Source organism: Nerophis ophidion, linkage group LG01 (genome assembly GCF_033978795.1).
Source record: "Nerophis ophidion isolate RoL-2023_Sa linkage group LG01, RoL_Noph_v1.0, whole genome shotgun sequence".
NCBI classification, from domain to species: Eukaryota; Metazoa; Chordata; class Actinopteri; order Syngnathiformes; family Syngnathidae; genus Nerophis; species Nerophis ophidion.
The window spans coordinates 18542823-18595322 of NC_084611.1; the positions used below are offsets into that span (position 1 = coordinate 18542823).

Genomic DNA, 52500 nt, shown 5'->3' on the forward strand with positions numbered 1-52500 from the left:
AGTCAATAAAAATAGTATGTTTTCAAGAAAACTTGAGAAATGTTAAGATAAGACCACTGTAGTGTGCCGTGAGATTATGTGATTTCACCTAATTGAGTACAAACCAGTAAGTAGAATCCGCAAGTGATGTGCTGTGGCAGGTAGCTAATTGCTTAGTAGATGTCGTAGACAACGATGGTTTGTCGTGATCACGATATGCAGACGACAGCGGGAGGCAGCGTGCAGGTAAGAAGGTATCTAATGCTTAAACCAAAAATAAACAAACAGTGAGTGCCGCTAAGAAAAAGCATTGATGCTTAGGGATGGCTATGAAGAACGGAACTAAAGCTGAACTGGCTACAAAGTAAACAAAAACAGAATGCTGGACGACAGCAAAGACTTACAGCGTGTGGAGCAGAAAGCGTCCACAAAGTACATTCGAACATGACATGACAATCGACAATGTCCCCAGAATGAAGGATAGCAACAACTGAAATAGTCTTGATTGCTAAAACAAAGCAAGTGCGGGGAATAGTGCTCAATGAAGACTTGAAACTTCTACAGGAAAATACCAACACATAAGGAAAAGCCACCAAACGACAAAACCTAAAACACTACACACAGGAAATCACCAAAAAAACTAGAATTAAGTCGCGGCGTGATTTGACAGGCCGTGACAGTACTTTGAGACAAGAGCTATAGGGATGCATGGTCTGTTATGGTTTAAAGTCATATCGAACAATTGCGAGAGCATTTTTTTATTTTCAATATCGGCTGCTGAGTTTAATTTTTTTATGTTTTCTGCTGGTGGTGTGCCTCCAGATGGAGGTTGAAAAAATGTTGAAAAACACTGCCATATATAATAGAGATGTCCGATAATGACATTATTGCCGATATCCGATATTCCGATATTGTCCAATATTGTCTTAATTACCGATTCCGATACCGATATATATAGTCGTGGAATTAACACATTATTATGCCTAAATGCAGTCGTGGAATTAACACATTATTATGCCTAATTTTGTTTTGATGCCCCACTGGATGTGTTAAACAATGTAACAAAGTTTTCCAAAATAAATCAACTCAAGTTATGGAAAAAAATGCCAACATGGCACTGCCATATTTATTATTGAAGCCACAAAGTGCATTATTTTTTGTAACATGACTCAAAACAGCAGCTTGGAATTTGGGACATGCTATGAGGAGGTTGTGGTGGGGCGAGCTTGGGGGAAGGTGGTTGAGTTTGGGGGGTAGAGGGTGGCGGGGGGTGTATATTGTCGCGTCCCGGAAGAGTTAGTGCTGCAAGGGTTTCTGGGTATTTGTTCTGTTGTGTTTATGTTGTGTTCCGGTGCGGATGTTCTCCCGAAATGTGTTTGTCATTCTTGTTTGGTGTGGGTTCACAGTGTGGCACATATTTGTAACAGTGTTAAAGTTGTTTATACGACCACCCTCAGTGTGACCTGTATGGGTGTTGACCAAGTATGCCTTGCATTCACTTATATGTGTGAAAAGCCCTAAATATTATATGACTGGGCCGGCACGCAAAGCAAGTGCTTTTAAGGTTTATTGGCGCTCTGTACTTCTCCCTACGTGCACCTTACAGCGGCATTTTAAAAAGTCATACATTTTACTTATTTAAATCTGATACCGATAATTTCCGATATTACATTTTAAAGTATTTATCGGCCAAAATTATCGGACATCTCTAATATATAGACCATATATCAGAGACTGACGAAACGTCCTCTTTTCCCCGGGCGTGTCCTCCTTTCCGGGGCTGTCCGGGCGGGGTTTCTTAATGCCTCAAATGTCCGGCATTATGACTCAGGGTTGCGTGTATTTTCATTATATGCCCAGGGTTAAGGAGTTAAAAACAAAACAAATTATGAAAGTGTGCACACGCAGCAGCATGAGTGAGAGAGTGGTTTAATTGTTAATCAATGCATACTTGTTCAAAAGCCATACAGGTCCCACTGAGGGTGGCCGTATAAATAACTTTAACACTGTTACAAATATGCACCACACTGTGAACCCACACCAAACAAGAAAAACTAACACATTTCGGGAGAACATCCCTACGGTAACACAACAGAACAAATACCCAGAACCCCTTGCAGCACTAACTCTTCCGGGACGCTACAATATACACCCCCGCTACCCCCCTACAACATAAAAAAAACTATAACATTTTGAAATGAGGAATAGATCTGAAGTTGATGTAGACTCCATAGATTTAAGCGTTAAATATAAAATATATGTATGCCCTGGCACACCATTATCCTAATTTCATGACCGAAGCAAAACACTTTTTACACTTTTATACTGAAATAAATACACCTACAACTTATTAAATAAAAACATAGAACACACTACCAGCAGTGGAAAAGTTCAAATCCATGAAGGAAAGAAGAACGTGTATGAATATTTATAACTGAATACATTTACATATGCATAGTGTAACGACCTGCTCATGTTGATTTTGTGTTCTTGAGTGAGTGATATTCAGAATTCCTATTGTTGTGAACATAGCATGCCTGTAAGGTGATTGGCGAAGAAGGAGGAAGGTTGTTGTTACGGAAATAAAAAAGGAAGATAGACGTGCATGTGAAAGGAACAAGATATGTTGAGCTGTGTTAGACAGGTTGCTCAATAAAAGTAAAAAAAAAAAGAGCTTCAGACTTTGCAAGCACTTCTTCTGGACGCTACAATACTAATGTGTCTTTTTTTTTGTGTTATTTATTTTAATGAAATAAGTAACGTTTAGGGTGGAGTGTCACCTCCGGGTTGGGAAGGAGACCCTGCCCCAAGTGGAGGAGTTCAAGTACCTAGGAATCTTGTTCACGAGTGGGGGAAGAGTGGACCGTGAGATCGACAGGCGGATCGGTGCGGCGTCTTCAGTAATGCGGACGTTGTATCAATCCGTTGTGGTGAAGAAGGAGCTGAGCCGGAAGGCAAAGCTCTCAATTTACCGGTCGATCTACGTTCCCATCCCTCCGCCGGGTGGCGGGTCTCTCCCTTAGAGATAGGGTGAGAAGCTCTGTCATTCGGCAGGAGCTCAACGTAAAGCCGCTGCTCCTCCACATCGAGAGGAGCCAGATGAGGTGGTTCGGGCATCTGGTCAGGATGCCACCCGAACGCCTCCCTAGGGAGGTGTTTAGGGCACGTCCAGCTGGTAGGAGGCCACGGGGAAGACCCAGGACACGTTGGGAAGACTATGTCTCCCGGCTGGCCTGGGAACGCCTCGGGATCCCCCGGGAAGAGCTAAACGAAGTGGCTGGAGAGAGGGAAGTCTGGGCTTCCCTGCTTAGGCTGCTGCCCCCGCGACCCGACCTCGGATAAGCGGAAGATGATGGATGGATGGATGGGAGTAACGTTTATGACCACTTTTTTCCAAAATGTGAGATATAACAGGATAATGCATACGTTTATCATTTGTTTTCAAAACACAAAAAAGTGGGACCCCCAAAATTGACTGTGGGACCCCATTTCTATGACTTGATGGGGCCCCCGGGACCCCATTTTGAAAATCCCTAGCGCCAAGAATGCGGTCAACAGAGGACAAAAAATGCTTAATTTAAATAAATATATTATTTATTAAGCAAGTTCAAGTATCATTGGCAAATGTTCACCTAGTCCTGTGCTTGGCGTGCTTCCCGCCTTGGCACGCATGTATGTGTCCTCTTTTTGGGATTTCATTTTACCATTAATTGATTAACGTGGACCCCGACTTATACAAGTTGAAAAACTTATTCGGGTGTTACCATTTAGTGGTCAATTGTACGGAATATGTACTGAACTGTGCAATCTACTAATAAAAGTATCCATCAATCAATCAATTAATTCAGAATATGGTCAGCCTACATATCAGTCTTGGGAGGTAAACAAACATGAGACCCAGAACAAAATGGCCGAAACAGGGTTACCTTTATCAGAGGTGCTGTATTTCCAGCCAAATTGGAAGTTGGCTCCCTTGTCTGTTTCGAAAGAGAATACAAACAAGTGACATAAGAGCAAAAACAAACTTGTGTTAACGTGTAATGAAGAAGTCAAACCGCTAGTTGTGCACTCACTTTGATGAGCAAATGCTAACTGGCATCAGCTGCTGCTGCTCATAACGCCGACGGGATTTTTTTTTTTTTTTTTTTTTTTTGGAGTGATGCCAAGCCAATTCATTGTCAAACATTACACTGGATAATGTTAATGACGTGATATTTTTCTGGAAAACAATACAATATTGCTGTCGCATATCCCACTACTTTTTTTTAAATGCCGGTTCGGAAATGTCTTAAACTGCCTTTCAAAATAAAACAGGAAGTTCATGCTTTGTCATTGACAGTTGTATTTTCTAAATGTGCACAAACATCCCGAGCACCCACGGACAATCATCCACATGGGATTGAGGGCAATTTTCAATATTTACACAACTTTTTGAATACAGTTTGTTTGTTGTTAATATGTGGCAAGATTTGTCTTTCTGACATACTTAAAGGCCTACTGAAATGAGATTTTCTTATTTAAACGGGGATAGCAGGTCCATTCTATGTGTCATACTTGATCATTTTGCGGTATTGCCATATTTTTGCTGAAAGGATTTAGTAGAGAACATCGACGATAAAGTTCGCAACTTTTGGTCGCTAATAAAAAAGCCTTGCCTGTACCGGAAGTAGCAGACGATGTGCGCGTGACGTCACGGGTTGCAGGGCTCCTCACATCCTCACATTGTTTATAATCATAGCCACCAGCAGCAAGAGCGATTCGGACTGAGAAAGCGACGATTTCTCCATTAATTTGAGCGAGGATGAAAGATTTGTGGATGAGGACAGTTAGAGTGAAGCACGAGAAGAAAAAAAAATGGCAAGTGCAGTGGGAGCAATCCAGATGTTATTAGACACATTTACTAAGATCAATCCATCCATCCACTTTCTACCGCGTATTCCCTTTTGGGGTCGCGGGGGGTGTTGGCGCCTATCTCAGCTACAATCGGGCGGAAGGCGGGGTACACCCTGGACAAGTCACCACCTCATCGCAGGGCCAACACAGATAGACAGACAACATTCACACTCACATTCACACACTAGGGCCCATTTAGTGTCGCCAATCAACCTATCCCCAGGTGCATGTCTTTGGAAGTGGGAGGAAGCCGGAGTACCCGGAGGGAACCCACGCATTCACGGGGAGAACATGCAAACTCCACACAGAAAGATCCCGAGCCTGGATTTGAACCCAGGACTGCAGGAACTTCGTATTGTGAGGCAGACGCACTAACCCCTCTGCCACCGTGAAGCCCACATTTACTAAGATAATTCTGGAAAATCCCTTATTTGCTTATTGTGTTAATAGTGTTTTAGTGGGATTATAAAGTCATACCTGAAAGTCGGAGGCCTGTGGTGACCGCCAGTGTCTCAGAGAGAAGCAAATGGAGGAGCCAAGACCACAGCTGCCTCTGACAGCTGCTGCAGGAGGAGGGACGCTAACTCCGCACAAGTCTCCGGTAAGAGCCGACTTAATATCACAATGTTCTCATCCAAAAACTTGCATGTGCTAAAGCTTCACAACAAACAAAGAAACACCGGCTGTGTTTCGGTTGCTAAAGGCAGCTGCAATCCACCGCTTTCCACCAACAGCATTCTTCTTTATAGTCTCCATTATTAATTGAACAAATTGCAAAATATTCAGCAACACAGATGTCTAAAATACTGTGTAATTATGCGATGAAAGAGATACCTTTTATCCGTAAGTGGTGCTGGACTAAAATGTCCGTTCAACCAATAATGTCACAAACACGCGTCATCATTCCGCGACGTTTTCAACAAGAAACTCCGCGGGAAATTTAAAATTGCAATTTAGTAAACTAAAAAGGCCATATTGGCATGTGTTGCAATGTTAATATTTCATCATTGATATATAAACTATCAGACTGCGTGGTCGGTAGTAGTGGGGTTCAGTAGGCCTTTAAGAGTCTCAAATCACATAGTCCATAATTACAGTAACCAAACAACGATTTCCTTGCGACCGATACAGATACATCAACGATCATTATTGCGACTTTAATCACACTGAACAAGATTGAATGAAGTTCATACTTACTCAACAGCCACACACGAATGCCAACACTGTCATAAACATGTGCCATAGAGTGAAACCACACTAAACAACAAAGAAAAACACATTTTGGAAGAATATTTGCTAGGCAGCACAGAATTCCCTGCAGCACCAACTCTTCCGGGACGCTACAATATAAACAAACGCCATTTTTGGATCTACACCTAACATCCACTGTAATAATACCACGTACAATAGTGTATCTATTCGATACTACTATGATTCATCAATATATTTTTTAATATTTATATTATGTTTATAAACTCAGGAAATACAGTGGGGCAAAAAAGTATTTAGTCAGCCAGCGATTGTGCAAGTTCTCCCACTTAAAATGATGACAGAGGTCTGTAATTTTCATCATAGGTACACTTCAACTGTGAGAGACGGAATGTGAAAAAAAAATCCAAGAATTTACATTGTAGGAATTTTAAAGAATTTATTTGTAAATTATGGTGGAAAATAAGTATTTGGTCAACCATTCAAAGCTCTCACTGATGGAAGGAGGATTTGGCTCAAAATCTCACGATTCATGGCCCCATTCACTCTTTCCTTAACACGGATCAATCGTCTTGTCCCCTTAGCAGAAAAACAGCCCCAAAGTATGATGTTTCCACCCCCATGCTTCACAGTAGGTGTGGTGTTCTTGGGATGCAACGCAGTATTCTTCTTCCTCCAAACACGACAATTTGAGTTTATACCAAAATGGATACATGGATGATACGGCAGAGGATTGGGAAAATGTCATGTGGTCAGATGAAACCAAAGTAGAACTTTTTGGTATAAACTCAACTCGTCGTGTTTGGAGGAAGAAGAATACTGAGTTGCATCCCAAGAACACCATAACTACTGTGAAGCATGGGGGTGGAAACATCATGCTCTGGGGCTGTTTTTCTGCTAAGGGGACAGGACGATTGATCCGTGTTAAGGAAAGAATGAATGGGGTCATGTATCGTGAGATTTTGAGCCAAAACCTCCTTCCATCAATGAGAGCTTTGAATGGTTGACCAAATACTTATTTTCCACAATAATTTACAAATAAATTATTTAAAATTCCTACAATGTGAATTCCTGGATTTTTTTTTTCACATTCTGTCTCTCACAGTTAAAGTGTACCTATGGTTAAAATTGCAGACCTCTGTCATCATTTTAAGTGGGTGACTAAATACTTTTTGCCCAACTGTATGAGGACTTTGAATAAGATCCAATGTATGATCCTTGGTATTGGATTGATACCCAAATTTGTGGTATCATCCAAAACTATTGTAAAGTATCAAACAACCGAAGAATAAGTGATTATTACATTTTAACAGAAGTGTAGATAGAACATTTTGAAACAGAAAGTAAGCAAATATTAACAGTAAATGAACAAGTAGATGAATAATTCATTTTTCTACCACTTGTCCTTGATAATGTTGACGAAATAATAGAATGATAAATGTGTTTGTTTACTTACTACTAAAAGACAATTTGTCTTGTATGGTCACTATTTTATTTAAGGACAACATTGCAATAGGAAACATATGCTTAATGTACCCTAAGATTTTTTGGTTAAAATAAAGCCAATAATTAAATTTTTTGTGGTCCCCTTTATTTAGAAAAGTACCGAAAAGTACAGAAATAATATTGGTACCGGTACCAATAGACAACACTAAAACAGACTGGGAGAAATGTAGATCATCTACACATGAACTATTTCCACACTCATATCAAAGTTGGGCTAATATTTTGTATTACTAAGGTTGTTTTATGCGACATATGTTTGTAGCAGATGCATGTCGAAGAATTGGGACAGGACTACAAAGGACAATCATTTATTGTTAAAATGTTTGAGCATTAATTGTTACAATGCAATGTCTTATGCCAAGGGTCACCAACACGGTGCCCGCGGGCACTAAGTAGCCCGTAAGGACCAGAGGAGTCGCCCGCTGGCCTGTTCTAAAAATAGCTCAAATAGCAGCACTTACCAGTGAGCTGCCTCTATTTTTAACATTTTATTTATTTACTAGCAAGCTGGTCTCGCTTCACTTGACATTTTTAATTCTAAGAGAGACAAAACTCAAATAGAATTTGAAAATCCAAGAAAATATTTTAAAGACTTGGTCTTCACTTCTTTAAATAAATTCATTTATTTTTTTACTTTGCTTCCTATAACTTTCAGAAAGACAATTTTAGAGAAAAAATACAACCTTAAAAATGATTCTAGGATTTTTAAACACATATACCTTTTTGCCTTTTAAATTCCTTCCTCTTCTTTCCTGACAATTTAAATCAATGTTCAAGTAAGAAAATTTTATTGTAAAGAATAATAAATACATTTTAATTTAATTCTTCATTTTAGCTTCTGTTTTTTTGACAAATAATATTTGTGAAATATTTCTTCAAACGTATTATGATTTAAAATTCAAAAAAATTATTCTGGCAAATCTAGAAAATCCGTAGAATCAAATTTAAATCTTATTTCAAAGTCTTTTGAATTTCTTTAAAATTTTTTATTCTGGAAAATCTAGAAGAAATAATGATTTGTCTTTGTTAGAAATATAGCTTGGTCCAATTTGTTATATATTCTAACAAAGTTCAAATTGGATTTTAACCTATTTAAAACATGTCATCAAAATTCTGAAATTAATCTTAATCAGGAACAATTACTAATGATGTTCCATAAATAATTTTATTGAATTTTTTCAAAAAGATTCGAATTAGCTAGTTTTTCTCTTCAATTTTTTCGGTTGAATTTTGAATTTTAAAGAGTCGAAATTGAAGATAAACTATATTTCAAAATTTAATTTTCATTTTTTTCCTGTTTTCTCCTCTTTTAAACCGTTCAATTAAGTGTTTTTTTCATCATTTATTCTCTACAAAAAACCTTCCGTAAAGGAAAAAAAATGTACGACGGAATGACAGACAGAAATACCCATTTTTTATATATATATACATACATTTATTTATTAAAGGTAAATTGAGCAAATTGGATATTTCTGGCAATTTATGTAAGTGTGTATCAAACTGGTAGCCCTTCACATTAGTCAGTACCCAAGAAGTAGCTCTTGGTTTCAAAAAGGTTGGTGACCCCTGTTTTATGCAATATTACCACATTACAGTACAATAGCATCATAAAGGCTTCAACTTGAAAGGCACCAAAATTTCATCACAGTTGTCATAAAAACATTTGAAAAAAAAAAGAAAATTGTAGTATGTCCAAAGAGCTTATTTTCTCATGGTTTTTGGACCATTGAGTGGCTTAAGTAAGTGAAACGTTTACCATAACAAGATGTCTGGCTTGTGTAGCGGACTAGTAAACACTCTCAATGATATAAAAGATTGCCTGAAAAATACATAAAAATATGCTACAAGATGGATTTGACTAAGGCACAGGTGTCAAACTCAAGGCCCCGGGGCCCCCACATCATTTTATACGGCCCACAAATGCATGGAAATAATATGCGTCAATAAAGTACCTTATCATTTCTTACTAAATATATTCATTATTGTAATTTTTTACAGAAAAAAAAATGTACAGCATGAAATTGCTTACTTTTTTAAACTTTAATAAATTCAATTATTACAAAAAATATTAAATCATCAAAATAAATACTTACATATATGATTTCAAAGCAAGTTATCCATCAAATTGTACACGAAAAATGTCAACAGATTTTACAGTTAAATTTACTGTAAACCATTATTTTTATTTTATTTAAAAACGATCACTTTTTTTTTTTTACTACGGTAAAACACAGGCAGCTTGGTTTCCAAAATAAAAAAGTGGTAAGTCTTTTTAACATTTTCTTTACAGTGTACATCGGCGTCTAAGCTGCCTGCATTTTTCTGTAAAAGGAACAAAAAAAAAAACAGTGGTAATGTTTTTCCTTTTTTACCATAATTGGTTGTAAAAAATAAAATACAATTCTGGTTCTGGTAGACAGTTTTTATTAAAAATCTACTTTTTTTTTTTTTACAGTGTACGTAAAAAATAAAAATTATTATCAGATGCATAGGCATATTGATATACTATTTGCTGTTACGAGCGGCCCTCTAATTGCAGCCAAGAATGTGGCCCTCGATGAAAATGAGCTTGACACTCTTCAACTGACGAATCAAGAGTCCTCAGCCAAAAAACAGGTGTTGTGTTGTCACATCACCACTAGGAGGTGTAAACATGAATATATATACACATATATATATATATACATATGTACACACATATATATATATATATATATATATATATATATATAATGGATGCATAATTAATCATTAATATGAATGAATATTAGGAGTATGTGAAAGTTTGACTCCTACCTTGTTTACTTCCGTGACAACCTCCTTAAAGTTTTGTGAGCAATCAAATATCAAGCAGCTAAAATGCGCCAAGTGTGGAGGGTGTTTTGCATTTTTCCATCATGCTTGATAATAGATTTAAATGGGTGTAATTTTGGATTTTTTTTAAATAGTGCATGAATGTTTTTCAGAATATCCACAAAGTTAAGTGAGCAGGTTGTGCTATGTGTGACCATGGGGGATTTTCTTTTTTTGTTCTTTCACCATGACTAGGGAAGGTTGTCTACGTTGGGTCGTATAGATAAATGCTGCACATTCATTTTCACATAATTCTTTTGAAGGTCATTAACTTGAGTCATTCGCTCGTTCCACATGAAGTCAAAAAAGTAGAATCCCACTTGACGGACATTTAAAATGAATAAAACTATCGACGTCTCTCGTGGAAAATTTGAAGGCGCCCGTTGAATGGAGTTTGAACGCCTGGTTTACATCCGGCGCAACTCGGAGGTGGTGAGAACGTTCCAAAGTCAGACCTCTAGGGGTGTTCCAGTCAAAATTGAAATTCCTAGTAAGTGTCCAGCCAGACCCAGAATGCATTGCGTTCCCCGGTCACTGTTTCAAGCCCTATTAAATCAAACGAAGCGGACCTTTCGTGGCTTTTCCTGCTATGATGTTTTCCATGACATGGATCAGAACGAGCATTTGGCATTCGTTTTGCTTGTGCATCGTAGTATCACCAGAGTATATTCAAGTGATGTTGCTGCATTGATTATGCATTTGTGCCAGCTCGGAAATCCTGTGTAGTTGTCATTTCTCTATAATAACTAATAAGCATTCTTCCCTTTATATACATTGTTATACTGCGCTCCTGGACTGTACATGCGCCTTATCGCAGCTCTACTAGTGTTTGCGTGATATTCATCGCCATAACTTCTCGGCTATCAAGTGGTGCAGACTCTCTGGACAGGACAAACCCTGAAAACAGCTGTGGGTATTATTCTGAGGTACATCAGAAAGGATAACCTGCCTGATGGATTGATTGATCAATGCTGAATAAAAAGCTGTCACACGGTAAAGACAGAAGCTCTACACGGAGCGCTGTGCAAGGTAAAACCCCGAGAGTGGGCGTGTCCGTGTGCGTCAACGCACACGCGGGCGTGCCTCACACCCCCGCCGGGCTTTGGTCGCCCGAGTCCGAGGACGACGACACGGAGACGGAGCAGCGCCGCCGCTTGCTCACGCTGCAGCCCTGCAGCATGGTGGGATGGAAGCCCGCGTGGCGCCGGGCGTGTTTGGTCAGGTGGTCGCTCCTCATGAAGCACTTGTCGCACATGGGGCAGGTGAAGCGCTTCTCGCCCGTGTGCGTGCGGTAGTGGCGGGTCAGCTCGTCCGATCGGGAGAACTTCTTGCCGCACGCCGGCCAGGTGCACTCGAAGGGGCGCTCGCCTGGGGAAGTGTTTAAAGGGGAACATTATCACCAAACCTATGCAAGCGTCAATATATACCTTGATGTTGCAGAAAAAAGACCATGTATTTTTTTAACCGATTTCCGAACTCTAAATGGGTGAATTTTGGCGAATTAAACGCCTTTCTGTTTATCGGTCTAGAAGGTAATACACCCGCCATTTTCATTTACACATTACAAACACCGGGTCTCAGCTCTGTTATTTTCCGTTTTTTCGACTATTTTTGGGGACCTTGGAGACATCATGCCTCGTCGGTGTGTTTTCGGAGGGTGTAACAACACTAACAGGGAGGGATTCAAGTTAAACCACTGGCAAGAAATCGGCCGCCAGACCCCCATTGAATGTACCAAAGTGTCTTCACATTTGACCGGCGATGCTAAGACAGACATGGCACAGAGATGTATGGATAACCTGCAGATGCATTTGCAACGATTAAGTCAATGAAATCACAAAGGTGAGTTTTGTTGATGTTGTTGACTTATGTGCTAATCAGACATATTTGGTCGCAGCATGACTGCCAGCTAATCGATGCTAACATGCTACGCTAATCAATGCTAACATGCTATTTACGCTAGCTGTATGTACATTTGAAACTAGATACCCACATTCAATGCGAAACAAACACTTACCAATCGACGGATTTAAGTTGCTCCAGTGTCACAAGATGCGAAAGTCCTTAACTTTTGGTCCGCACATTTTACCGGGCATGCTAATAAGACAGCCATGCAATAGGCCACTTCATTAGGTATACCCGTGCTATGGCCGAATAGCGTCAATAGCTATTCGCTCAATAGGTTCAGTTTCTTTTTCAATTTTGTTTTCGCTATCTGCCTCCATACTCCGACCATCTGTTTCAATACATGCGTAATCTGTTGAATCGCTTAAGCCGCTGAAATCCGAGTCTGAATCCGAGCTAATGTTGCTATATCTTGCTGTGGTAACCGCCATGTTGTTTGTATTGGCGGCACTGTACGACGTCACAGGGAAATGGACAGTCGCATCGCAAATAGCGAAAATCAAGAACTTTAAAGCTTTTTTTAGGGATATTCCGGGAGGTGTAAAATTTTGAAAAAAAAATTGAAAAATAAAACAAACCACTGGGAACTGATTTTTATTGTTTTTAACCCTTTTGAAATTGTGATAATGTTACCCTTTAAGATGCATTCATTACTCAATGCTCAATGTTCAGAATCAGGGGAACATGCTTTATCAGTATCATGCTTCAAACCCTGCTTCGAAAAGCCATGCACCACAAAACTTGTAGCCCAGGGGTCTCAAACTAATTTTTATTTATGGCCTCCATCAGAGGGCCGCATGTAACCGACAAAAATATATGAATCCGACTATGCATATGATTATTACTGTCAATTCTGGACCACTTTGTACTCTGCAGCTTATAAAACGGGATTTTTCTTCTTCAACCAAACAAGAAAATACACTGAAAATGTGAGTTAGTGTTTGTGCTATGGCACCAACTTTGGGACGAGTTCGCTAACTGCAAGTGCTGCAGTGTCCTTCCATGTAGTCCTTTCAACCGGAAGTAGGAGTGCCGTTCAGTCTTCTAACTGTCCATAGCGTTTGTACTCTAATGGATTCGTCATCCATCACTCTAAGCCAGTGGTTCTCAACCTTTTTTCAGTGTGAGCATTTTTTTTTTTTAATTCAAGTACCCCCTAATCAGAGCAAAGCATTTTTGGTTGAAAACAAGAGATAAAGAAGTAAAATACAGCACTATGTCATCAGTTTCTGATGTATTAAATTGTATAACGGTGCAAAATATTGCTCATTTGTAGTGGTCTTTCTTGAACTATTTGGAAAAAAAATAACTAAAAACTTGTTGAAAATTAAACAAGTGATTCAATTATAAATAAAGATTTCTACACATAGAAGTTATCATCAACTCAAAGTGCCCTCTTTGGGGATTGTAATAGAGATCCATCTGGATTCATCAACTTAATTCTAAACATTTCTTCAAAAAATAAATAAATCTTTAACATCTATATTTATGGAACATGTCCACAAAAACTTTAGCTGTCAACACTGAATATTGCATTGTTGTATTTTCTTTTCACAGTTTATGAACTTACATTCATATTTTGTTGATGTATTATTCAATAAATATATTTATAAAGGATTTTTGATTTGTTGCTATTTTTAGAATATTTTTTAAAAATCTCACGTACCCCTTGGTATACCTTCAAGTAGCCCCAGGGGTACGCGTACCCCCATTTGAGAACCAGTGCTCTAAGCAGCATTTGTAAGTTTTTCAATATAACTAAAACAACTCCTACTTGATAACTCACCCTGAGTGTGATCTTTGTAGGAGTGTCGTCTGCATTAGCTAATATGCTAACATATTTACGAGTGTCTGTGCTAGTATTATTGACTTCAAATGCCGTTCTTTTTGTATTGTTTCAGTTTCACAAATTATTCAGTAAATTCACAAAAATGTCACCAGTCTTTTTAGCTGATTGAAAAGGTTAGCTTCCGCAGCTAGTGGGTCCATGACAATGACTTCTGTTTTTTTTGTTGAGCTGTTTTACAGCCGTGTTAAAGACACCGTTTGGAAACAACTACAGGATTTAAAAAAACATTTAAAAAATAATTATGTGTAAATAACTCTTTTAACAACATATATATAGTCCGGTCCGGCTAATATATTGTGTGGAAATTGTTTTTAACCTAAAATGTTGTGTGTGTGGCTTATAAAAAAAAACATCTGTAAAAAACATTAAAAAAACAACGGGCAACTTAGTCGACAGATTTTTACTGTAAGATATAAAGTGTTGTTTTTTTCAACATATTACGTAAATGGAAGAACAGTAACACTGTTTATTTTTATGGAAAAAATGGCATCTTATTTACCAGAATGTTACTGTAAAATGCATGGTGGTTTTTTTTACTACATGTTACTGTAAATGGAAAAACAGTACCACAGTTTTGTTTGTTTTTTCTGGCAACTGAGTTGACAGTTTTTTACCGTTAAAAAATGTGGTACCATTTTTCCATTTTCAGTAATACACAGTCAAAACAACAACCGTATATTTTACGATAAAAAAAACAACAACTGGTAGCTCAGTTGACAGAATTTTATCACACAGTGATAGAGTTTATCAAATGTACAGTATTATTCTGGAAAAAACTCCAAAAATGTTACTATAAAATCTATTGTCATTTTTACAATGTAAAATTTAACGGAAAACCTGCTTTGAAATCAGAAGTCAAGCTGATATTTAAGTATTTATTGCATTTAATTATAAAGCCTGAAAATAATATGCATGAACACCTTTCTCACTGAAAATATGCCTTTATTCACTGTTGACAGACAAATTGCATGTCTTGTAAACTTGAGAAGAATCTAACCATGCAAAAAACATTATGTGAACACAGGAGTGTCCAAAGTGCAGCTAGCAGTTTGAGTTATGTTGACCCGCAGCATTCTTTGGTATAAAAATATTAAGAATGTAAAAAATGAAGAAAAAAAAAAAGAGCGAAAATGTGTAATGTAATAAGAAAAACGCTGACAATTTGATATTGTGTCCAAAATTATTCCACCGAGGGTCGCACAATGTAAAGTCAAAGTATGTGGGGGCCATTTCGAAATTGTTTCATTATGTTTGATTCAGTTCATTTATTTAATTCATAAAACCTATATATATATATATATATATATATATATATATATATATATATATATATATATATATATATATATATATATATATATATATTGTCAGTTTTGTGTTATAAGTGAAAAAATTGCATCATTTGTTTTTAGTATAAAAATTTCAGCATTTACTTTTTCCATTATGTATTATTGTTATTTTTTTTATTTTTATAGTTTTTTTTTAACCCTGTAATAATTAATAATAGTGCACGTTGTCACCTGCACAGACATTAAGTTCTGACTTTAATACACAGAGAATTTCTGTTTATTTTCACAGTATAAAAATTTGTCAAAATGGCTCCCGCATATTTTTACTTTTTAGTGTGAGGTTCTTCGAGAAAAAGTTTGGACACCCTATATTAATTAATTTTTTGTTAGAATAAAATGCTTGCTCCCTTGACTTAATTATTTCAAATGTTATCCATCACTTTGTACATAAAAAAAGAGTAATAATCAAATGCATAGGGAAATGTTATGCAGAGGTGTACTTATAACAATTTGATAGATAGATTATAGAAATAGATTATAGCGGCGGGGTCACAGAAAATGTTTTCTTATTCTTTGGCAGTGCATAACAGAAATAATTAAGATTACTGCATTATTAGGGGTTAATATGTCATGTTATGATACTCAATATTACACCATGATGATGTATAAACTAGTGAGAACTAGTGGCTGCTATGTTATGATGTATAAACTAGTGAGAACTATTGGCTGCTATATGTTATGATGTTTAAACCAGTGAGAACTAGTGGCTACAATGATATGTTATGATGTATAAACTAGTGAGAACTATTGGCTGCTAAATGTTATGATGTCTAAACCAGTGAGAAGTAATGGCTGCTATATGTTATGATGTATAAACCAGTGAGAACTAGTGGCTGCTATGTGTTATGATGTATAAACTAGTGAGAACTAGTGGCTGCTATATGTTATTATGCATAAATCAGTGAGAATTAGTGGCTGCTATATGTTATGATGTATAAACTAGTGAGAACTAGTGGCTGCAATGATATGTTATGATGTTTAAACTAGTGAGAACTAGTGGCTGCTATGATATGTTATGATGTATAAACCAGTGAGAACTAGTGGCTGCTATATGTTATGATGTATTAACCAGTGTGAACAAGTGGCTGCTATATGTTATGGTGTATAAACTAGTGAAAAGTAGTGGCTGCTATATGTTATGATGTATAAACTAGTGAAAACTAGTGGCTGCTATATGTTATGATGTATAAACTAGTGAGAACTAGTGGCTGCTATATGTTATGATGTATAAACCAGGGAGAACTATTGGCTGCTATGTGTTATAATTCATAACACATTGCAGCCACAAGTTCCCACTACTTTATACATTCGTAACTTATGAATGTATAAACTAGTGGCTGCTATATGTTGTGATGTACAAAACAGCGAGATCTAGTGGCTGCTATAGGTTTTGATGTATAAATCAGTGACAATTAGTGGCTGGTATATGTTGTGATGTATAAACCAGTGAGAACTAGTGGCTGCTATGTAATATGAATGTATTAACTAGTGAGAACTAGTGGCTGCTATATGTTGTGATGTATAAACCAGTGAGAACTAGTGGCTGCTATGTGTTATGAATGTATAAACTAGTGAGAACTAGTGACTGCTATATGTTATGTTCCGATGTATAAACCAGTGAGAACTAGTAGCTGCTATGTGTTATGAGTGTATAAACTAGTGAGAACTAGTGGCTGCTATATGTTGTGATGTATAAACTAGTGAGAACTAGTGGCTGCTATGTGTTATGAATGTATAAACTAGTGAGAACTAGTGGCTGCTATATGTTATGATATATAAACTAGTGAGAACTAGTGGCTGCTATATGTTATGATGTATAAACTAGTGAAAAGTGGTGGCTACTATATGTTATGATGTATAAATTAGTGACAGCTAGTGGCTGCTATATGTTATGATGTATAAACCAGTGAGAATAAGTGGCTGCTATATGTTTTGATGTATAAATCAGTGACAATTAGTGGCTGCTATATGTTTTGATGTATAAACCAGTGACAATTAGTGGCTGCTATGTATTATGAATGTATAAACTAGTGAGAACTAGTGGCTGCTATATATTATGATGTAAAAACTAGTTAGAAGTAGTGGCTGCTATATGTTAGGATGTATAAACTAGTGAGAACTAGAGGCTGCTATATGTTATGATGTATAAAACATTGAGAACTAGTGGCTGCCATATGTTATGATGTATAAACCAGTGAGAACTATCCATCCATCCATCCATTTCCTACCGCTTATTCCCTAACTAGTGGCTGCTCTATGTTATGATGTATAAACTAGTGAGAACTAGTGGCTGCTATATGTTATGATGTATAAACAAGGGAGAACTACTGGCTGCTATGTGTTATAATTCATAACACATAGCAGCCACAAGTTCCCACTAGTTTATACATTCGTAACTTATGAATGTATAAACTAGTGGCTGCTATATGTTGTGATGTATAAACCAGCGAGAACTAGTGGCTGCTATATGTTTTGATGAATAAATCAGTGACAATTAGTGGCTGCTATATGTTATGACGTATAAACCAGTGAGAACTAGTGGCTGCTATATGTTATGATGTATAAACCTGTGAGAACTAGTGGCTGCTATATGTTATGATGTATAAAACATTGAAAACTAGTGGCTGCTATATGTTATGATGTATAAACCAGTGAGAACTAGTGGCTGCTATGTGTTATGAATATATAAACTAGTGAGAACTAGTGGCTGCTATATGTTAGGATGTATAAACTAGTGAGAACTAGTGGCTGCTATATGTTATGATGTATAAACTAGTGAGAACTAGTGGCTGCTCTATGTTATGATGTATAAACTAGTGAGAACTAGTGGCTGCTATATGTTATGATGTATAAATCAGTGAGAATTAGTGGCTGCTATATGTTATGATGTATAAACTAGTGAGAACTAGTGGCTGCTATATGTTATGATGTATAAACCAGTGAGAACTAGTGGCTGCTATATGTTAGGGTGTATAAACTAGTGAGAACTAGTGGCTGCTATATTTTAGGACGTATAAACTAGTGAGAACTAGTGGCTGCTATATGTTAGGATGTATAAACTAGTGAGAACTAGTGGCTGCTATATGTTATGATGTATAAACTAGTGAGAACTAGTGGCTGCTATATGTTATGATGTATAAACCAGTGAGAATTAGTGGCTGCTATATGTTAGGATGTATAAACCAGTGAGAACTAGTGGCTGCTATATGTTATGATGTATAAATTAGTGACAGCTAGTGGCTGATATATGTTATGATGTATAAATCAGTGAGAATTAGTGGCTGCTATATGTTATGATGTATAAACTAGTGAGAACTAGTGGCTGCTATATGTTATGATGTATAAACCAGTGAGAATTAGTGGCTGCTATATGTTAGGATGTATAAACCAGTGAGAACTGGTGGCTGCTATATGTTAAGATGTATAAACTAGTGAGAAGTAGTGGCCGCTATATGTTATGATGTATAAATTAGTGACAGCTAGTGGCTGATATATGTTATGATGTAGAAACCAGTGAGAAGAAGTGGCTGCTATATGTTTTTATGTATAAATCAGTGACAATTAGTGGCTGCTATATGTTATGATGTATAAACCAGTGAGAACTAGTGGCTGCTATGTATTATGAATGTATAAACTAGTGAGAACTAGTGGCTGCTATATGTTGTGATGTATAAACCAGTGATAACTAGTGGCTGCTATGTGTTATGATGTATATACTAGTGCGAACTAGTGGCTGCTATGATTGTGACACATTCACCAGCTGTAAAATAATGGTGTTTGTGGGTTGCTGTTTATGCGTGTTCAGCATAATTCTGATCACCCGCAGAATCGTGTTATCTTGTTTCTCAGTTCACTAAAAGTCATGACCCAGGGGCAGTAAAAACAATCGACTGGAGCAATTCAGCAGAAGACAAAGTACGCACATTTTGTTCTCTTTCAGCGCACAACAACATTTTTGGGAGAGAGGCGGACATGCACGGTTTTTCTAGGAACAAAATTGGAACACGTTGATTTAGAACAAGTGAGTCACAGTCGCCAAACAAGAAAGAAACCACTTCCTCCCTGACTCCTCCTCCTGTACGCCCCCCTCTCCTTCTCCCTGCCACGTGCTACGCATGACCACGCGCTTTCCTCTTGTTTACAACCAGGCGGGAGGGGAGGGCGGGGTCAATGACGTACACGGAAGCGAGCGCGTGTGTGCGGGTTCACAGTCGGTGTCGCAGTGACCTGCCGCGTTCACCGCTACGTGACGTGGATGACACCCGCCTATAAAAGACGGCGCCCTATAAATCGATCACACTAACACAAATTGAGTGAGCCTATGGCTTTGCAGTTTGTTTATTATAGGCCTACTGAAATGAGATTTTCTTATTCAAACAGGGATAGCAGGTCCATTCTATGTGTCATACTTGATCATTTCGCGATATTGCCATATTTTTGCTGAAAGGATTTAGTAGAGAACATCGACGATGAAGTTCGCAACTTTTGGTCGCTAATAAAAAAGCCTTGCCTTTACCGGAAGTCGCAGACGATGTGCGCGTGACGTCACGGGTTGTATGGCTCCTCACATCCTCACATTGTTTAAAATGCGAGCCTCAAGCAGCAAAAGCTATTCGGACCGAGAAAGCGACAATTTCCCCATTAATTTGAGCAAGCATGAAAGATTTGTGGATGAAGAAATTTAGAGTGAAGGACTAGAAAAAAAAAAGGCGATTGCAGTGGAAGCGATTCAGATGTTATTAGACACATTTACTAGGATAATTCTGGAAAATCCCTTATCTGCCTATTGTGTTGCTAATGTTTTAGTGAGATCAAATAGTACCTGAAAGTCGGAGGGGTGTGGCCACGGGTGTGTTGACCGCGACTGTCTCTGAGGAAGTCACGCAGCTGCAGCAGGACGGAAGCTCCGCTGATGTCTCCGGTAATAGCCGACTTTTTACCACAATTTTCTCACCGAAAACTGCTGGTTGACATGTGGTCTGGATCCATGTTCGCTTGACCGCTCTGATTCATAGTAAAGCTTCACCTCCGGGAATTTTAAACAAGGAATCACCGTGTGTTTGTGTGGCTAAAGGCTAAAGCTTCGCACCTCCATCTTTGTACTTTGACTTCTCCATTATTAATTGAACAAATTGCAAAAGATTCAGCAACACAGATGTCCAGAATACTGTGTAATTATGCGATTAAAGCAGACTACTTATAGCTTGGATCGGGCTGGAAAACACGACACTTTGCGGGGAAATTTAAAATTGCAATTTAGTAAACTAAAAAGGCCGTATTGGCATGTGTTGCAATGTTAATATTTCATCATTGATATATAAACTATCAGACTGCGTGGTCGGTAGTAGTGGGTTTCAGTAGGACTTTAAGTCCAGGAGTGTACCCCGCCTTCCGCCCGAAAGCGGTAGAAATTGATGGACGGATGGAACTTGATGCACAGAATGTATTTATTGCTCAGAAATGTCCATACAGTGGCTATAACCGTATTTGCTCACTAGGTGGCAGCAAAGTATCAATGACCGACCTAATAGAAACAATGGGGAGGTTTATTTCATTCATTGACCCCTGACACCCCCAAAAATATGTACCAATACCTATTATTAAAAAAAGTTTATTAAAATAAACTTACCAGTATGCACCCTAAGGTGGGCTTTGAGGTGAGACGACTTCCCGTACATCTTCCCGCAGCCGCCGAACGGGCAGCAGTGCCGCTTCTCCGCGGACTGATCCCCTGTCCTCCTTTTCCGCCGGTTCGGTCCGGGTCCCGCCGCGGCGTCTGCCTCCGCCGCGGCCGACCGGCGAACGACCCTCTCGGCCGGCTTCTCCTCGTCGTCCGCCGCGCTCACCACCACGCCGGCGGGGCGGCATTTGTTCAAGTCCAGCAAAATCATCGCCACCATCAGCAAAGTTCGGCTCTCCTGGTTCTCTTTCGGGAGCGGAGCCCCGTCCGCGGAGACGAGCTCGGACATGATACGGAGGTAAGGTGCTATTGTCCTCAAAGTGACTGCGCTTTAATAATAATAATGATGACAATATTAATATTAATTAAACACCTTTCTAACCGGCGTCCACTTCTGTTTTCGACAGGCTTCGACAGTAACAACAACAACACGTCCGGCGGCTAAGCGATTGTATCCATCTGTGTCTCCACGTGTGTCAACTTGTCCTCTTTTTTTTTCCACTTCTGTCCTCGCTCTCCCAAGAAACGATTTCGCGGAATCCCACGGCGTCATCGTGGATCGGAGCGCTCATTGGGCAGCAAGGAAACGTGACGAGATACGTGCGGTCCCGTGTGTGTGTGTTTTTTTATTTTTTTCCCGAAGTACACGGAAGTGAGCGACGAGCCTTCTGACCAATCAAAAGACGAGGTTGGAGGGTAAAAAGTGGGCCGGGCTTTGCTGGTGATGCATTCAAGGACAAACGTTGACTGGTATTTTTTTTTTTTAGTTAAGTCTTTATTTGAAGGGACAATGCACAGAGACATTGAACTCAAGGACAGATATAATAATAATAATCAATCAATCAATCAATGTTTACTTATATAGCCCTAAATCACTAGTGTTTCAAAGGGCTGCACAAACCACTACGACATCCTCGGTAGGCCCACATAAGGGCAAGGAAAACTCACACCCAGTGGGACGTCGGTGACAATGATGACTATGAGAACCTTGGAGAGGAGGAAAGCAATGGATGTCAAGCGGGTCTAACATGATACTGTGAAAGTTCAATCCATAATGGATCCAACACAGTCGCAAGAGTCCAGTCCAAAGCGGATCCAACACAGCAGCGAGAGTCCCGTTCACAGCGGAGCCAGCAGGAAAACATCCCAAGCGGAGGCGGATCAGCAGCGCAGAGATGTCCCCAGCTGATACACGGCGAGCAGTACATGGCCACCGGATCGGACAGGACCCCCTCCACAAGGGAGAGTGGGACATAGGAAAAAAGAAAAGAAACGGCAGATCAACTGGTCTAAAAAGGGAGTCTATTTAAAGGCGAGAGTATACAAATGAGTTTTAAGGTGAGACTTAAATGCTTCTACTGAGGTGGCATCTCGAACTTTTACCGGGAGGGCATTCCAGAGTACTGGAGCCCGAAATGAAAACGCTCTATAGCCCACAGACTTTTTTTGGGTTTTGGGAATCACTAATCACTAATCCTTTGAACGCAGATTTCTTGCCGGGACATATGGTACAATACAATCGGCAAGATAGGATGGAGCTACACCGTGTAGTATTTTATACGTAAGTAGTAAAACCTTAAAGTCACATCTTAAGTGCACAGGAAGCCAGTGCAGGTGAGCCAGTACAGGCGTAATGTGATCAAACTTTCTTGTTCTTGTCAAAAGTCTAGCAGCCGCATTTTGTACCAACTGTAATGTTTTAATGCTAGACATGGGGAGACCCGAAAATAGTATGTTAATAATGTACGTAATAATGATAATAATAATAATAATAACTTAGATTTATATCGCGCTTTTCTAAACACTCAAAGCGCTCACAGAGATACGGGACTCAACATTTATTCACACCTGGTGGTGGTAAGCTGCCCTGGGGTAGACTGACGGAAGCGTGGCTGCCAGTTTGCGCCTACGGCCCCTTTGACCACCACCTATCATCCATTCATCATTCATTCACTGTTTGTTTGTAAATGTTGAAAATTATAAATAAAAGTTAAAAACAAAAAAAAACTTACTGGTGTGCTAAAAATTATCAAGTATCTTTTAAGTCGCCACCTCATCGCAGGGCCAACACAGACAGACATACAACATTCACACTCACATTCACACACTAAGTTATAATTCTTAAAGGCCTACTGAAATGAGATTTTCTTATTTAAACGGGGATAGCAGGTCCATTCTATGTGTCATACTTGATCATTTCGCGATATTGCCATATTTTTGCTGAAAGGATTTAGTAGAGAACATCGACGATAAAGTTTGCAACTTTTGGTCGCTAATAAAAAAGCTTTGCCTTTACCGGAAGTCGCAGACAATGTGCGCGTTACGTCACGGGTTGTAGGGCTCCTCACATCCTCACATTGTTTATACTGTGAGCCTTCAGCAGCAAGAGCTATTCGGACCGAGAAAGCGACAATTTCCCCATTAATTTGAGTGAGGATGAAAGATTCATGGATGAGGAAATTTAGAGTTAAGGACTAGGAAAGAAAAAAAAGGCGATTGCAGTGGGAGTGATTCATATGATATTAGACACATTTACTAGGATAATTCTGGAAAATCCCTTATCTGCCTATTGTGTTGCTAGTTTTTAGTGAGATCCAATAGTACCTGAAAGTTGGATGGGTGTGGCCACGGGTGTTTTGACCGCGAGTGTCTCTGCAGAAGTCACGCAGCTGCAGCAGGACGGAAGCCCCGCTGATGTCTCCGGTAACAGCCGACTTATTACCACAATTTTTTCACCGAAAACTGCCGTTTGACATGTTCGCTTGACCGCTCTGTTCTATAGTAAAGCTTCACCTTAGGGAATTTTAAACAAGGAAACACCGGCTCACCAGTGTGAGTGGCACCGGGGGCAAGGGTGAAGTTACCTGACCAAGGACAAGAGGTGGGAAGCGAACCTGCAACCCTCAGGTTTCTGGCCGGCCGCTCTAACCACTACGCCATGCTGACCCAGACATGTTCTTCACCAGATTATAGCTAAATAGCTCATTTCCATCTGCAGTCCCTGTCCTTCTAAATTAAAGAGATACAAAAATCATGCAATAAAAGTATAACATCAAAAGTTAAAGGCCTACTGAAACCCGCTACTACCCACCACGCAGTCTGATAGTTTATATATCAATGATGAAATATTAACATTGCAACACATGCCAATACGGCCGGTTTAGTTTACTAAATTACAATTTCAAATTTCCCGGGAGTTTCGTCTTGAAAACGTTGTGTAATGATGACGTGTACGCAAGACGTCACGGGTTTTTAGGAAGTATGAGCGCTGCACACACACACAGCTAAAAGTCGTCTGCTTTAACGGCTTAATCACACAGTATTTTGGACATCTGTGTTGCTGAATCTTTTGCAATTTGTTCGATTAATAATGGAGGAGTCAAAGTAGACAGATGGAGTTGGGAAGCTTTAACCTTTAGCCACACAAACACACGGTGATTCCTTGTTTAAAATTCCCGGATGTGAAGCTTTCCTATGGATCAGAGCGGTCAAGCGAACATGAATCCCGACCAAATGTCAACCAGCAGTTTTCGGTGAGAAAATTGTGGTAAAAAGTCGGAGATCAGCTGAGCTTGTGCTGTCCATTCAGCTGCCGTCGACTTCCCTCAGACACTGGCCTCAAGACACCCGTGGACAAACCCCTCCGACTATCAGGTACTATTAAACTCACTAAAACACTAGCAACACAATAGAAAGATAAGGGATTTCCCAGAATTATCCTAGTAAATGTGTCTAAAAAATATCTGAATCCGTCCCAATGCAATCGCCTTTTTTTTTAAACTTGATTTATCTTATTTTTTTCTAGCCCTTGGCTATCAATATCCTCAAAGGCCAAATCTTTCATCCTCGCTCAAATTAATGGGGAAATTGTCGTTTTCTCAGTCTGAATACCTCTTTTTGTTGGAGGCTCCCATTAAAAACAATGTGAGGATGTGAGGAGACCTCAACGGGTGACGTCATCGTCTGCGACTTCGGGTAAAGGCAAGGCCTTTCTATTAGCGACCAAATGTTGCAAACTTTATCGTCAATGTTCTCTACTAAATCCTTTCAGCAAAAATACGGCAATATCGCGAAAAATAAGAAAATCTCATTTCAGTAGGCCTTCAAGGACAGATATGTTCTTCACCAGATTATAGCTAAATAAATCATTTCCATCTGCAGTCCCTGTCTGTCTAAATTAAAGAGATACAAAAATCATTCAATAAAATAATAACATTAAAAGTTAAAGTTAAAGGCCTACTGAAATGAGATTTTCTTATTTAAACGAGGATAGCAGGTCCATTCTATGTGTCATACTTGATCATTTTGCAATATTGCCATATTTTTGCTCAAAGGATTTAGTAGAGAACATCCACGATAAAGTTCGCAACTTTTGGTCGCTAATAAAAAAGCCTTGCCTTTACCGGAAGTAGCAGACGATGTGCGCGTGACATCACGGGTTGTAGGGCTCCTCACATCCTCACATTGTTCACAATCATAGCCAGCAGCAGCTAGAGCTATTTGGACCGAGAAAGCGACAATTTCCCCATTAATTTGAACGAGGATGAAAGATTCGTGGATGAGGAAATTTAGAGTGAAGGCCTAAAAAAAAAAAAAAAAAAAAAAAAAAAAAAAAGTCGCCGCTGCCAGTGGGCAGCAGCGGTGGTCGCGCCCGGGAATCCTTTATGGTGATTTAACCCCCAATTCCAACCCTTAATTGCTGAGTGCCAAGCAGGGAGGTAATGGGTCCCATTTTTATAGTCTTTGGTATGACTCGGCCGGGGTTTGAACTCACAACCTACCGATGTCTAACCACTGAAATAACACTATAGCATATAATCAAATTAAGAAAAGTCACAAAATGCCCTTTCCATGACACAGAATTAATAAAATACAACACCTCATTTTCATCATAACCCAGACAATACATATTTTTGTTCACATCTGTTGTTTGCAAAAACAACCATGATTTTAACACAACTAGTGCGCAAGTGCTCATCAATCAATCAATCAATCAATGTTTATTCATATAGCCCTAAATCACAAGTGTCTCAAATGGCTGCACAAGCCACAACGACATTCGCGGATCAGCGCCCACATAAGGGCAAGGAAAAACTCAAAACCCAGTGGGACGTCAATGAGAATGACTATGAAAAACCTTGGAGAGGACCGCAAATGTGGGCAACCCTCCCCCTCCACCCCCCCTAGAGGAACACAATATCGAGCAAAGATTATTATCAAAATATAGTTTCTTATATCTACAATTTGTCAGAGTTAAAAAAACGATCAAATATTCAATAAGAAGTCAAACTTAACCTGTTTGAGATACTTGCAAAATATCATACTGTATAAATGAAACTAATATTGGTCACTGGCTCACTTTCTAGTACCCCAAAGTAATGTAGATATATTTTCATCGCTGTTAATTGGTTCCGGGCCTGACTGTGGTAAATAAATTCCCGCGAAGTAGGATGATTATTAATTACATATTCAAATAAATGATCATAAATACGGTCTAGAACAGGGGTGTCAAACTCAAATACAGAGTGGGCCAAAAAGTAAAACTGAACAAAGCCGCGGGCCAAGGTTGAACAAATTAACCATTTTAATAGGGACCCAAACACGTTTTGCATTGAATATTGAACAAGCGAGACTTATATAACTTTATAGTGACATGCAAAATCGAGTTTCAAATAATACTAATAATTTAAAAATAGCAATGGCATATCAAATAAAATTTAAATAGAAATTGAATGCCTCTTTTCTGTTTGCAGCCTTCTCAGGTAAATATAAAAATAAACTTTTCCCACAGGCTAATAATACATTTGTATATTGTAGTGTCCAGGAAGAGGCAGTGCTGCAAGGCGTTCTGTGTGTTTGTTCTGTTGTGTTACAGTGCGGATGTTCTCCCGAAATTTGCTTGTCATTCTCTTTTAGTGTTGGTTCACAGTGTGGCGCATATTTGTAACAGTCTTAAAGTTGTTTATACGGCCACCCTCAGTGTGACCTGTATGGCTGTTGACCAAGCTTGCATTGCATTAGCTTGTGTGTGTGTGTGTGTGTATGTGTGTGTGTGTGTGTGTGTGGGTAAAAGCCACATATGCTGTTTTTACGTAGGAAAATTGGACGTGACGAAAGGTTTTAGAGGACGCTTGAGGCAGTGCCCTTAAGGCACGCCCCCAATATTGTTGTCAAGTTGGGACTCAGGAGAAATTTGGGAGAATGGTTGCCCCCTGTGATTTTCGTGAGGAGCACTGAAATTTTGGAGTCTCCTTGGGGGGGTTAGCAAGTATGAGTATTAGCGGTGAATGCGGTATAATACCGGCGGGCCAGCTCTAATGTTAATTTGATATTGCCTCAAGGGCCAAATGAAAATACACGGCGGGCCATGGTTTAGAACATCGGACAGTGGCTAAATTGGGGCCCAAAGCAGAATTGTATTTTTGTCACCCCTCTACAAACATTTTTTTACACTTTTTTATTGATGTGAAACGATTTTTATACTTTTTGATTCAAACTTTGATTCATGGGGCACAGTGAAAATATTCAAGGAAACATGCTATTATATTCCCAATGACGGAGCAGGAAAGGGCTAGGAACACATTTAATGTCATTCATTCATTTATTGACGTTGCTTGAAATAACACCCACATAGTCACCTTTGCACTATGCTGACTGAGGCTGAGCCAATCAGTGGCCACAATGCTGAACTCTGAGTAGTTTGGTATCATAGTAGCCAGTATGACTCTAGTATTCATATTTCATATTTATTAGTCATTTTTAGGCTCCAAAATGCTGAATTTAGGGCCGAAACATACAAAGAATATGCTTTAAAAAAATCTGCAATAGAATAAAGCCGCAATATTTTGCACTGTGATGTGACGAGGACGCCTGATGTGACGAGGACGCCTGTATTTGGACGTTAATGGTCAATACCTTAAAATAATATTAGTTCACCTGCCATACACAACATAAACCCAATAAACTATACAAATAAAATACCTACAAAATAGCAACATGCCTTGCAAAAATCAATATTTAACAAGAATTTTTCTAAAGGTTTGTACAGGGTTCGGATTTTTTTTTTAAATCTATATATTAGTTTACCGAAAAAGTAACTGGATTACTCTTTATGAAATATAATACATTACTACGGAAATTAAGTCATGTGTTACGTCTGGCATATGCAGTTCAGAGACGTTTCATGAGAGCAGAGTGTGTGTGCGTGCCTGTTGCCGAGTGACGTGTGTAGCGTCAACAACAGAGCAGCTTCGTAGCTCAGCTACATTTGTTAGCGTAGCAGCGGCAGTTAATTGGCGGCCGCCCTGTTAAATCTTTTCGCTGGATTGTGTTAGCGCCAGTTAAAAAAAGAGAGTAAATGTGCATTGAAGGTTGCATCCTCCTTGTCCACAAATGAGCGGTATTGTAGGATTGCAAGTATGTCACTTCACTCATCGATTTGTTGCTCATTATTCCCTCGTAGTAGTTGTACGCGTGTGTGTATTTAGCCACATGTTTGCTGGGTGACATTGCCTCCTTCTTTTTAATACAATAGAGTAGAATAGAAACATCTTTATTGATCCCTGGGGGGAATTCAGCACCACAGTTCGCTCACAATAAACAAAAAACACTTAGGTATTTTTTACATGTGAATAATATAAATACAGTCTATTATACAGCATTATTCACCAGTGAAACACATAAATACAGTCTATTATACAGCATTATTCACCAGTGAATAATATAAATACAGTCTATTATACAGCATTATTCACATGTGAAGAACATAAATACAGTCTGTTATAGAGCATTATTCACATGTAAATAATATAAATACAGTCTATTATACAGCATTATTCACATGTGAATAATATAATAATATAAATACAGTCTATTACACAGCATTATTCACCAGTGAATAACATAAATACAGTCTATTATACAGCATTATTCACCAGTGAATAACATAAATACAGTATATTATACAGCATTATTCACCAGTGAATAACATAAATACAGTCTATTATACAGCATTATTCACCAGTGAATAACATAAATACAGTCTATTATACAGCATTATTCACCAGTGAATAATATAATAATATAAATACAGTCTATTACACAGCATTATTCACCGGTGAATAACATAAATACAGTCTATTATACAGCATTATTCACCAGTGAATAACATAAATGCAGTCTATTATACAGCATTATTCACCAGTGAATAACATAAATACAGTCTATTATACAGCATTATTCACCAGTGAATAACATAAATACAGTCTTTTATACAGCATTATTCACTTGTGAATAATATGAATATAGTCTATTATACAGCATTATTCACATGTGAATAACATAAATACAGTCTGTCATACAGCATTATTCACATGTGAATAATATAAATACGTTATACATTTAAGTACAGTCAAAAATGAACATATGCATTATACAGTCCGATGGCGGTCGGTATGAAGGACTTTCTGTGTTGTTTTAGTGTCTTTTTTTGAATAACGAGTTAATTTTAGTGTGGTGCTAGTAAAACGTTACTTCCTGCATTTAACTCCTAACATTGGATTTCTATTAGAGATGTCCGATAATGGCTTTTTTGCCGATATTCCGATATTGTCCAACTCTTAATTACCAATTCCGATATCAACCGATACGGATATATGCAGTCGTGGAATTAACACATTATCATGGCTAATTTTGTTGTAATGCCCCGCTGGATGCATTAAACAATGTAACACGGTTTTCCAAAATAAATAAACTCGAGTTATGGAAGAAAATGAGAACATGGCACTGCCATATTTATTATAGAAGTCACAAAGTGCATACTTTTTTTTTAACATGCCTCAAAACAGCAGCTTAGAATTTGGGACATGCTCTCCCTGAGACAGCATGAGGAGGTTGAGGTGGGTGGAATTGGGTGGGCCAGGGTTCAGGTGGGGATAATCGGGGGAGTCCCAGAAGAGCTAGTGCTGCAAGGGATTTGGGTATTTGTTTTGTTGTGTTTATGTTTTGTTTTGGTGCGGATGTTCCCCCGAAATGTGTTTGTCATTCTTGTTTGGTGTGGGTTCACTGTGTGGCGCATATTTGTAACAGTGTTAAGTCTTTTATACGGCCACCCTCAGTGTGACCTGTATGGGTGTTGACCAAGTGGGCCTTGCTTTCACTTACCAAAAGCTGTAGGTATTATATGATTGGGACGACAGGCGAAGGCAATGTCTTGAAGGTTCATTGACGCTCTGTACTCTTCCCTACGTCCGTGTACCACTCCGTGAGGCGGTGTTTTAAAAAGTCATACATTTTACTTTTTGAAACCGATACCGATTATTTCCAATATTACATTTTAAAGCATTTATCGGCCGATAATATCGGACATCTCTAATTTCTATGATATGTTGTGACGCATAAAATAGCGATTATTAAACTGTGGTACGTGTACAACTATTGGTACACAATCTCCATCTAGTGGTACGCCAAAGAATCCCTTGATTAAATATTCAAACACGGTGTTACTGTTCAAACTGTGTATAATGTTAGAGTGGCCAAATGTGTTCAACTGTTAAATAAAACCTCTGCCTTGGTTTTAATGAATACATAGGTCTACTACGCCACTGAGCCAATCAGGATCCTATATATGGAGTACTACTGAGACGCTCATTGTTGAATGTATGACATGTAAGCGTGTGACAGGACACACTTACATGTTTTGATGCTTCAGATGTAATCCAACCCGGCTGCTGCGGCCCGTGATAAATCCGAGAACAGCTTCACAACCACGGCGTGGTCCTAATTTAGCTCTTCTGTCCTCACGGCGACTCCGAGCCTCTTGACGGCACCACGGAGGGACCTGGCACGAGGTCACCGCGTGTTCCACACCGTTGTCTTGGTTGAATGCAGAGAAGAACATGTCTTCTAGTTTGTGTGCTCCATCTAGTGGTAATAATCAGTTAATTGACTATTCAAACACAGTGTAACTGTTCAAACTGTGTGGCTAAAAATAATAAATATACTTGTTAAATACAAAGGTGGGTAGTAACGCGCTACATTTACTCCGTTACATCTACTTGAGTAACTTTTGGGATACTTTTTACTTCTAAGAGTAGTTTTTATGGAACATACTTTTACTTTTACTTGAGTATATTTATAGAGAAGAAACGTTACTTTTACTACGCTCCATTTATCTACAATCAGCTCGCTACTTTTTTTTATTGATCTGTTAATGCACGCTTTGTTTGTTTTGATTTTGACAGACACGCATTCAAAGTAGGATATACGCATACCTGCGTTTCACCAATCAAATGCAGTCACTGGTGACGTTTGACCAATCAAACAGAGCCAGGTGGTCACGTGAACGTCACACGTAGAATGTTGAAAAACTTATTGGGGTGTTACCATTTAGTGGTCAACTGTACGGAATATGTACTGTACTGTGCAATCTACTAATAAAAGTTTTAATCAATCAATCAAAAGTGTAAAGGAAAATAGACACTTTTTATTTCAACAGTACTTCCCGTCAAAAGCCGGATCGCCCAGTTCCTGTCTTCACAATAAAAGTGCTGCTCCATCGCGCCTGCGCTAACAAAATAATAGTCTCCGAAAGCCAGCGCAAACAAGCTAGCAAGATACGGAGTTTGCCGCCAATGTATTTCTTGCAAAGTGTATAAAAACTAATATGGAAGCTGGACAAATAAGATGCCAAAAACCAACGACTTTCATGTGGTATTAGACAGAAAGGAAGAACTTTTTTTCTCCTACATTTGAAAACGTGGACGTTATCAGCACTACTGTCTGATTCCAATCAATGCAAGTCATCAGAATCAGGTAACACACTTATATTCTTGTCTTCAAGAAAGATAGGAATCTATGTGTTAAACATGCATGTATATTCATTAAACCACCTTTAACGTGAACAAAAACGGCAAAATAAATACATATACATTATATACTGTATATATAAATTGATATATATATATACATATATACATATATATGATATGTGTGTATGTATACATGTATATATATATATATATATATATATATATATATATATATATATATATATATATATATATATATATATATATATATATACATATACCTATATATATATATGTATATATATATATATATATATATATATATATATATATATATATATGATATGTGTGTGTATGTACATATGAGGTAGATCACCTCGACTTGGTCATTTATTAAGTAATTGATTAACGTTGAAAAACTTATTGGGGTGTTACCATTTAGTGGTCAATTGTACGGAATATGTACTGTGCTGTGCAATCTACTAACACAAGTTTCAATCCATCAATCAATCAATCAATCAATCAATGCCTTGTGAGCCTATGGTGCTGTTAAGTTATTGTGACTCAATTTGCCCTAATTTTTTTTATTTTTAATGTATTATCAGTTAATATATATTATTGTTTTAGTTGCTTAAGAGATATTCCTGGCTCTGAATTTGCTCATTGCTATTTTTATGTTTTTTTGCATTATTTGTTGCCGTAATCATTAAACAAACTCATCAGTTATTTGGTACTTGAGTGTTTTTTTCACAACATACTTTTTACTTTTACTCAAGTAAATATTTGGGTGACTACTCCTTACTTTTACTTGAGTAATACATCTCTAAAGTAACAGTACCCTTACTTGAGTACAATTTCTGGCTACTCTTCACACTTCTGGTTAAATAAAACCTCTGCCGTGTTTTTAATGAATACTTAGGCCTTCTACGCTACTGCATTTTAATGTTGGCAATTATGGTGGTAATTGGAGAGCCAAGTGTTTTCTGAGGTGCTACTTGTTTTTATTTTGTTTAACAAATTATGTTTTTGTTTTGAAACTTTTGGTAGGGTGTGGTTCTAGATCTTATTTTGATTAGAATTTTTTTTTTTTTTTCTGTTTTTAACTAATTTTTTTTTGTTGGAAATCATTTTGTGTTTGAATTTTTTTGTATGGTTGTGATTTCTTATGGATTACAAATTGTTTATTTTATCTAAATATTTTTGGTAGTATTGTTTTTTAATTTTAATTTATTTTACTTTCATAAATGTTCGTTACATTTGGGGGGGGGGGGGGGCTTGTAACTCTTTTTTGATTACAAATAGTTTTTTTTCTTTTCTGGTACTTTTTATTTTGTAGTTTTTTATTATTTCCACAAACATATTTTTCGTTTTTTAGTCTTTTTTGTTTGAAGTCGTTTTTGAATCTTTTTCTGATTGTGAATCTTTTTTTAATGACAATTTTTTTTTTCTGATTTTAAGTACTTTTTGGTTTCACTGTATTGTAATGGTGTTCATTATGATGTTACTTTGAGAGCCAAGTTACTAGTTATTTTTTTTGTTTGTATGTTTGAACAAATATTTTTTTTGTTTTTAATCTTTTTTTGGGGCAGTTGTCATTCTTTTTTTGTTTAGAAATGTATTATTATTATTTTTTTTAATCTAATTTTTTAGTTGTAGATTTTTTTTTTGTTGCAAATCCTTTTTTGTTAGATTTTTTTTGTACAGTTGTACAATATTTTGGAATACAAATCATTTCTTTTATTTGAATCTTTTTTGGTATTTTTTTAAAACTTTATTTAATTTTAGTTTGATACATATTTTGTCTGTAATATTTTTTGGTTTTAAATATTTTTCGATTACAAACATTTTTTTATTCAAATCTTTTTTGGTAGGGTTTTTTTTTCCCCATTTTTTTTTACAAACAATTTTTTTAGGTTTTCTCTCATACCAATTTTCAGTACCTGGGAATCATTTTTTTTGGTGCTTTTGTATCTGTTATTCAGGCATGTGATGTCTCCGTCTAAAGTCGGAATTCCGTCTTTTTTAATCTCGGGGGAAAAAAACATATCTTCCGTTTTTCCGTTTTTTTTTCCAACCCTAAGTCAAGATTCGTTTACTTGCCGATTTGTCTTTTGTGATCGAGATGTAGCTTATATTACGCCGTAGTTGATTGTTCGATATGTTCCTTGTGACCAATCAGGACATCTGTTATGAATGATGACGTTATTACCGCCATTTTCCAAATGTAAACGATATCGGTCCTCGTGAGAAAGGACGCTTCACGAGTAAAATAAATTGATAAACATGTCAAAAATAAGTTTCGATGGGACTGGATGGAAAGGGAAATCACTGATACTGTTGGGAAGAAGGAAGTTACGACTTTGTTCGGCGATTTTATTTGGAAAATCGATCGTCCCGGAAAAGTTTTGTGCACGTGGTGTCACGATAATATTGACAATGGATCACGAGGTTTCAAGGCTTTGGAAGTACATGCGAAACGCCAAAAATATATGAAACAACTTGAAACAAGGAAAACAAACTTTTCACTAGCTCGAAAGTGAGCAAACCTTACAGACTTCATCCTTTGTTTACATCGACAACTCCCGAAGACGTCGAGAGGAAAGATCCACCCAAACAACCCACTTCAGTTGCAGACAGGGTAGTTAATAATGAGGTAAGCTAAAAAAAATTTGCTTGCGAAATACGCATGTTTGTTTTAAATACTAACCAATTATTGCTTTGCGACATATAAATGTTTTAAAAAAAATAAAAAGCCACGTGAAAATTAATTATGAAATTACAGAAATTCAAAGAGTCGCATTATTGATTCCAGTTAACAATTTATTTGAAATAAATTTGCATATAATACTATATTGTAATATTAGGTTCTTATGTAGTCTCTTGAAAAAATATTGTCTTAAAGGTAAATATTTTCACACTTGTTTCATGCAATATGCCAGTGTCCTCACATTATTATTATTTCCTATTTTCAAATATGAGTAAACAATACTAAACATGTTTTATTCTTTTCATAAATTCATATCCTATTTTGGCGAAAATAATGAAATGTTTACATTTGGTGTTTTGTTATATTTATAACTAAACTTGTAGGCAATTGTAAGCAAGAGGTACAGGGATGATCTAGAGCAGATGGAAGTGGAGAGAGAATCCAAGAGGCAGAAGTTGGCAGTGAAATCCAAAAAAGAAGCTTCAAAAGCAGAGACCAAAAAGAAAATACAGGCTGCTCAGAAATTTGCAAGGAAAGCTCATGTTAGGGCTCTCTGAGCAAGTAAATGTGTGAAGTGAACTGAAGTAATGTGATAATACTGTAAATAAACTGTAGATAATAACACTGATCAATGTGACACCTGTGGATGTGAAATGAACACAAGATGTAAATGTTAGTGACTAAATACTGTTGGGACTGAACCATATACAGTGATTCATTAGGATAATTGGGGTATGTATGTTCTATTAATGATGTTTTTATGTCATTAAACACTAAAATATTTTCTTCAAATGGTGCTGTCTTTGTTAATTTTAGCATGTTAAATTGGTGAAAAACCAGGGGCTTTGTCCACCAGACCCCCGGAAATGTTTTCAGTCTTTTTCATTGTGGTCAAATCACATGCCTGGTTATTAAATGTTAATAAATCGATAATGAAATCGAAAATAATCTGGTTATGATAAATGTGCTGTTCAGTTGTTTTATCCTGCCTGCTGATGACATTAGTGTCATTTGCAACGCAGTTGCACTTCCACAATCTCAGATGGCAGTCTCAATCTTTTTCCACCAAATACCACCTCAGAAAACACTTGGCTCTCCAAGTCCCACCATAAAAAACAACATTAAAGGCCTACTTAAATGAGATGTTCTTATTTAAACGGGGAAAGCAGGTCCATTCTATGTGTCATACTTGATCATTTTGCGATATTGCCATATTTTTGCTGAAAGGATTTAGTAGAGAACATTGACGATAAAGTTCGCAACTTTCGGTGCTAAGAGAAAAGCCCTGCCTCTACCGGAAGTCGCAGACGATGACGTCACACGTGTGGGGGCTCCTCACATATTCACATTGTTTTTAATGGGAGCGTCCAACAAAAAGTGCTATTCGGACTGAGAAAACGACAATTTCCCCATTAATTTGAGCGAGGATGAAAGATTTGTGTTTGAGGATATTGATAGCGACGGACTAGAAAAAAAAATAAGTTAAAAAAAACAAAAACGCGATTGCATTGGGACAGATTCCGTTGTTTTTAGAGACATTTCCTAGGATAATTCTGGGAAATCCCTTATCTTTCAATTGTGTTGCTAGTGTTTTAGTGAGTTTAATAGTACCTGATAGTCGGAGGTGTGTGTCCACGGGTGTCTTGAAGCCAATGTCTCAGGGGAGTCGACGGCAGCTTGATTGCCGGCGCAAGCTCAGCTTTTCTCCGGTAAGAAGCTACTTTTTACCACAATTTTCTCACCGAAACCTGCTGGTTGACATTCCGTCGTGATTCATGTTTGCTTGACCGCGCTCTGATCCATAGGAAAGTTTCACCTCCAGGAATTTTAAACAAGGAATCACCGTGTGTTTGTGTGGCTAAAGGCTAAAGCTTCCCAACTCCATCTTTCTACTGTGACTTCTCCAATATTAATTGAACAAATTGCAAAAGATTCAGGAACACAGGTCTCCAAAATACTTTGTAATTATGCGGTTAAAGCAGACGACTTTTAGCTGTGTGTGTGTGCAGCGCGCATATTTCCTTAAAACCCGTGACGTCTTGCGTACACGTGATCATTACACGACGTTTTCAGGACGAAACTCCCGGGAAATTTGAAATTGTAATTTAGTAAACTAAAAAAGCCGTATTGGCATGTGTTGCAACGTTAATATTTCATCATTGATATATAAACTATCAGACTGCGTGGTGGGTAGTAGTGGGTTTCAGTAGGCTTTTAAATCTTAATTGTTTGATAATAAAAATGTATTATCCGTGGCCTTCTGGTAACCTCTCCTGGCAAAAAGAGAAAAGCGGCAGGTCAACTGTTCTATTTCAAAGCTATGGTATATACATGAGTTTCAAGATGCCTTTACGGAAAGTAGTAAATCATAGTTTTCCACCAGCAACATCACTAACTTTAAGGCATATTTAAGGCACGTTTAACACTTTGATATTGCAAGACTATTGCTGTTTGTTTGGACTGAAATATCACAGGACTATCACCGGCTGTATATATTTAGCTAATAATTAAATTACTACTGGTTGGATAGTATTGGTATACAACAGGGGTCACCAACCTTTTTGAAACCAAGAGCTACTTCTTGGGTACTGATTAATGCGAAGGACTACCAGTTTGATACAAACAAATAAATTGCCAGAAATCGCCAATTTGCTCAATTTACCTTTAATAAGTAAATCCATCCATCCATTTTCTAAAATGGGTATTTCTGTCTCTAATTCCGTCGTACATTTTTTTTCCTTTTACGGAAGCTTTTTTGTAGAGAATAAATGATGAAAAAAAACCACTTAATTGAACGGTTTAAAAGAGGAGAAAACATGGAAAAAATGAAAATGAAAATTTTAAACAGTTTATCTTCAATTTCGACTCTTTAAAATTCAAAATTCAACCGAAAAATATGAAGAGAAAAACTAGCTAATTCGAATCTTTTTGAAAAAAATAGAAAAATAATTTATGGAACATCATTAGTAATTTTTTCTGATTAAGATTAATTTTAGAATTTTGATGACATGTTTTAAATAGGTTAAAATCCAATCTGCACTTTGTTAGAATATATAACACATTGGACCAAGCTATATTTCCAACAAAGAAAAATCATTATTTCTTTTAGAGTTTCCAGAACAAAAATTTTAAAATAAATTCAAAAGACTTTGAAATAAGATTTAAATGTGATTTTACAGATTTTTTAGATTTGCCAGAATGATTCTTTTGAATTTTAATCTCAATAAGTTTGAAGAAATATTTCACAAATATTCTTCGTTGAAAAAACAGAAGCTAATCCGATGAATTAAATTAAAAATTACTTGAACATTGATTTAAATGGTCAGGAAAGAAGAGGAAGGAATTTAATAGGTAAAAAGATATATGTGTTTAAAAATCCTAAAATCATTTTTAAAGTTGTATTTTCTCTCTGAAATTGTCTTTCTGAAAGTTATAAGAAGCAAAGTAAAAAATTAAATGACTTTATTAAAACAAGTGAAGACCAAGTCTTTCAAATATTTTCTTGGATTTTTAAATTCTATTTGAGTTTTGTCTCTCTTAGAATTAAAAATGTCAAGCAAAGCGAGACCAGCTTTGTAGTAAATAAATACAATTTAAAAAATACTGGCAGCTCACTGGTAAGCGCTGCTATTTGAGCTATTTTTAGAACAGGCCAGCGGGCTACTCATCTGGTCCTTACGGGCTACCTGGTGCCCGCGGGCACCGCGTTGGTGACCCCTGGCATACAACTACTACAGCAATATCAGAATTCATGACTGCTGACACACCTTGAAAGTGGAGCTTGTCGGGGGCCGCACAACACGTGTGTTGCATACGTCCAAGGTCTCATATGTAGGTCACGGTGTGGGTGGTTCCTTCGTGGGAGCAACATTCTTAGAAAACCCCCTTGGAAGAGCAGGGATTGTGCAACTTCTGCACAGCATGCACACATTGGCGATGCCTTCACTGACCCTGCAAAAAACAAACACTAATGAGAGTTTCAGTAGTTGATGTAATACTGCAGTGAGTGTTTGTGTCTGGAAGGTCATCAAATTGTTGCGTAAGCGCACCCATGTGTGATTGACACTTCTCTTTGGCTGAAGCCACGCCCCATTTTCACTCCTCTTGGCCCCACTTCTGGGAAAAAAAGCCGGGCCGTCTTCTTTCTTCCTGCTCCTCGTCTTTCCCCAAGGCTGTCAACATTTCACTGGAAAGGGAGGTTCTTAAGTCGGCCGACACCGAGAGAGGAGCAGTTATGGGTCAAGAAGACAAACTGGTTGTTGACAAGCTGCTCTGTGTGTTCATAAAGTGTAGTAGTAGTGTGTGTGTGTGTGTGTGTGTGTGTGTGTGTCAGGACACTATGTTCCTTCCTGACACACACTCGGAGCCGCTCCAAGTGTGACAGGATCGTGTTCGTGTTGTTTTCTTGTCTGTTACCTGGTCTCCGCCATCCCAGCTGGCACAAGACATTGAAACAACGTTGAGAACTTGTTGAATGAGCTTTGAAACAACATGCATTTTGACGACGTTTAATCAATGTCGGGTTGTGACATTGATTTGACCATTAAATTTGGGCCATTTTCCAACCAATGTTATGAAACACCATACTTTTTGACAACATTTAATCAATGATGAGTTCTGGTGTTGATTTAAACATTGATTGTTGCTCATTTTCCAACCAATTATTTTACAACACAAATACAACATTGAAACAACATGCTTTTTGACAACGTTTAATCAATGTCGGGTTGTGACATTGATTTGACCATTGAAATTGGTCATTTCCCAACCAATGTTCTACAACAGTGGTCCCCAACCACCGGGCCGCAGAACAATTTTTTATTAAAAAAAAAAAAAAAGTTTAATTTTTTTTATTTTTTATTAAATCAACATAAAAAAAACAATATACACTTACAATTAGTGCACCAAACACAAAAAACTCCCTTTTTCATGACAAAGAAGAAAAAAAAATATTTATATATACAATTTTTTTTTAAATTGTCCAGGGCCACGGGACAAATTATGAAGCGTTGACCGGTCCGTGGATACAGAAAGGTTGGGGACCACTGTTTTACAACACAGATACAACGTTGAAACAACACACTTTTTGACAACATTTAATCAATGATGAGTTCTGGTGTTGATTTAAACATTGAATTTTGCCCATTTTCCAACCAATTGTATTACAACACAAATACAACATTGAAACAGCATGCTTTTTGACAACGTTTAATCAATGTCGGGTTGTGACGTTGATTTGACCTTTGAAATGTGGTAATTTCCCAACCAATACATTCGACAACACATAGACAACGTTGAAACAACATGCTTTTTAACGACGTTTTATCAATGTCGGGTTGTGACATTTTTTTGACCATTGACTTTTGGCCATTTTCCAACCAAACTTTGATAACACAAATACAAGATTGAAACAACATGCTTTTTGACAATGTTAAATCAATGTCAGGTTGTGACGTTGATTTGACCATTGAAATGTGGTCATTTCCCAACCAAATTTCGACAACACAATTATAACGTTGAAACAACATGCTTTTTGACAACATTTAATCAATGTCGGGTTTTGACGTTGATTTGACCATTGAATTTTGGCCATTTTCCAACCAATGTTCTACAACACAGATACAACGTTGAAACAACATACTTTTTGACAACATTTAATCAATGATGAGTTCTGGAATTGATTTAAACATTGAATTTAGCTAATTTTCCAACAAATTTTTTACAACACAAATACAACATTGAAACAACATGCTTTTTGACAACGTTTAATCAATGTCGGGTTGTGACGTTGATTTGACCATTGAAAGTTGTTCATTTCCCAACCAATATTCGACAACATAATTACAGCGTTGAAACAACATACTTTTTGAAGACGTATAATCAATGTCAGGTTATGACGTTAATTTGTACATTGAAATTGGTCATTTTCCAACAAATGTTCTACAACACAGATACAACATTGAAACAAAATACTTTTTGACAACATTTAATCAATGATGAGTTCTGGTGTTGATTTAAACATTGAATTTTGCTCATTTTCCAAACAATTTTTTACAACACAAATACAAGATTTATACAACATGCTTTTTGACAACGTTCAATCAATGTCGGGTTGTGACGTCGATTTGACCTTTGAAATTTGGTCATTTCCCAACCAATATTCGACAACACATAGACAACGTTGAAACAACATGCTTTTTAACGACGTTTTATCAATGTCTGGTTGTGACATTGATTTGACCATTGAAATTTGGCCATTTTTCAACCAAAATTTGACAACACAAATACAACATTGAAACAACATGCTTTTTGACAACGTTCAATCAATGTCGGGTTGTGACGTTGATTTGACCTTTGAAATTTGGTCATTTCCCAACCAATGTTCTACAACACAAATACAACGTTGAAACAACATACTTTTTGACAACATTTAATCAGTGATGAGTTCTCGCGTTGATTTAAACATTGAATTTTGCTCATTTTCCAACCAACTTTTTTACAACACAAATACAACATTGAAACAACATGCTTTTTGACGTTTAATCAATGTCGGGTTTTTGGCAACGTTCAATAATGTTGGGTTGTTACGTTGATTTGACCATTGAAATTTGGCCATTTTCCAACCAATGATCTACAACACAAATACAACGTTGAAACAACATACTTTTTGACAACATTTAATCAATGATGAGTTCTGGCAATAATTTCACCATTGAATTTTGCAACATTGAAACAACATGCCTTTTGACAACTTTAAATCAATGTCTGGTTATGACGTTGATTTGACCATTGAAAATCGGTCCTTTCCCAACCAATATTCGACAACATAATTAAAACGTTGAAACAACATACTTTTTGTTGATGTTGATTTGACCATTGAAATTTGGCCATTTTCCAACCAATGTTCTACAACACAAATACAACGTTGAAACAACATACCTTTATTTTGCTCATTTTCCCACCAATTTTTTACAACACAAATACAACATTGAAACAACATGCTTATTGACAACGTTTAATCAATGTCAGGTTGTGATGTTGATTTGACCTTTGAAATTTGGTCATTTCCCAACCAATGTTCTACAACACAAATACAACGTTGAAACAACATACTTTTTGACAACATTTAATCAGTGATGAGTTCTCGCGTTGATTTAAACATTGAATTTTGCTCATTTTCCAACCAACTTTTTTACAACACAAATACAACATTGAAACAACATGCTTTTTGACGTTTAATCAATGTCGGGTTTTTGACAACGTTCAATAATGTTGGGTTGTTACGTTGATTTGACCATTGAAATTTGGCCATTTTCCAACCAATGATCTACAACACAAATACAACGTTGAAACAACATACTTTTTGACAACATTTAATCAATGATGAGTTCTGGCAATAATTTCACCATTGAATTTTGCAAATTTTCCAATCAATTTTTTTACAACACAAATACAATATTGAAACAGCATGCTTTTTGACAACGTTAAATCAATGTCGGGTTGTAACGTTTATTGGACCATTGAAATTTGGTCATTTCCCAACCAACATTCTGCCACACAGATACAACATTGAAACAACATGCCTTTGGACAACGTTAAATCAATGTCGGCTTATGACGCTGATTTGACGATTGAAAATCGGTCCTTTCCTAACCTGTATTCCACAACATAATTACAACGTTGAAACAACATACTTTTTGTTGACGTTGACTTGACCATTGAAATTTGGCCATTTTCCAACCAATGTTCTACAACACAGATACAACGTTGAAACAACATACCTTTTGACATTTAATCAATGATGATTTCTGGCGTTGATTTAAACATTGAATTTTGCTTATTTTCCAACCATTTTTTTACAACACGAATACAACATTGAAACAACATGCTTTTTGATAACGTTAAATCAATGTCGGGTTGTAACGTTGATTGAACCATTGAAATTTGGTCATTTCCCAACCAATATTCTGCAACACAGATACAACATTGAAACAACATGCCTTTGGACAACGTTAAATCAATGTCGGGTTATGACGTTGATTTGACCATTGAAAATCGGTCCTTTCCCAGCCCGTATTCGACAACATAATTACAGCGGTGAAACAACATACTTTTTGTTGACGTTGATTTGACCATTGTAATTTGGCCATTTTCCAACCAATGTTCTACAACACAAATACAACGTTGAAACAACATACTTTTTGACAACATTTAATCAATGATGAGTTCTGGCATTGATTTCATCATTGAATTTTGCTCATTTTCCCACCAATTTTTTACAACACAAATACAACATTGAAACAACATGCTTATTGACAACGTTTAATCAATGTCAGGTTGTGATGTTGATTTGACCTTTGAAATTTGGTCATTTCCCAACCAATGTTCTACAACACAAATACAACGTTGAAACAACATACTTTTTGACAACATGTAATCAATGATGAGTTCTGGTGTTGATTTAAACATTGAATTTTGCTCATTTTCCAACTTACTTTTTTACAACACAAATACAACATTGAAACAACATGCTTTTTGACAACGTTTAATCAATGTCGGGTTTTTGACAACGTTCACTAATGTTGGATTGTGACGTTGATTTGACCATTGAAATTTGGCTATTTTCCAACCAATGTTCTACAACACAAATACAACGTTGAAACAACATACTTTTTGACAATATTTAATCAATGATGAGTTCTGGCAATAATTTCACCATTGAATTTTGCAAATTTTCCAACCAATTTTTTTACAACACAAATACAATATTGAAACAGCATGCTTTTTGACAACGTTAAATCGATGTCGGGTTGTAACGTTGATTGGACCATTGAAATTTGGTCATTTCCCAACCAATATTCTGCCACACAGATACAACATTGAAACAACATGCCTCTGGACAACGTTAAATCAATGTCGGCTTATGACGCTGATTTGACGATTGAAAATCGGTCCTTTCCCAACCTGTATTCCACAACATAATTACAACGTTGAAATAACATACTTTTTGTTGACGTTGACTTGACCATTGAAATTTGGCCATTTTCCAACCAATGTTCTACAACACAGATACAACGTTGAAACAACATACCTTTTGACATTTAATCAATGATGATTTCTGGCGTTGATTTAAACATTGAATTTTGCTTATTTTCCAACCATTTTTTTACAACACGAATACAACATTGAAACAACATGCTTTTTGATAACGTTAAATCAATGTCGGGTTGTAACGTTGATTGAACCATTGAAATTTGGTCATTTCCCAACCAATATTCTGCAACACAGATACAACATTGAAACAACATGCCTTTGGACAACGTTAAATCAATGTCGGGTTATGACGTTGATTTGACCATTGAAAATCGGTCCTTTCCCAGTCCGTATTCGACAACATAATTACAGCGGTGAAACAACATACTTTTTGTTGACGGTGATTTGACCATTGTAATTTGGCCATTTTCCAACCAATGTTCTACAACACAAATACAACGTTGAAACAACATACTTTTTGACAACATTTAATCAATGATGAGTTCTGGCATTGATTTCATCATTGAATTTTGCTCATTTTCCCACCAATTTTTTACAACACAAATACAACATTGAAACAACATGCTTATTGACAACGTTTAATCAATGTCAGGTTGTGATGTTGATTTGACCTTTGAAATTTGGTCATTTCCCAACCAATGTTCTACAACACAAATACAACGTTGAAACAACATACTTTGTGACAACATGTAATCAATGATGAGTTCTGGTGTTGATTTAAACATTGAATTTTGCTCATTTTCCAACCTACTTTTTTACAACACAAATACAACATTGAAACAACATGCTTTTTGACAACGTTTAATCAATGTCGGGTTTTTGACAACGTTCACTAATGTTGGGTTGTGACGTTGATTTGACCATTGAAATTTGGCTATTTTCCAACCAATGTTGTACAACACAAATACAACGTTGAAACAACATAATTTTTGACAATATTTAATCAATGATGAGTTCTGGCAATAATTTCACCATTGAATTTTGCAGATTTTCCAACCAATTTTTTTACAACACAAATACAATATTGAAACAGCATGCTTTTTGACAACGTTAAATCAATGTCGGGTTGTAACGTTGATTGGACCATTGAATTTTGGTCATTTCCCAACCAATATTCTGCCACACAGATACAACATTGAAACAACATGCCTTTGGACAACGTTAAATCAATGTCGGCTTATGACGCTGATTTGACGATTGAAAATCGGTCCTTTCCCAACCTGTATTCCACAACATAATTACAACGTTGAAACAATGTACTTTTTGTTGACGTTGACTTGACCATTGAAATTTGGCCATTTTCCAACCAATGTTCTACAACACAGATACAACGTTGAAGCAACATACTTTTTGAAAACATTTAATCAATGATGAGTTCTGGCATTGATTTAAACATTGAATTTTGCTCATTTTCCAACCAATTTTTTACGACACAAATACAACATTGAAACAACATGCTTTTTGACAACGTTTAATCAATGTCGGGTTGTGACGTTGATTGGACCATTGAAACTTGGTCATTTCCCAACCAATGTTCTGCAACAAAGATACAACATTGAAACAACATGCCTTTGCCATCCATCCATCCATCATCTTCCGCTTATCCGAGGTCGGGTCGCGGGGGCAACAGCCTAAGCAGGGAAACCCAGACTTCCCTCTCCCCAGCCACTTCGTCTAACTCTTCCCGGGGTATCCCGAGGCGTTCCCAGGCCAGCCGGGAGACATAGTCTTCCCAACGTGTCCTGGGTCTTCCCCGTGGCCTCCTACCGGTTGGACGTGCCCTAAACACCTCCTGAGGGAGGCGTTCGGGTGGCATCCTGACCAGATGCCCGAACCACCTCATCTGGCTCCTCCCGATGTGGAGGAGCAGCGGCTTTACTTTGAGTTCCTCCCGGATGGCAGAGCTTCTCACCCTATCTCTAAGGGAGAGCCCCGCCACACGGCGGAGGAAACTCATTTCGGCCGCTTGTACCCGTGATCTTATCCTTTCGGTCATGACCCAAAGCTCATGACCATAGGTGAGGATGGGAACGTAGATCGATCGGTAAATTGAGAGCTTTGCCTTCCGGCTCAGCTCCTTCTTCACCACAACGGATCGATACAACGTCCGCATTACTGAAGACGCCGCACCGATCCGCCTGTCGATCTCACGATCCACTCTTCCCTCACTCGTGAACAAGACTCCTAGGTACTTGAACTCCTCCACTTGGGTCAGGGTCTCTTCCCCAACCCGGAAATGGCACTCCACCCTTTTCCGGGCGAGAACCATGGACTCGGACTTGGAGGTGCTGATTCTCATTCCGGTCGCTTCACACTCGGCTGCGAACCGATCCAGCGAGAGCTGAAGATTCCGGTCAGATGAAGCCATCAGGACCACATCATCTGCAAAAAGCAGAGACCTAATCCTGCGGTTACCAAACCGGAACCCCTCAACGCCTTGACTGCGCCTAGAAATTCTGTCCATAAAAGTTATGAACAGAATCGGTGACAAAGGACAGCCTTGGCGGAGTCCAACCCTCACTGGAAATGTGTTCGACTTACTGCCGGCAATGCCACCGAGGAGCTTTTTAACTACCTCAGCGACCTCAGCCCCAGAAATAGGAGAGTCCACCACAGATTCCCCAGGCACTGCTTCCTCATAGGAAGACGTGTTGGTGGGATTGAGGAGGTCTTCGAAGTATTCCTTCCACCTATCCACAACATCCGCAGTCGAGGTCAGCAGAACACCATCCGCACCATACACGGTGTTGATAGTGCACTGCTTCCCCTTCCTGAGGCGGCGGACGGTGGTCCAGAATCGCTTCGAAGCCGTCCGGAAGTCGTTTTCCATGGCTTCCCCGAACTCTTCCCATGTCCGAGTTTTTGCCTCCGCGACCGCTGAAGCTGCACACCGCTTGGCCTGTCGGTACCTGTCCACTGTCTCCGGAGTCCTATGAGCCAAAAGGACCCGATAGGACTCCTTCTTCAGCTTGACGGCATCCCTCACCGCTGGTGTCCACCAAGGGGTTTTAGGATTGCCGCCCCGACAGGCACCAACTACCTTGCGGCCACAGCTCCGATCTGCCGCCTCGACAATAGAGGTGCGGAACATGGTCCACTCGGACTCAATGTCCAGCACCTCCCTCGTGACATGTTCAAAGTTCTTCCGGAGGTGGGAATTGAAACTTTGTCTGACAGGAGACTCTGCCAGACGTTCCCAGCAGACCCTCACAATGCGTTTGGGCCTCCCAGGTCTGTCCGGCATCCTCCCCCACCATCGCAGCCAACTCACCACCAGGTGGTGATCGGTAGAAAGCTCCGCCCCTCTCTTCACCCTAGTGTCCAAAACATGAGGCCGCAAATCAGATGACACAACTACAAAGTCGATCATGGAACTGCGGCCTAGGGTGTCCTGGTGCCAAGTGCACATATGGACACCCTTATGTTTGAACATGGTGTTTGTTATCGACAAACCGTGACGAGCACAAAAGTCCAATAACAAAACACCACTCGGGTTCAGATCCGGGCGGCCATTCTTCCCAATCACGCCTCTCCAGGTTTCATTGTCGTTGCCAACGTGAGCGTTGAAGTCTCCCAGTAGGACAAGGGAATCACCCGGGGGAGCACTTTCCAGTACTCCCTCGAGTGCTCCCAAAAAGGGTGGGTACTCTGAACTGCTGTTTGGTGCATAAGCACAAACAACAGTCAGGACCCGTCCCCCCACCCGAAGGCGGAGGGAGGCTACCCTTTCGTCCACCGGGTTGAACTCCAACGTACAGGCTTTGAGCCGGGGGGAAACAAGAATTGCCACCCCAGCCCGTTGCCTCTCACTGCCGGCAACGCCAGAGTGGAAGAGGGTCCAATCCCTCTCGAGAGAAGTGGTTCCAGAGCCCTTGCTGTGCGTCGAAGTGAGTCCGACTATATCCAGCCGGAATTTCTCGACTTCGCGCACTAGCTCAGGCTCTTTCCCCCCCAGTGAGGTGACGTTCCACGTCCCAAGAGCTAGCTTCTGTAGCCGAGGATCGGACCGCCAAGTGCCCTGCCTTCGGCTGTCGCCCAGCTCACAATGCACCCGACCTCTCTGGCCCCTGCTATGGGTGGTGAGCCCATTGGAGGGGAACATGCCTTTGGACAACGTTAAATCAATGTCGGGTTATGACGTTGATTTGACCATTGAAAATCGGTCCTTTCCCAGCCCGTATTCGACAACATAATTACAACATTGAAACAACATACTTTTTGTTGACGTTGATTTGACCATTGAAATTTGGCCATTTTCCAACCAATGTTCTACAACACAAATACAACGTTGAAACAACATACTTTTTGACAACATTTAGTCAATGATGAGTTCTGGCATTGATTTCATCATTGAATTTTGCTCATTTTCCAACCAATTTTTTACAACACAAATACAACATTGAAACAACATACTTTTTGACAACGTTGAATCGATGTCAGGTTGTGACGTTGATTTGACCTTTGAAATTTGGTCATTTCCCAACCAATGTTCTACAACACATAGACAACATTGAAACAACATACTTTTTGACAACATTTAATCAATGATGAGTTCTGGTGTTGAATTAAACATTGAATTTTGCTCCTTTTCCAACCGATTTTGTTACAACACAAATACAACATTGAAATAACATACTTTTTGACAATGTTTAATCAATGTCAGGTTGGGACGTTGATTTAACCATTGAAATTTGGTCATTTCCCAATCAATATTCTACAACACATAGACAATGTTGAAACAACATGCTTTTTGACGACGTTTAATCAATGTCGGATTGTGACATTGATTTGACCATTGAAATTTGGTCATATCCCAACCAATATTCATCAAAACAAAAACAATGTTGAAACAAAATGCTTTTTCTTAATGTTCATTCAATGTCAGGTTGTGACGTTGATTAAACCATTGAAATATGGTCATTTTCCAACCAAATTTTCTACAACAGAAACACAAAGTTGAAACAACATACTTTTTGACAACATTTAATCAATGACTTCTGGCGTTGATTTGAAGATTCAATTTTGCTCATTTTCCAAAATTATAGTCTACAACACAAATACAACATTGAAACAACATGCTTTTTGGCAACGTTAAATCAATGTCTGATTGTGACGTTGATTTGAACATTGAATTTTGGCCATTTTCCAACCAAAATTCGACCACACAATTACAACATTGAAACAACATGCTTTTTGACAACATATGTTCAATGTCCGGTTGTGACGTTGATTTGACCATTTTATATTCGGTCATTTTTCCAACCAATATTCTACAACACGGGGACGGCGTAGCACCGTTGAGAGAGTGGCCGTGCCAGCAACCTGAGGGTTCCTGGTTCGATCCCCACCGTCTACCAACCTCGTCACGTCCATTGTGTCCTTGAGCAAGACACTTCACCCTTGCTTCTGATGGGTCATGGCAGCTCCCGCCATCAGTGTGTGAATGTGTGTGTGAATGGGTGAATGTGGAAGTAGTGTCAAAGCGCTTTGAGTACCTTGAAAGTAGAAAAACGCTATAGAAGTATAACCCATTTACCATTTAACACAAATACAACGTTGAAACAACATGCTTTTTGACAAGGTTAAATCAATGTCAGGTTGTGACATTGATTTGACCATTGAAATGTGGTCATTTCCCAAACAATATTCGATAACACAATTACAACATTGAAACAACATGCTTTGACAACAATCAATCAATGTCAGGTTGTGATGTTGATTTGACCATCGAATTTTGGTCATTTTCCAACCAACGTTGAAACAACATGCTTTTTGACAACATTTAATCAATGATAAGTTCTGGCGTGGATTTTGAACATTGAATTTTGCTCATTTTCCAACCAATAATCTACAACACGGATACAACGTTGAAACAACATGCTTTTTGACAGCATTTATTCAATGTCAGGGTTGTGAGATTGATTTGACCGTTGAATTTTGGTGATTTCAACAATATAGATCCAACGCTAGACATCAACATGGTTTCAATTCACAAACACAACTACTTTGCAATGTTGTTTCAAAGTCAGTTTTAAAGGACACATATGTACAATCAATACTTTGCGCTTGCTGGGTCAGTGTTTCAAAGCTGGAGAGTTAAAGACCACCACTGAACCACAATTGAACTTGTGAGTGGGACTCAATGTGAGGGTTGATCTCTGATTTGTTTGCATTTCCAAGAACTTTTCACTTTTGAAACACTGGCAATATGAACAGTGTGTCAAATAATTTGTTAGAATTAATCCGTCTGTGAAGTGAATTATATTTACAGGTATATAGCGCGTGTCTCTCGTCACTCAAAGTGCTTTACATAGTGAAATGACAAAAACATCAGAAATATTTGTAAGCTGTACAGGAAATGTTTGTCAATATTTTTAAATGTTGTTGTTCATAAATATTTTTAGCAAATAATTTTTTGTTTTGAACATTTTGTGTTAAATCTTTTTTGTTTATATATGTATTTTTTCCGGTTTTTGAGTAATTTTCTAGTTGTTAATGTTTTTGTTGGTTTCAAATCCTTTTTTGTTTAAATGTATTTGTTTTAGTAAAACTTTTTAAAAATACAAATATATATTTTTTTAATTCAAATATTTTTTTTTGTTTAATATGATTTTTGTAACATTTACGATTTTTTTTTTTTAGAATTAATCTGTTAAGTGAATTATATTCATATAGCGCTTTTTTCTCATGACTCAAAGTGCTTTACATAGTGAAATGACATAAACATCAGAAATATTTGTAAGCTGTACAGGAAGTGTTTATCAATATTCAAAAATTTGTTGGTCATAAATATTTTGAACAAATAATTTTTTGTTTTGAATATTTTATGTTAAATCTGTTTTGTTTATAAACATTTATTTTTTTCTGTTTTTCTCTCATTTTTTTGTTGGTTTCAAATCCTTTTTTGTTTAAATGTATTTGTTTTAGTTAATCTTTTTAAAAATACAAATATATTTTTCTTCAATTCAAATATTTTTTTAATTAAAAAACATTTTTTTTGTTTTAAGTCTTTTTTGGTTTGAAATGATTTTTGTAACATTTACACTTATTTTTATTGTAAATCCTTATTTGATTACAAATGTTTTTTTTTCTGGTTTTAAGTGACTTTTTGGTTACAAATCGTATTGTTAAAAATTTCTTTTTTTGGTAAAAAATATTTTTTGTTGTAAATCTCTTTTTGGTTTGGAATACTTTTTTGCTGGTGTGTTTGTTTTAAGATATTTTTGGGGTTTTAAATGTTGCGATCATAATTTTTTTTCTGGTATCAAAGTAATTTTTTAAAATTTGGATTACAAATAGCTATTTTTTTGGGACACATTTGGGAGGTTTAAACATGTTTTTCAGGTTGTAAATTTTCTTTTGTATGTTGTTTTGTTTGTAAATATATTTTTGATTACAAACCTTTTTTAAGGTTTTAAATAATTATCTAATTATACGTATGTTTCTTTGGCTTACAAATTGTATTATTTTTGTTACAAATTTTTTTTTTGGTGTGATAAATTTTTTTTTGTTGTTCGTTTTTTTGATATTTTTGGTACAAAATATTCTTTGTTTTTGTAAATGTCTTTTTGGTTTAGTATAGTTTTATGCTGGTGTTTTTGTTTTAACACATTTTTTGGGTTTTAAATGTTGCGATTGCAATTTTTTTTTCTGGTAACAAAGTAATTTTTTACATTTTGGATTACAAATAGCTATTTTTTTGGGACACATTTGGAAGGTTCAAACATTTTTTTCAGGTTGTAAATTTTCTTTTGTATGTTCAATCAATCAATCAATGTTTATTTATATAGCCCCAAATCACAAATGTCTCAAAGGACTGCACAAATCATTACGACTACAACATCCTCGGAAGAACCCACAAAAGGGCAAGGAAAACTCACACCCAGTGGGCAGGGAGAATTCACATTCAGTGGGACGCCAGCGACAATGCTGACTATGAGAAACCTTGGAGAGGACCTCAGATGTGGGCAACCCCCCCCCTCTAGGGGACCGAAAGCAATGGATGTCGAGCGGGTCTAACATGATACTGTGAAAGTTCAATCCATAGTGGCTCCAAGACAGCAGTGAGAGTCCCGTCCACAGGAAACCATCTCAAGCGGATCAGCAGCGTAGAGATGTCCCCAACCGATACAGGCGAGCGGTCCATCCTGGGTCCCGACGAGCGGTCCATCCTGGGTCTCGACTCTGGACAGTCAGTACTTCATCCATGGTCATCGGACCGGACCCCCTCCACAAGGGAGGGGGGGACATAGGAGAAAGAAAAGAAGCGGCAGATCAACTGGTCTAAAAAGGAGGTCTATTTAAAGGCTAGAGTATACAGATGAGTTTTAAGATGAGACTTAAATGCTTCTACTGAGGTAGCATCTCGAACTGTTACCGGGAGGGCATTCCAGAGTACTGGAGCCCGAACGGAAAACGCTCTATAGCCCGCAGACTTTTTTTGAGCTCTAGGAATCACTAATAAGCCGGAGTCTTTTGAACGCAGATTTCTTGCCGGGACATATGGTACAATACAATCGGCAAGATAGGCTGGAGCTAGACCGTGTAGTATTTTATACGTAAGTAGTAAAACCTTAAAGTCACATCTTAAGTGCACAGGAAGCCAGTGCAGGTGAGCCAGTACAGGCGTAATATGATCAAACTTTCTTGTTCTTGTCAAAAGTCTAGCAGCCGCATTTTGTACCAACTGTAATCTTTTAATGCTAGAC

The 52500-nt window shown here is 37.8% G+C and overlaps 1 protein-coding gene and 2 long non-coding RNA genes across 3 annotated transcripts; 1 reads left to right on the top strand and 2 right to left on the bottom strand.

Annotated features, from left to right (window-relative positions):
* Positions 1-7879: 7879 nt before the first annotated feature.
* klf9 (Kruppel like factor 9) lies at positions 7880-21839 on the bottom strand. The gene is made up of 2 exons (XM_061897750.1): positions 21173-21839; positions 7880-11808 (listed from the first exon to the last, which is right to left on the bottom strand). Exons 1-2 carry the CDS (start codon positions 21510-21512, stop codon positions 11525-11527), a joined length of 624 nt encoding a protein of 207 aa, XP_061753734.1. The 5' UTR covers positions 21513-21839; the 3' UTR covers positions 7880-11524.
* On the top strand, positions 19831-23230 carry LOC133551252 (uncharacterized). The gene is made up of 3 exons (XR_009806457.1): positions 19831-20464; positions 21232-21521; positions 21631-23230. It is a non-coding gene; the product is annotated as an uncharacterized LOC133551252 (long non-coding RNA).
* A 6975-nt stretch (positions 23231-30205) lies between these two features.
* On the bottom strand, positions 30206-39078 carry LOC133564951 (uncharacterized). The gene is made up of 3 exons (XR_009809399.1): positions 38788-39078; positions 38506-38689; positions 30206-31144 (listed from the first exon to the last, which is right to left on the bottom strand). It is a non-coding gene; the product is annotated as an uncharacterized LOC133564951 (long non-coding RNA).
* Between the last annotated feature and the right edge of the window lie 13422 nt (positions 39079-52500).

What these genes read in the sequence shown, in the direction of transcription:
- klf9 (XM_061897750.1), bottom strand. Translation starts at nt 21,512, where the DNA reads ATGTCCGAGCTCGTCTCCGCGGACGGGGCTCCGCTCCCGAAAGAGAAC. An exon ending in CCACCTTAGGGTGCATACTG is followed by an intron (nt 11,809 to 21,172) that starts GTAAGTTTATTT and finishes ACACTTCCCCAG; the next exon opens with GCGAGCGCCCCTTCGAGTGC.